The sequence below is a fragment of the Sphaerodactylus townsendi genome, linkage group LG04, assembly GCF_021028975.2.
Source record: "Sphaerodactylus townsendi isolate TG3544 linkage group LG04, MPM_Stown_v2.3, whole genome shotgun sequence".
Lineage (NCBI taxonomy): Eukaryota > Metazoa > Chordata > Lepidosauria > Squamata > Sphaerodactylidae > Sphaerodactylus > Sphaerodactylus townsendi.
This window is the reverse complement of record NC_059428.1, coordinates 77,503,673-77,575,761: the sequence shown is the minus strand read 5'-3', so window position 1 is coordinate 77,575,761 and position 72,089 is coordinate 77,503,673. Positions and strand designations below refer to the sequence as shown.

Here is a 72,089-nt window from a genome sequence, read left to right as displayed (position 1 = left end):
AAGAAAGACCCGGGGGAGGGGGAAATGAGGCCACCCCAAACAGGGTCAACCTCTGACCCCCCATTCAAGGGGGGCAGACTGACATTAGGATTGCGCTGAAAATCTGTGCTCCTGCAACTCCCTCCGGTTTCCCGCCCTTCGCCGCTCACCTGTTCAAGAGGATCCACCATTGGTGCTCCACCCCTGCCCCACACTGTCCTCACCAGCATCAGCCAACCAGGCAGCTGGGACAGGGAAGTCGGAAGTGGCTTGGGATAGCCATCTCAGGCTGTGCCTCTCTAGGAACAGGGACTCTTTCCCATTAACCCTGAGGGTGACTCTCCAAAGGAGGCTGAGAGGACCCAAGCCACGTGGGGCCGCAGTTCAAGGACGAAAGAGCCACATGCGGCTCTGGAGCCGTGGGTTGCAGACCCCTGCTTTAGGCAAAGCAACAAATAAGATTTATGAACAAAAGACACCACTTGATAAATTTATGAACAAAAGACACCACTTGATAGCTGCCAAGTATATCAGTTGTGACCAGACAGTATTTATTATCAATCTTAACATTTCAACAAATATTAGAAAGCTTTCTAAATTTACTTGAACATGCCAATATCATCAATTAAAAGTGCTTTTGTAGTTCTGGATGCCAAAAAAGTTTTTGACAAGCTAGAAAGCTGATTTATTTTATCTTGCTTGAAAGTTTATAGATTTACTCAGTATGTCCAACAATGGGCAGAAATTCTTGTGATCAGTCATGGGCAAGAATATTAGATTCTTTATCTTTGTTATAGAGGAGATTCTTTATCTTTGTTATAGAAAGAGGAGTAAGATAGTATGCCCCTTATCACCATTGCTGTTTGCCTTTGCCTTAGAACTCTTTCCAATAAGGACAATCTCTTCAATTAGTGGAATCAAGCTAGATCCATGTGAATATAAATTGACATTATTTGCTAACATAGTTATATTTATAACTGAAACAGATTCACCCTGTAAATTGTTAGACATAATTATTAAGAACTATTCCAAGGTCTCAGATTATAAATAAAATATACTGAAGAATGAGGCATTGTTAATAGTTCTCTGCTTCTATTTCCTCTGACTCTCCTTCCTTGGGGAAATATACAGCTACTGTGGCTTCAGGGTCCCCAGTCATAACAGTTCCACTCAGATTCTGTACAGGAGGAGTCCCATTTGGAAAAATGAATGATTTCCTCCCTGCCATGATAGTGCTACAACCATGTTGACATTCTACCATCCCCAATAGGCCAACACCCTTGCCACCTGCTGACTCTTTCTTTTGGCAAAAGAATCAATGGATAAAAATAATAGTTTCCTGACTGCTTTTCACCACCCCCAAGCTCATGTCCCCAGGGATATAAAAGCCCATACACTTCCTGCTTCTCCTTTCCAGTAAGAGTCAAGCTCCTGGCTTTGCCAAGGGGGACAGGAGTTTCCCTCAGCCAGCTGGAGTTGAGTTCTGGAGTGCCAGTTGCCTTCTCTGCACTCAGCTGAGTGTTCTCTGGCAGCCCAGCTCTACTCTGGCAGGAGCTGTATATTGTTCTGTGCCAAGTCTAACAGATTAATTACCTTGTAAAAGGTACTTTTTCACTACTATCAACTGTAGGTTCCTCAATAGGTGAGGATTGTTGTCCAAGCTGATTCATGACCACAGAAGCAGGCATGCACCCATCTTTTGTAGTGCAAAAACCTGAGCACTCTAGATCGTAACAAATGCCTTTAAATTGGATCGAACAAATAAATGGGAGTTTTGCGTCACTTAAGAGTTTTATGCTAGCAAATTTTTTGTGGACTCGATATTTTGAAATGAAATGGCTTTTAGTCCACTAAAACTTGTACTAGAATGAAAATGTGCCACAAGATCTGTTTATTCTTGCTGCAACAGATCAGAATAGCTACTTCTCTGGACAGAGACCAATACAGTTGATAGAAACTGGTGCATCCATTTAACATTTAGTTTTTCAGAGAGTATTCAGTATTAGTCACATTATGGAGTTCTAAGTTCCATAGCTGTGCTTACAGAAGACTTCTCCTCCCTCATGATTATCATTCTGAAGTGATTGTCAAAGGCTTTCACGGCCAGATTCAACTGGTTGGGGTGGGTTTTCCGGGTTGTGTGGCCGTGGTCAGACCATGGTCAGACCCAAGTGAATTTATAGTAGTTATTTTTTAAAAAAAATGTTTAAACATTAGCAAGGCGATGGTATGATTATTCACACAGTAATAATGATGGAGCTTACTTTGCGCAAATCCAATACTTAATTTACGTGGATAAAATCTAGTTCCATTTTTATTAGTTTTGCCAGCTATGTTTAAATCAGCACAGGCACACACCTGAGACATGCATGTCTGACTTGCATAATCAGACTGATTTCCTATATCATATATGGTATGTGGTCATAATACTTGATTAAGCCAAGCCATTTTAAGCAAGACCTTTTCTACTGTCTACAGTCTACTACAACAATCTCACCACAGAAGTCCCTCGTCACCCATAAGCAGTGAATATACAGATATCTATGCAGACATTCTTACTGCTGGATGCTGTGGCACAGGGAAAGGAGAGCAAGGGCATAAAAAGTATGTTAATCAAAATTTGTAATCACATCTCCTTCACCTAAACAAGAATCCAACTTTACTATACATCCATATAGGTCAACATGTTGTATTTCCCTGTTCCCAGGACTTGTTGGGAAGAGAGAATAGAACCTTTTGTCTCTTCTGCATGCAGAGCAGATGGGCTGGGTGAATACTGCTGATGGGAAAGGGAGAAAGTATTTTCTGCTTCTTTCTACTCTTCAGTAAGCCATTTTGCTTCTAATGGATACAAAAGCATTTCAGGTATAAAACCCCAGAGAATGTAATCCCACACTTATAATCAGGACACCTTCCAAAAACCAGGAAGATGGTGTGATGATTTCAGTGTAGGGTTTTTCAACTTTCTGTCAATCAGAAAGATTGTGTCTGATAGACTGTGTCTGAAAGATTGTGTCTGATTAACAGTTCAGGATGGATAAGGAAAAGCCTCAGAATATACGATCAGTGGAAAGCCAGGGAATGTGACAGGTCTCATTTTGATGCATTTTCTTCTGATGTCCTCTTTTGAGTACTGGAATCATGTTGTTTATATAAGAACAGGGATATGATTTTGTTTTGTTAAGTTTCTGAAAAATAATGCCAAGGTCACTGGAAGACTTTCAAAGCCTAAATAAAGCCAGTCTGGGAAAATAACCACTACAGCTAGCAATTGTGCTTGCGACAGCAGTGCAAACTTCCCTAGCCACTCAACCTTTGTGTTTTCCCTTAGGCTGCAGCTTCATCTGCTGGCAGAACTTGGCTGCCACAGAAATATTAGTGTTCTAATACATCCACCAAAAGGGAAGTAGAGAACTAGCTTGAGGAGTGACCTCATGCATAGTAAAAAAAAAAAGCACTACTAGACAAACTGAATCAAGAAGGGAGTGACAGTGGTATCTGTAATTATTTTTAAAACAATAGATGATTGAACTAGATGATTGAACTAGTTAATTAATTTTTCTTCCAGTCATGGCCAAAAAAATATCAATATAGGAACTGTCACATACAAGGGGAATGGGACGTTTGGCGATAGCAATATAGAAGCTGAAGCTGATCACTGCCTCCCTCTACTGTACACACATTCCCAAATTGCTGGGACCTCGTAGAAAAGGGTACAGTCAATTAAAAACACACACAAGAACACAAATCCAAGCTACAGTTTCTCCAGAGGGCTTCAGAACCACCTAAAGGACACACCTACCAACTGCTAGCATCTAAACAGTGTGTGTCTACATCAGTGATTTTAAGACTGAGGTGTTCCTCAACCAAAGAATGAGCAAGCATGTTGTTTAATCCCACCATTGCTAATTTTCCTCTTCAGTGCACAGATAAAATTTTAAGTATAGTCTAGGGTGCGCTATCACTTTGTGTGCGCAATGGCAAATAACAAGTAAAAGGACAGACCAGTGTCCCAACTGTAAAGGAGTTCCTTGGCAGGCTGCATTCTTAAAACACATTGTTCAGTATAACTAGGGTCTCTTCAGTAGAAAATATCTGAAAACCAGTGGTCTTCCCTACAACTTCTAAAATTTGAACTGAGCAACAGACATGAACCAAACTTAAGAAAATACAAAGAAAACTGGAGGGGCTCCTCTCCGAATGGAACAAACCATTAGCAAACAATTGCTCTCGAAAGATTTACAGGCTCAGAGACCACCTTCAAAGGGGAACACACTATTACCCAAATTATTCTGGTCTGTTCTTTTTTAGTTTGGAGAAATAGCAGGGAACGGACCTTGCAATGAAAAAAGCTGGGTGGGGATCTTACACCTGCATTTTATAGAGGTCTTTCCCCTTAGAAATCCACACATACCAGAATTTAAGGGTATACAACTTTATTAAAGAATCAAAAATAATACAAATACCCACACAATTCTGCAAAAACAAGGGGTTCAAGGAGCCTAGGATGTAGAGAGAGGTGAAGGATAGATGGGAATAGAAGAGGGCATTGAGAGCTATATTTACCAATTCAGAAGAGGTCTGAAGAAACAAGTATTGGGGCTTAACGACGTCTTCCACCCATCAAACAAGAACACGACAATGTCCTTATGAGATGCCTTCAACATATTGATGTTCTTCTTGATTAACCACTTATAAAACACCTTCCAGGTGGAATTATATAGGCATCTCATAGACTTTCTGTGACTCTTCATCATTATGTCTACTAGTTCCCTAGGTGGACCTTTAACAGATCTTCCACTCAAGTGCCATACCCTCCATTGCAGCCACGATCTAATTTCAGAAGGTCCTTCCTGATTGACAGTCTCCTTGGCTCGCCTTGCCTCAGATTCATCAAATCTGAAAACTAAGGCCTCCGTAGTCAGTGTGGCACCATTACCAGTACTTCTACCCACTCCTCCCAAATCTTCCTCAAAACCTTGCCCAGTAGGGGGGAAGGTGGAAAGACATATAAAAGTCCCTGGAACCATCTGTGTCCCCTTCATCAGGTGATCCTGAAACTGAGGGACAAAAAGTTGCACTTCACAATGTTTTCTTGTTGCAGAAAGGTTCATTATTGCCTTACAGAATTTTCTAACCAAAAGCTGAAACAAGAGGGGTGGAGCTTCATGTTTCCCCTGATCTACACCAGTGTGACTTAACCACTCTACTGTGACATTTGATACACCACTCAGGTGCCTTGCCCAAAGGCTCACAACTTTGTTTTCTGCCCTATTTAATAAGAGGAGAGCCTCGTGGGGGAGTGTGTGCACCTTCGTTCACTTGTCTATTAATTTGATTTGTAGTGGCAGTGTTATTGGTCTGTACTAGCACATGCTAACCTGCTACAATATGCTGGAATGCTAACAACACAAGCCTGAGTGTTCCAGCCAGTTAATTCTGTTATTTGACTCTGTCAGACCAAACTCCATGGGCCACTGGAGCCTTTACCAGCATCCATGGAGACTATAATTTGGTTTACCTATACAAAGGGTAAACAGGTGAAGTATCTGTGTCCACCATCTTAATTGCTTCTAGAGCTGGTGTGGTACAATACCTTTTAATCGTTTTTCTTTGCTATCTCCCTCTGGAATGGCAGCAGTGTCCAATGCAGGGATCTAGTATGCAACCTGCTCTAGGTAACATACCTATAGTAGACATGAGGAGTCCCAGCAGCACTGATAGTTCCATCAAATACTCTGATTTCCTTTGGCATGTCACCTGAGTCAAGTCCCTGATCTTCTGTTGTTTCTCCTCCAGCAGGTAAACTGCTCACTGTAGAGTTTATCCCCCAGATCAGGGGTAGGGAACCTGCGGCTCTCCAGATGTTCAGGAACTACAATTCCCATCAGCCCCTACCAGCATGGCCAATTGGCCATGCTGACAGAGGCTGATGGGAATTGTAGTTCCTGAACATCTGGAGAGCCGCAGGTTCCCTACCCCTGCCCCAGATGAATTAACTCCATCTGAGCCATTAGAGAGCTCTTCTCCCTGTTCATGAGGAACCCATGGTCGCCCAATATCTGGATGGTCTCCTGTGTGTACCCGGACACGATCTCTGATGACACCCAGATCAAGATGCCACTCAGGTAAGAGTAAACATGGATTCCCCACAATCTCAGGTGGGCTACAAGGTCAACTAGTACCTTGGTAAAAATACAGGGAGCTCTGGACAGTCCAAATGGGAGTGCCTGCCTGGTACTAGTAGTGCCAGTCCTCCACACAGAAATGAAAGTATTTCTGGGAAACTCTGTAAATAGGAATATGTAGGTAGGCCTCTTTCAAATTGAAAGGAGTAAGGAAATTTTGTTGGTAAATCACCTGTACTATTGACCGGCACAATCCCATTCTGAACTTTCTCTTTTGTACCCGCAGGTTGAGGCTCTTGAGGTTCAGAATTGCCCTCCATTCTCCCAGCTTCTTTGGCACCATAAACAAAGGTGAGTAAACCCACTTCCCTTGTTCTTCTACAGGTACTATCTCTATTGCACCTATACCCAGTAGACGCTGCCCAGCTTTCTGGAGAATAATTGAATTTCATGAGCCTTTTGAATGAGGACTCCTTTGACATAGGTGTGTGGGAGGAAGGCATGAGAATTTTATCTTGCACCCCTCCCACACAATGCTGAGCACTTGTTTGCTTCTAACAGTCCTCTCCCAATCCTGGGAGAAGAAAGGCAGACAACCTCCAATCTGGAAATCAAGCAGAAGCAAGTTTGTTGTTACCTGTCCAGTACTTTCTCCAAAGCCACCTCACTGAACAGAAGCCTGCCTCCAAAACTTTCAGTAGACGAGTTTGCTTTGGTTGAAGTAACTGCCTTCCAATTCTAAATCCACAGATTGCAATGTACCAACACATTTGCAGCCTGAAGGAGCATACACGGAGCGTGTCTAAAGAAGTTTAAGCCACAAATTGGTTAGCTCTGTGAATCTTCAGCAGGGTCCTTCCTGAGAGCAGTTGGATTCAGCTCTGGATTTCGCAGATCATCCGTCCATACTGCTGCTGTTCTAGTGAAGTTGGACAAGACAGCTGAAGCCCTGATCATTAATGAGATTGCTTTGTGCACCTTTTAAAGTGCAACTTTGTTTTTTCTATTTAATTGGTCCTTTAGAACAACTCTTGGAGAGGATGGCTTCCAAATGCATCTATAAGCGGGACCTTTAGGTGCTCCATGGCTTCTTTAGTCAAGGTGTAATATCTCTTTACTGGAATACTTCAAGCTGGAGCATATCCAGAGGTAGCCATTTCCACCTTCAGGACCTTGTCAAATTGATAAGGAAAAGGGCATTCTGATATAGGCTTGGTTGACTGTTTAAAGGCTCTTGCTGCAAAATGGGCTGAATTGGGAGTAGTTGAAGACTCAGGCTCCTCCTCCTCTACATTATATTTTAAGGTAGATATTACTTTCTTGAAGTACCCTGGAGAATGCTCATATGGAAAAAGCCTGGCTGAGTCATCTGAGGCATCCCCCTCTTCATCCGACCAGTTCCTCTTTTCCCAGTCAGATGTGGCAGCTACAGAAGCCACTGAGACTGAATCCTGATCTGTGTGAGGTCACTCTCACCATGGAAAGCATTGGCCTGCATTTAGGGGAAGATACAGGAGAATTTGTATCCCATTTCTCCCCCTCTGGGCTTCTGGGACATCTAGGTAGTTTAGAATGGTGGCCAGAAAATCTTCCCAGTCGGTGCCATATCTTGGGATCAAGTGAGAGTGGGCAGTGGCTCATTCTGGGTTGTCTGGGATCTCAAGGGTGGCAATCTATCCAGAAGAGGCTGGAAGGGAGAAGCTCCCCAGAGGAATCCCCAATGCGGCATCTACCAGGGCAGGCCTTGCATGGGAAAACTGGGAGGCAAAACAGGTGCAGCAGACATGTTTGAAGAGTCCACCATAGGCAGGAATCCTGTTATCAAAGGAAGCCACCATTGTGAGCTAGGGGAAAGAGTCTGACCTCCGGGGTGGGGGGGGGGAACCTGTCCTCAAGACCTATTAAAGACCAACCCAGCCTCCTCAGTCCTTAACCCCAGGACCAATGAAATGGAGACTGAAGTCCGGTCAGCTAGCATTGCTGGCATGCCTGCTTGTTCTGTAGGATATGTGTTGCTTGCTGGATTTCCCATCTGACCAGCATTGACTGCGCTCAGGCTAGAGTCCATAGCCAGGGGCTCTGGAAGTCTGGGGCAGATCTTACTAGAAGGACCCTCCATGGGGTCATCTCTCAGAACCAGTTTTTCCAGGTGAGGTTTTTCCTTCTTTTTTAGGACTGCTGGTGGCACAGAAGACAAGTAAGAAGACAACAGAGCAAATTTCTTTGAATTCTTTCCCTCTTCAGTAGTAAGTAGGGAATTAGAACCTTAAAAATTCTAGAGTCGCAGATCTTCAATCTGGGTCATCTGGGCCCCCAAAACTGGCAATTCACCACCACCACCCCGCCCCAGGACTTGTAAACTCCTTACCGTCTTCTTCCCACAATAGACACTTTGTGAGGTAGGTGGGGCTGAGAGAGTTCTGAGATAACTGTGACTAATTCAAGGTCACCCAGCAGGTTTCATGTGGAGGAGTGGGGAAACAGTCTCTTTAAAATTCTGTAAAATAATGCTAGAATTGTCTTAGATTTAGACTTAATTCTGCCTGTGCAACTGGGCACATTGGGCAACAAACGCTAACAATTTTGGTCAGCTGCTATAATTGTACCTTGTACGTAACTGAAAATGAACACCTGGCATGCAGTTCAAGATCATGAAGGCATACATATTATATTGGATTGATTATAAACTTTTTAAAAAATAGGCAAAACAATGACTCTGTACTCTTGGGCTTTGATATATAAAACAGTTGAGATATTACCGTAATTTACCATCACGAGAAATTGTATCCATTGTACAGCTCTTTCTTAATATGAAGAAAATCTTAAAATGATACTGAGCATGTTAGACTAATATAGAATAATCTAGCTTGATATGTGACTAGTCGGAGGCCACTATGTGTTTATTGTAATTTTGTTATTGTTGTTCCATATGTTGTTGTTGTTTTTTTTAACAAAGAGACATCTCTGAACCAGTGATATGCCAACAGGTGTAGTAATTCTGTGACGGTGAAAGCTGGGGGAAAATGCAACCATAATTAGGGAAGTATTCCTCTGCTGTACTTTGCACTGGTGTTTCAAGAAAAGTTATCACCATACATCTGAAAATAGTAGAAATATAGACCACAATCTAGAAGCCACGGCCACAGCTGCACATGCACACACACCCCTTGGTTGCCAGTTCTCATGTCTCATAAAATTGAACTTGCAAGTTGTTTTTTTAAAATACCTGCTGTATAGTCGTGCTGGGGAACGATCAGTAGCTATGTTCTCAGAAAGTCTCTTGACATATTAAAAATTATTTTGATTTGCCAGCAATATAGTTGCATTTCTTCTAATCTTAGGTGGTTTCTGCACGGGCTGAAAGCAATGGCTTCAGCCCGGTAAAACACCGTTGTGGCAGGGACCCTTCGCACAGGCGCCACTGCCAAATCGATGCAGCGGTGCTCTGTTCCCGCAAAAACGGTGTTTTCAAAACTCACTTGTGAAGTGAGTTTTCCTGCAAACGCCGGCTTCCATCCGCTGCCATGCAAACAGCAGTGGGTGGAAGCCAGCGTTTCCCCCTCCCTGGCCCCAAACGCCTCCTTACCTTCTACTGGCAGCTGTCGCTCTGAGGAGGAAAGGGGGCACTCCCCCTGGCCTCCGGTGCTTCAGCCGTCACTCTGGCCATGGGGGCATGTCCCCTGGCCTCCTCAGAGCTACAGCAGAGCGACGGCTGCCAACAGAAGGTAAGGAGGCGTTAGGGGCCAGGGAGGGGAATACACGGCTATGCGGAGCCTGCTCCAACAGCTGCGCATTCCATGGGGCTGTTTCTGCGAACGGCCCCAGAGCCTGCATCGGCATCATTAATGCCAATGCAGGCTCTCTCCCTTGGCTGTGCAGAAACAGCCATAGTGATTTAAACTATTATGATAGAGTTCACTGATGTGCCACAAGCTTATCTACAGTTGTTCAAAGTGAATCTTAAAACTGATACATGGATTGCACTCATTACTTTGTGCCATGTTCTACCTTCATGAGTAATTTGGGGGGGGGGTGTCATTGATTTCCTCTCTCCTGTTGCAGCCTGCTCACATCTCTGACATCCTGGGGGGCATTCATGAGCAGTGCAGTAGGCGAAAATGGAGGCAGCAGTAGAATGGGGAAGAAAACTGGCAAAAATGTCTTTCCATAAGCAGAAAAGCAATCTCTGGATTTCTGCCAGTACAAATACTAAATAACTGTGGTTAGAGAAATAATGCTTAATGCAATAGGGAACAGGCGGTGGAACAAGAATGTGGTCTCACAGTCCCTTTTGTTCTCATCCATGCTGAGAAGATGGCCTCAGGTCTCTCCTAAGAAACAATTGGTACTGAGTAAAGCTGCTGAGATCAAAGGGCACAGCAGACAGGTAATATGAATGATGAAGGAGTAGTACCCTCTATTTTTCCACTGTTCCACACTCCAGGGAAGAAAGTATGAAGTCACACCAAGTTCTGAACCACAACTAATGCTTGTGCTGGAGTTGCACTGAAAAAGGATCTGTAGTAGCTAAACCGGTAATCCAAAAACTATATCTTCAAAATACTAAGCTACTATCTGTGAAAGAGGAGATCCAGATAATCCAATTATGACACCCTTACAGAATGTAATAGGCTTCACTGGAGACCCATAAGGACACCACTTAATTGGAATGGAAGTTCAAAGTTTATAAATGATTGCTGAAAAGAAGCTCTAGCACAACACAAGACTATTGCAATTTGACAATGTGTTAAGGTGGAAGACTCAATTTTAAGTGGAGAGACTGCATGTCAAAGCAACTTACATCGTTTTGTTTTGTTTTTAACAAGGATCCTTGCTACAAATAAAGACAAATTCAGGATGTTCTGTTTCTTTACTTTTTTTTCCAGGAAACTGCAGCTTTCTGTATTTTGTCCTCTGGAGATCCCATGCACCCACAGTCTCTTAATGCATTATACATTTCACCTTGCAATAAGTTTTCATTCACAGCACACCCAAATCCAGAAGTTAAGACAACCCTATTTACATAATTTAGAAATACTGCAGGTTTAGAAATACTTTCTAGGCAACACAACAGCTTTTTTCTTTTATTAAATGCTTGTCAATCCAGTGTCACAATCCCATTAATCAGCACATTTAATCTGTCCATCTTCTGTTTAAAACATGTTTTTATTTTGCAGTTCTGTCCCAATTTCAAAATATGTGCATCCAAATAACTTTAAAGAAGCTTACAATCATCATAGGGGGGAAATGAAAGGTACATGCCGAACTGGGACCTACGCTAATTGAAAGAAAGCAACTTTTAAAGAAGGAAAATGTGGCTTAGTGGTGTGACTGAGACCAGCTCTTTCAAATCATACCTGCTTTATACATCTGCTGAATAAGGGAAAGTACACACATATCACAGACACACACACACAAACACACCTCTCAGTTTATCTATTTCACAAAACATTTTCTCTTAGCTTTTTTAGCCCCTCCCTTTCTACACAAATAAACTAGCTTGACATTTCATCATATATCCAAGTTCAGGATTAACTTTTGGTTTGCAATTTTCTGACTTTTACCACAACCTATTCTATCAACTAAAACTTGGAGGAGTTTTTGTATTTTATATTTGAAAGGGAAGCATCTTAACAGCAGTTAAATATAAAATAGGTAATTTATAAACAGAAGTATTTTTAAGAACCCGGGCATAACCTTAAATATCTAATGTCCAAATAGATTAACCCTACTGTGCTTACCCAAGCACTACAGGTAAGGGAAAGCTCAGTGATTATTAAAAAGTAGTGCATTTTTAAAATTCCTGATGGCCTGAAAATCCCATCACTCAATGTGCACATTTCCAAGTTGCATACATCAGTGCATTTTGTATTTCAAGTGATACTAGGGGTCATGAATGTATTAATCAAAGGGTTCTGTGACATTTACATTGGTTTGGGCTTGATCTAAAACCACGTTGGTTAAATCACTTATTCCCGGTGTCTTTCAAGTGATAGATTATGTCCAATACTTTTATGAATTCTTCCTAATTAAAATTCAAGTCTCTTATATATCAGTTTCATTGCTAATTGGCCATTGCATGTAATGTGTACAAGAAATTTTTGCAGTGTCAGCAAATAAGCAAGACTTAATTTGCTTCGAGCTTTTCTGAATGAATCATCATTACTACCCACTCTCATACTTCTCATAACAAGCTGGTTTTTTGCCTTCTACATGTAAGTGAAAGTCAAGAGCAAAAGGAGATGGATTTCCAAATCAACAAATCTGCACACCCAGTGTTCAATGTAGTTATACATGTATATGGTTTCCCTGTTTTATCATATGAATCAAAGAATCTGTGAACACAGAGGAGGAAATTCACATGCTTTGAGCATTCTTTGACTTAAACGATAGAATGGGGATGCTACTATGAGCCCAGAGACATGCTAGTATATCAAAGGCCCTGCAGGGCTTATAATTACATTGCTTGACTCCAGAAAGCATTTACTTAAGATGGAATGCACCCTAAACTAAAAGACTACATGCAATTTTTGTAACCTTTTTCTTTCCTAAACAAAACCATTAGCAGTCATACTGGTGTGACGAAGAAGTACATACCTTTAAAGACACTACTTTTACAGTTAACCTGATAACTATAATTTCCTTGACAACAGCAGTAAGAATAAGTGCCAAATGAGAACATGTATTCATAAACACAAATACATAAAAGATGAAATCATGACAATTGCTACTGAACAGCTCAGGACATAATGATGTTAGTTAACTGGTAACAGAAAACAAAATTTCACCTGATGTCTTTCATATCATTATTTTCTGATTTATAAAAATGAAGAATTTGACAATTTAACTCTTGACACTTATTAAGTGCGGGAGAATTTTTAAAAATTTCCCTCAGTCATATTTGTAACAGAGTTACATGTCTGGGATTTCAATAAAAATCTCAACACTGTTGCCCTTTATTTGATTGTTATAACTGTTCTCTCTGGTATTAAATAGTTTATGTAAAATTTGGATAGATGAAGTAACACTCCAACGTCATACAAAATAAACTCCAATTTAAACACCAGACTTGATCAGAGGCGTAGCTACAAGGGGAACGAGGGGGGGTACATGTTGCACCGAGGGCACGCCTGGGGGGGAAGCAAAAATTTCAGATTTGTTTTTTGTATTTTTTAGTTTTTTCAGTTTTTGGCCTGCAGGAAGTGCAGTTTTTAGGTTAGTAGCACCAAAATTTCAGGGAGTTTTCGGGGGACTCTCCTGATGATACCACCCAAGTTAGGTGAGGTTTGGTTCAGGGGGTTCAAAGTTATGAACTCCCAAAGGGGGTGCCCCATCCCCACTGTTGCCAATGGGAGCTAATAGGAGATGGGGGCTACACGTTTGAGAGTCCATAACTTTGGACCCCCTAAACCAAACTTCACCAAACCTAAAGATACCTTGAAATGTTGATGCTGCTAGCCTAAAAAATGTGCCCCCTGCAGGCTTAAATCTGAAAAAACGCTAAAAAATACAAAAAACACAAACAAACATGGGGGGAGGCAGCAAAACTCAAGATTTTGCACCAGGCTCCATTTCCCCTAGCTACGCCTCTGGACTTGGTTATTTTATCATTATCTGTATCTACATGACTCAAAACACTTGCTTGCAGAATCTGTGAGGACTGGAGTAACACAATCTGAATGTGTAAGAAATTAAACACTGTCCCAGAGTTTTGCCAGTAAAAGAAAAATCCTGAACATTTTCACACATTGTTTAGAATTACTCAGTTTCAGGTACCAAGGGATCTTAAAAATGAGTGCTTTATTTAGTAATCTAAAGCACTCAGATCATACACCTCCTTTATAATGTCAAATGCATAAAAGTACCAGTACAATTCCAGGGGTTTTGTTTTTGAGGGGATTATGAGAATTACTTGATCACCTTAAAAAAAAAGAATTGCTGTACGCAACATTTCAAGATATGCCATTTTACTAGTTTATACAGGCTGGTTTATTATCAAGGTGCAAATAAACCCTTAACAAAGAGCTAATATTGTGTACTAATTTTCAGCTAAATCAGTATGGGGGCACAAAGTACCATCTGTGCTGTAAACATCATGAATTCTTCACATAATTGGAATCTGAAAGGCCTAAGGAACAGGGTGCAAACACTTCTTATACATAATGATTGCTGAGCTCAAGTCTTCCAAAGAGAAATTTGGAATATTTTGGCATTTGGCATATGTCCACTCCACTGTAGTCACGCTCAGTTAAAGGAACGTCATTTATAAAAGCATACTTTACTTTTAGCTTTAAAACACAAAGGCCTAATAAAAGCATGCAGCACTAGTTTTCTGCTGTAATATGGTATAATTACTTAATTACCAGTGTTAACATGACTTGGTGAGTACTGTACAAGCAGCAGGGATTGTAAAATCACCGCAGATTGTACTCTATAAATAAGGCTCATACAGTACTTCTCCCTCCTCACCACAATTCACAATTTCCTTCCTCCTCACCACAATTCACAATTCCACAATTTCAAAACAGCAATTGTGTAGACTTGAATTACCCTGAAAAAAAAGCAGCATTTACCAATACCCTTTTATTTTCTTTGAATTTTCCCCCCATCTTCTTTTTCAGTAGTTTAAAACCTGGGAAGCACAGGGAGCCTTTTGTTTCCCAGCCTGCTTCGGCCAAATTCATCAGCTCTGGCTCTTCACAGTTTATCTGGATACCTGTAACACTTCACACCACAAAGTAATAGTTCTATGCTTATAAAAATATATGTAAGGGCTACTACTCAGTATGTGTGATTATAGGGCCTAGTACAGCAGCAATCATCTGCTTTCCTGTATACATTCTTCATGGAGGAAATCCTTTTTGCATTTAGGGTATCCTTTCAGCCTCACTCACCACAGCGGGATAAGAGAATATTTTTTCTTCCGATATTAATCTTTAGTGCAGCATGAGTGGAAGGGGAATTTCTCTCACAATTTGACAATGATTGGCTGGCAAATGCCTGGCAGATGGACTGAAAGGTGCTCCCTGACTCCTTCTCCTATGGCTGTGTGCTCAAGAGCCTTTTTTTAAAAAATCCAAAGCAGCCCTTAGTGGATTCAGGCATACCGTGGCATTTCACATTGCTCACAGCGATTCAGTGCTGGGTGGTTCAAAAAAGTACAGCTATCACAATTCCACGGAGCTCCTTCAAAGTCTTCATCTCGTGGCTGTGATCGAACAGCTTGCTTGGAACTGCTTTGATGGTCTGCAGAGAATAATTTTTTTTTAGAGATCCATCTTTAAATACAACACAAACAATAATGGAAACAGATTATGATGGTATGAAAAGTTTAACACCTGATCCTGTATTCCATTTGCCATCTCTGACCTTAGCGTAAGCCACATCTTCCCCCTCCCGATTTATAGATAATGTTCTTGGAAGCAGGTATATTCTACTAGATGCAATTGCTCGTGTGCGATTTCAAGAGATTACATTATCTAAACTGTCTTCAAAGCTTAAGGTGAGATTCTGTGGCAGATCTTGCCTGACATATAAGAGTATAGTTAGAGTGGACTCCCATACCACTCTTAGCTCAATCTAGATGGGGTGTGTATGTGTGAGAGTGTGTGTGAGTGAGTGAAGTGACTCCCTGAAGAAGTGGGGGCCACTCCAGCAGATTTGCCCTGCCCAGGTCACTTATCCTGGTGGAGGAGCAAATACGCTGGCAAGCAGTCGCTGCGGCCCTCCGAAACGACCAGACATGACACTGAGTACTGCATCAGTGCTCCTGCTCCACCGCCGGCCCCACTGGTGTAACGGGGGTGGTCTGGGGGTGGAGCCGACATTTAGTAGGATTCCATCCCAGTATTACCTCCGGTTATGCCATGGGCCAGGGCTCTAATGTACACCAGTGAGGCCGGCGGTGGTGTAAGTCCATGTAGCCCAATGGAAGGATTTCTGGCAGCAGGGAGATTTTGTTTTATTTTTTGACTCCCTGTGCTGCTGAAAATCCCTCTGGAGACAGTGGGGTGGGGCAGCAGCCCAAGGCTCTAGGTTGGGCTGTCTAGCACTAGGAAGCAGATTAAAACAGAATAGTAGCATTTACTGCTTCCAGCTCTTCAATGGGCTGAGCTAGGGCTGCTCTTCAGTGGGCTGACCTTCTGAACTAATATCTGATTTGGCATAGAATTTGTGTTGGTATCTTTGGCTTTAGACACTGGGATTACTGAAATGTAATGAGGTTCGGTAGGTATCAAAAGCAGCCCACAAAAACACTACTGACAAACTGAAAACTTATCAACCACTAGAATAAACAAGTTATTTTCAAATAGGCATTTCAGATAAATAATGCATAAAATGGATTTCCAAAAAGTAGATTGCATTCTCATATGTATATGTCTCATCCTTTTTTCACATTGTTTCTAAATTTTGTAATCCTAATCCTATTGCACTCTTTATTGGATATTCCATGCTATTTGACTGCAGTGTTTCACACAGTGTAATCTGCCTGGAGCCTCAGTAAAAGAAGCAGCCTATAAAGTACATAAGTAAACAACCGTTTTAAATTCAAGCATCTGAGGAATTTAACTGACTGATGTGACTCTAATGTACTTGGTGTCCAGACACTTGTCGGTTTTGCACAAAAGCTGAATATAATCAGGGTCACTGTGTTAGGACTTGACAGTTAGATCACCAAAATCTACTTGACAGCTTGGCTGATGCAATCCTCCACCTTTCACCTAGTTTCAGTGGGTGATGCAACCATGACCAAGCACATCTAGTGTGATTGCATCACTGCTCCCTGATTGGTTGAATGTCTCTATATGTATGCACAGAACAGTTTGGTCTATGCGTGCTTTGGTTATCCAGTTGCTGCGCTGCACTCTGTCAGACTGTTTTGTGCTTTTGGAAACAAGGAATAAAACCCTTCTGTTCTTTGAAGTGAACAACGCCTGGGTTCCTGTGTTTTCTTTTCCTCAACTGCTTCTGCTGTTACCACGACCGCTGCTGAGTGGATCCTTCTCACACTGGGTAAGAGCTTCCATCATTCTTTCAACTTCTACCTACTTTCCAGCAGATTCAAATTTTGCCTCAAGATATTGAGAGAAAGCACACTTAATGCCACTTCATATCAGGCATTTCTGATTCCTCCATTAGCTAGCATTTTTAGAGAACAAGATGTTTCCAATATGGACATATGTTCAGTGACTACAGACAACTAAACTATACAACATTAGAATTTAAATGTATACTCAACATGAAATATAAAATGTATGATCTTTATTCCTCAGAATTCACTAGAAAACAGATTGATGGTAATTATATTTCATGGATTTAATTTCAACCTGTGCCTTTTTTCTAATGATTACAGTTTGTCCACGGAAGAGCTCTTACGACTGAATCTGTTTCAATGATAATACCACAATGGAAGGTATTAAGGTGATCAGTAACTTCCCTGAGATATGAGAATGTAAAGTGAAAGATAAAAACTGTCAGATTTACTGACTCTTGGCTTCATCACAGGTTAATTGGAATTGGCCACTCAAGCTCTTCAGAATTTAAAAGGGAAAAGGCAGGAAGCCCCTGAATAAAAACAAGTGGGTGGGAAGAGAAGGCTGATGAAGTGGAACCATCTACAGCACTAAGTCAAAAATCAAATGGCACAACCCAAGGAAAGCTAAGTGGAAAGGCAGGTGGAATTCATCTCTTCAACTGCATAATAAGATAGAAACATAAGCATAAAAACCTCAAATGAGATAATAAGAAAATGTGTGGAAATTCTTGCTAACATGAACATTTTTAAGCAACAAGATGTTATAAATCAAATCTGGAATGTCTATAGAGAAACTCACCTTTTTTACATGGCTTTGGTGGCACAATAGGACCAGGCTCTAAGTTATCATAAAAGTTACTCATGGCTTTCGGGTCAAAGTTTCCTATTAGGATATATATAAAGCAAAAAATAATGTTGTCTTCACAGTAAGAGTCAAATATTGAAGAAATTATGCAAGTTACTAGCACAAGTATGCAGTCGCGTAGCGCCAAGAGGGCTGGGTGGGACGCAATGCCCTGGGCGCAGTTCCCCCTTGCTCTGCCCCTGTAAGTATGTATATGCTAAATGTGACATGTTTACTGTCTACACTTCCTTACAGGCTTCATTTGTACCTTTCTATCTCAACAGCTCAAAGAGCTCCATTGCTCTGGAGCTGTGGCAACCTTTTAACTTAACACATACCAAGACACAGCCAGAATCAGCTTTTCCTTCTGCCTTCCTTTTGCTAGTGGTAAATCCAAATATTAACTTATACAGTTACTATACTTTTTGTCCATCTTTCCCTCAAAGTGGAATAAGTTTTCTCATTGTGACACCCCCACCATTTTATCTTCACAAAACCTTTATGCAACAGTTTAGGCTGAAAGATGGTGAAGCCATCCATGGTCACCTGTTGAGTTTCATAGCATGTTAGAGAGTCTGAACCAGGAACTCCCTTGTTTTAATTTAACATTACATAACACACTATGGTGCATATAACCAGCAGAAAAGGAAGCTTTCATTCTGCATCATCAGAAAAGACAAAACTATAGTATACATATAACTGCTTGCATTCAAATAAACAGTTCCAAAACTCCTTTTAAAAAACAATGATAATTAAAGTATATGCCTCTAGACTGCAGGAGGTCAATTTCTTTCTGTGTACAGTCAACATTGATCTGGAGCTGTCTGTTCATGCTTCTCAATCTGGTCATTTCTTCAGGCTAGCAAGAGGGAATCAAATATAAGAATGAAATAAAAGTTAGCATAACAATTTTTTATTTAACTGCACACATACATCAATAAAGTCATAAAACAAAATTAATTTCACAGCTGCCCTCTTGTGCCATAGCACATACAATTACGTAGTACAAAAGGGTAAGAAAGATCATGCTTCTATGTAGTTCGGAAGCGAGCCAATAGGTTTCAATTATTGCAGCAATCAGAACTCTTGCTGAAGAAATGCATGATTATAAATACAAAGTTTCAGTCAATTATCTTAATTGGCCTTTATTCTTGTTGATTTATCCTAACAAGAGTCTCAATTCCATCCTAACCAAAAAAAAAATCTAGAGTTTCTCAGAAGAAGCCATGACTGTTAAAAAATGTTTTTATGAAGATACAATTTATGTTCAGGCAAATAGTGGATTTTCCTTCTACCCAAACATTCACCCAATGTTCAGTTAGACTTTGAAAGCTACTTTAAACAAATATTTCTAAGCAGAAAGGACAAGAGCTGCAGCAACTAGCTTGACTATTGTGTATGTGTATGGTGTTGGTGTATGTGTTGCCCATGTGTTGAAACAAGGAAACAAAGATTTCAGTTATAAACTGATAATACTTACTGTCGGGATTGAGGTTGTACAGCTCACTCTTCTGAGACGCCTTTGCATAAGGTCATGCTCCATACCATTCACTTCAGATTTAAGCTTCTCAAGCTCCTCATTTTCAAGCTTCAGTCCCTTTGCTAATCTCTCCATCCTTGCACGTTGATGCAGGAGCAAGGCTAGTACATTATAGGGAACAAAGTCAAAGCAACGAACGAAACCAAGAAACCTAACTTATAACTTGTACAGCAAAAGCCTTTAAGAGGAACAAAGTGACCATAAAAATGAAGTCATGCCAACTGAACTACAAATGCAGGTGTAACTTTGGCCAACCATAAAAATATTATTTCATATAATATCTAAAGATACTACCATATCTGGCCTTCCCCCCTGTCTATTTAAAATAAAAAGATACTTGTACAAAGCAAGTCAATCTTTGCTGCCTCCAGCAGTCATTTGATACCATGGAGTGTACTATTAAAGTAAATGCCATCTTGTAATGAAAGTTGCTTCTATCCTTTGGAAAAGTAGCTTTAATATCAGAGATTACAATATCATAACGGCTCAAATATAGAACCAATGAGCTACAAAGAACAGGATGGACATGTATTAGTTACCAAAATATTTATATATAAAATCCCTGACCCCTTCATTAATTCTTGAATGGTAGTTTTGCCATTCAATGTAATGCTGTTACTTCACAGTAGTCTTTCCACAACACACTTAACTTTAAGAAGAGAAATTCTGAAGAGATTTCAGGCTTACTGGGGAAGAACATTCTCTTCATAAGCAGACAAACTGTTGACTACATGACAGGAAGTTCAAAGGGGAGGGCACCCTTCACACTATATATATATATATGTATGTATGTATATATGTATGTATATATGTATGTGTGTGTGTGTGTGTGTGTGTGTATATATATATATATATGTATGTATGTATGTATGTATGTATGTATATGTATGTATGTATGTGTGTGTGTGTGTGTGTGTGTGTATAGATAGATAGATAGATAGATAGATAGATAGATAGATAGATAGATAGATAGATAGATAGATAGATCTTCCACCCTTCTCTCTACTCAGCTTCAATCAATTCATTCTAACGGTATCTCCAAGAAACAGATTCTTTCGTACTGTTCGAGAAAAGCAGGATTGCTTTCCTTGTCTGCTCAGCAGCACACCAGCTGTCAAGGGGGAATTGAGGCCTTGAGCTACCAGCCAGCTGGATGGCACCCAGCTCCCCGCAGATCAGATGTGGCAGACAGCAGGATGGTAATCTCCTCTACTTGCTGCCAGCTGCATTATCTTGCCAGGAGGGTAGTGAGAGAAAAGAGAGAACCTACAGTGCAAACAAAGCCACACCATCAAGCCATTTACTTCTCCCATTCCTGTCCATATCACTTGCTCTATGCCTGGAACATACCCCACCCTGTGCTTCTTAGAATGATAATGTGTCAGATTTTTCTACTATTTAATACAAGAATACTGATCTTCCACTTCTTATGATTAAGAAATTTAGAAGGGAATGCAACAGGCATAAACACAGCATATAATTACACCTCTATAATGGCTCTAATGCAGAGAGGGTGCAATTTCATGGTATATACTACATTTAAGGAACTGGTGTTAGGCTAATGCTTCACTGAACAAAATGCACTACACAGTGGGGCAAAACAGGGTTGCAAAACTGTGACACAGAAGACAGAGTGAGATGGCGGAAATGGCACATCACAGTACAGTATAGCCGGTTTCCCTAGTTTCCCTAAAGCAGTAAATAATTAGTCACTGCTTTCCTTTGATCTATCCTGGTTAGCTCCTTCAGCCATTTCCTATCCTTCATTCTGGACTGTCCATCTATATATATAAAAAGCAATATATATATAAAAAGCAAACAGTGGCTTTGTTAGTCACTCCCTAACACCGAAACAGCTGGACGGATAGCCCCCAAATTTTCACATGACGTTCCTCCCTGTTGCGGGCAGGTAATGGGACCTTTAAATCGCCGAAAGTCCATACCTGAGCCAGGTAAAACGTCTTTTTCCTGGTGCACCAGGCCCTGAAGCTGGCTGTGTTTAACTGTCACCCTGAGAATGTTCGTGCAGCCTGTCTGTCTGTGGCCTGAGGGCTTAGAATGTTCGTGCAGATGGCCACAGATGAGCAGTGAAAACAGTAAATAGGTAATACTGGTAGGTAATACGAGTGGAAGTGAAACACATACACACTTTGCCGTGTGAGACGTCAGGTGGGGTTCCCCCCCCACACACACAGGTAACTTTCACTCTCTGTGCCTCACCCACTGCTACCACATAATACATATCCAGCTCATCCTTACACACCTCACTCTGCCCTCCCTCACATCCAACCACCACTTACCCACTTCCTCACCCATATTCACCACAGCTCTCTTTTACTAAAAGCGAGCTGCAGTTTGCTCTTTTCTTCTAAGAAAATCCATGGGGTGGGGGTGAACCAACACTACCGGCTCCGCTTCTTTTGCACATGGCCCTTTAAGAACCCAGAGAGCTGGCCTCGATCTGAGTGCCTCACCACCCTGTCTCTGCTGCCTGACTGGGATAGCCTCATTGCCCCAGTTCTGCCTTACCCAAGCCAGGACTGTGCGTGTCAACCAGCCTCATGGACAGTGGGATTCGTACTCTGGACAGTTCCGTTGTGGAATGGAAAGGGTTACTTTATACTAAAAACACAAGGCACCACCATATAACAATGTGAATTGAAAAGGGAAAGAGGGATTCTATTTGACCACCCCAAAAGGCTATACTGCGGATCATTGGACCTGCATGGACATCTGTGTGGATTGCGGACTGTGATGAGAAGGACAATTGCCACAGCAACGCGTGGCTGGGCCCCACTAGTATGTTATAAGAACTCTCCATGAACGTGCAATAAAGCCACCTAGTTCCTACTATAACTTGATTCCTGCTGTTCTCTAGATATGCACTTACCCCTAAAGTTAAAGCATGTAAAATTTGGATTATGTAATATCTTTACACACAAATCACAACATCTCTTTTTGTGTGGAAATCACAACCTTGTAAAAAACTAAAGATAAGTGTTCCCTTTGCTGCTCTTCCCCCTCCATGTTCAGGGGTCTGACTCAACAGTGTTGTTTGAATGTGGGTTCTCCCTCATCCTACAGTCTATTTTGAATTTGAAGGGGCCATTGAGGCCCTGCACTCAAATGCATCTGATTCAGCCCAGTTCACATTATATCCTTAAGCAGTAAGGAATGAGATGGAAGGAAAAAGTGGATGTCTTTTGCCAGACTGAGAAAGGAATATACTACTATCTAAATATATAAAAAGCTAACCATCCGTTTGTTGGTGACTCCCTAATGCCGAAACGGCCCCCAAATTTTCACATGACATCCCTCCCTGTTGCGGGCAGGTAATCGGACCTTCAAATTGCAAAAATTCCATACCTGAGCCAGTAAAACATCTTGAAGCCGGCTGGGTTTAACTGTCACCCTTAGAATATTCCTGCGGCCTGTCTGTCTGTGGCCTGAGGGCTTGGCATGAGGGCTTAGAATGTTCATGCAGATGGGCAGAGATGAGCAGTTAAAACAGTAAATAGGTAATACTGTTAGGTAATATGAGTGGAAGTGAAACACATACACACTTTGCCGTGTGAGACGTCAGGTGGGGTTCCCCCCCCCACACACATATGCAGGTAACTTTCACTCTCTGTGTCTTACCCACTACTACCACACAACACACATACTCTCATCCACATCCAGCTCATCCTCACACACCTCACTCTGCCCTCCCTCACATCCAACCACCACTTACCCACTTCCTCACCCATATTCGCCACAGCTCTCTTTTACTAAAAGCAAGCTGGAGTTTGCCTTTTTCTTCTAAGAAAATCCGCGGGGTGGGGGCAAACCAACACTACTGCCTCTGCTTCTTTTGCACATGGCCCTTAAAAAACCCAGGGAGCTGGCCTCGATCTGAGCGCCTCACCACCCTGCCTCTGCTGCCTGACTGGGATAGCCTCCTTGGCAGGGCCTCAGTAAGGGTTGGAGAGGACTGGTGTGAAACCTTCCCCACTGAATGGCATCATTGGAAATTAAGAGCCCCATTGGAAATTAAGAGCCCCAGTAAGGCTGATAGGATCATCAGTGGTGTGTGTGTGTGTGTGTGTGACTGTTTCTGAGCACCATGGAAGACATTTCCCTGGTCCTGGTGATATTTTTCTCCAGAAGGACGAACTAGTTGGTGGTCATCTTGATTAATACCCCCAGGTGTTCTTAGGTCTATAAAGGAGATAGACAACTCTTCGACATACTGATTAGGAAGCCGAATTCCTGCAAGGTGGCACTGACCATCTGTGTGTCTTCTATAGCCTGTTCTGCCATGGGAGCTTGAATCAGGATATCGTCCAGGTAAGGGTGAAGTTTGATCACCTTTTTCCTCAATCTGAGGACAGGATGTATGAGCAGTTGGGAAAATGCAAGGCAGAAGGGAAGCACACAGAACTGTGGTGTACTTGCACATGCAGATAAGCTTCCATCAGGTCAATGGATGTGAGGAGCTCTCTAGGATGAAAGGATTCTGAGGTATGTCGAAGAGTTTCCATGTGGAAGGTTTTGGTCTTGATGAATTTGTTCACAAATCGGAGAACTAGGATTGTGCACCAATCTCCGTTTTTCTTTGGTATTGTGGAAAAAACAGAATAGAGGCTGGATCCCCGCTGCAAATGTGGAACCAGTTCTATAGGTTTGATCTGGAGAAGGTGCTGAACTGCCTGTTAGTTTCTGTGACACTTGGCAGGATTCTTTGGACTTGGGGAGAGTATGAATCGATCCAGAAGGGTTTGATAAAACTCTGCTGAGTATCCTGAAGTCACTATTTCCAGAGTCCATGCGTTGGCTTGGGTATTGACCCATTTGTCCCAAAATAAGGCAAACCCATGATAGTCACTGTTTGGGCAGTTTATTGTCCCATCTCTGTCAGCTCTGTGGAACTTAGGGTTTCCTCCTCCCCTTCTATGTATGGGTCTGGGATTCCAGTTAGATCTGATCTCCTGTCTGTATCTGTGTAGGGTATGAAAGGACCAAAAAAACTGGGAGCTAATGGGCCTCCTGTCATTCCTTCTAAGGGTCCTAGGAATGGCCATCTTTTTGTCTCTCATGTCTACAAGGACTTTATCCAATGCTTCCCCAAAGAGCTTATCCCCCTGGAAGGGGTAGGCCAACACTATTGCCTGGCAATGGTAATATGCTGACCAAGCCCTGAGCCAGAAAGTATGTCTGGCTGCTGAGGCTGAGGTGAGATGCCTGGAACAAAATATAATAGAATTGAGATTGGCATCTGCATTGAACACAGCAACTTTCAGCAGTCAGTCTAACTCTTATAAGAGCCTTTTATCAACTGGAGGAAGAAATTGCTGCATTTTCCTTATCCACAGTCTGGATGCCCTAGAGCAGGGGTCTGCAACCTGTGGCTCACCAGATATTCATGGCCATGCTGGCAAGGGCTGATGGGAATTGTAATCTATGAACATCTGGAGAGCCACAGGTTGCAGACCCCTGCCCTAGAGACAATAGGGGCTGCAGAGGATGCCTTGACTGCCATGATTGCTGCTTCATGGACTTTGTGGAATGCAAGGTCAGCCTTTTTGTCTAAACTGCCTCATAGCTTGCCAACTCCGTCCTCCAAAACCAGCCCAGAAGACTGTAGGGCTGCTAAGGTTGTATCTATCAGTGGAGCCTGTAGGAACTGTTTAGTAAAGGAAAGAATATCACTTTTTGGCAAATGTTGGGAGTTGTTTATTAGCCATGGGCTTGGCCCATTCAGGTTTAATCTATTCTTCAAGGTATTCAGGCATGGAAATACCTTCTGATACTTATCTGTTCTGGGGGAAAAAAACTCCTTGCTGCCCATGGGGCATTTCTCTCCCTCCCCCTCTCTTTGGGAGTTGAGGGCTGATCATCCCCGCCTTCCCCTTGTTTTTCCTGTAGCTCAAGGGCTTGCAAGATTTTGGAAAATAAGTAAGCATAGTCATCTGCCTTGAAGAACCGGGTAGCAGGTTCCATTTCCTCCTTTTCCTCATCTGTCAAAAATTCACCATCCTCTCTTTCATCTGATCTGCACTCACAAGTATTATCAAAGAGATGGGAGGTATCAGATCTGTGAGAAAGGCAGCAGTTTGACTTCTGTGCTGCCTTGGTGAGCCACTTGCTGGTCGCAGGGGCTGATATACCAGTATTAGGGTCAGATATGGGCTCCAGAGTAGCAGGAGGGGATGGACGAGAGCTAGACAGGGGTTCCTGCTGCTTGCAAAAAACCTGCATTTATTCCCTCATGGATTGCCTCATGAAGGCTATAAGAGCTGGGGGTACTTCACAGTCTTCAGGAACCCAGTAAGATCTGGAGGAACCTTCTGCCCCTTGGTGACTAGGGATTGGAATGTGGGCAACTCAGTCTTCCCTGTTGTTTCATGCTCCCTGCTTCCTGAGAGTCATGAGTCCCATTTGGAGAAGGGAATGATTTGGCCACAAGATGGCCATTGAAACCTTCTTGAGAACTGTGGCTACTTCCTGGCTCATCCTCCGCGAACTGCTTTTTGGCACAAACTGCACAGCACGGTGTTTCAGTGAGGCGGATGGCTGCATTTCACTGTCTGGCGCCTTGTTTTCATGCTCTCCCTCACTGTGTTGCTCCTCTTCAGGGTCTGAGAAGAGGCTTCCCCTGTCAAAGTAGTTCATGACTTGAGCGGCAATCAGGCTCGCTTACCAAGTCAGCGTGATTAACAAGCTCCAAGCTATTTGCTTCACTAAAAGAAGAAGGGGGAAGAGGAAATAGATCCGAAGCTAAGAAAAAAGAGAAGGACTCCAAGATAAGAGGAAACTAAAACAGCTATAAGATAGAAAGGAAATAAGTTGAAGGAAGCAACAGTCAAAGATAGCAGGGAAAAGGGCAAGCCTAATGCTATTACTGATTTGGTGTAGCTAAGCTACTCTGTAGGTGCTCTCCCTCTGGTGGCAGGAAAAGAACTGAGGCAAGGGTGACTCCCACAGGAAGAAGAAAGCAAGAAAATTTCCCACCTCCCTGATTGGTCAGTGGAAATCACCCAGTCAACTTTCATGGAAAAAAAGGAAAATGCATTTTTCGTTCTTTAGACTCTCAGCAAGTGTAGGCAATGCTGGACAGAAATCCCAGGTACCCAAAGACTTGGTAAAACACCTTTGCCTCAAAACCTTTGCCTTAGGATTAGGGGAAACAACACAGCATGCAGATTATAGGCATTAAAAGTTCTACCTTTAGATGACACAGAGCAAGACATATCAGGGAACAGCAGCTATATTGTTACCCCTAATTAATAATGGTGGCAGCTATGAAATAATACTGAGGAAGGAAATTTCTCTGAGAACGTCCTTTGAAGATCTTGGTGAGTGTTCTCTACTGGAAATGAGAATCTCCAATTGCTGAATTTAGAAAGGATATAAGAATTTCCATGTGCTGATCTTTTCATACAAGCTCTTTTCATACAAGCTATTAAGATTTGTATATCTTTACTTGTTAATGAGCTACTGTTCACAATAAACTCTGGGAACTGTTACAGAGTGAACCAAACCTCATATGGAAATTGATATCTTCTTGTCACCGGTTACCAACTATACAGGAGATTACTAGAGAACTTTACAGAAGATATTTTCCCCTGAGTACAGTATTTACATGAAAAGTTTGAAAGGTTTTAGGATCATCTTTATATATCTGCTGATCTGTCTGAGTCTTTTGCATGTTTCATGTATGTATGTTTGTATTTGTTGTATTTATTTATTCCTTGGAGCACATTATTCACATAGCACTTCATTAGATTAGCACTTTGCACTTTAGTGTGCATATTTAAAACCATAGGGTTATAGTGGGTTGTCTTGATTTCCTGAGATACACTATATCTCATTTCTTGTATTTACTAAAGCTCAGAATAAATCAGAATTCTTAAACCTCTTGGAGGAAAACAGGAAGAATTGGGACGTAATGTCCTCAGCTATGGAAAAGTCTGCTGAATAAGGCACAATTCTTACACAAGTATGTCCTAATGCAATTATTACAATAGTTCCAACAAACCGTTCAGAAGATTTCATATAGATCATAGGTGGTCTGCTCAGAATCAGTCCTGCAGCATCAGAACTGCATAATAAGCTCGCAAACCATTCAACAAAACATCTGAAGACATAATGCATTAATTCCCAATGTCTGATGATACCTCTAACGCATGCAAGTAACACCCATAGATTCATTGTTTAAAAATTCTTCATGACAGTTTACAGGAGATTTGGATTCTGTAGCTTCAAAGTGAAAAATACTTTTAAAAATATAACATTAGGTTTTGTTGTAGAGTGACTTGTTTTAAGAAGTAGAAGTGTTGCTGTGGGTGTGGAAGGAAGGGAGAGCCTGTCTCTGATGTTCTTCTGAGGGAAAAGTGCCGCTTTCCCCCTTCCATTTGAAACAGTGGGAGGAGTGGACTGGGGCTTGCTGTTATGCCCAGCTGGCTCTGTGTTGGAGATTTTTTGGGGTGGGGGGCGCTCTGGTTACAGTCTTGCTGTGTGCCAGAACACCAAATTTCCTGCAGAACTGCTGGTGAATCTCCTGAAAGGAACCTGCCAACTTCAGTGAAGTTTGGTTGTGAGAGGCAAATGCTATGGGCACCCAACTGAAGGAGAACCTGGTGCCCACAGAATGAATCTGCAACCATCCAAACTTCAGCTAAATTGGCTGGTTCCATTTAAGAGACTAACCTGTAGCCGTGCGGGAAATTTGGTGCCCTTAGAGCAAAACCCCAACCAGAGCTGCCAATAAAATCTCCAGCACAGAGTCAGCTGGCCATAACAGCAAGCTCCGTTTAAGTATCTGGTGGAACATTTTCCCACCATAGACAGTTGCTGAAGAGCCAGGCAGATTATTTGATCTGACATGGCTCCATTGCAGTCAATGGGTCATTTCTGAGTGTGTGTAAGTAGGCTGTACATTTTTCAAGGTAGAGGTACTAAACTTTTAAGGTAAAGATCTTCCTGGTAAAAGCACCCAGGTTTGGTGAACTTTGCTTCAGGAGGTCCAATTTTATGGACATTCAAAGGGATAGGACCCATCTCCCACTGCCCCCTAAAGCAAAGTTCACCAAACCTGGGTGCTCTTATCAGGAAGGTCTCCTGAAGCCACCCTGAAAGTTTGGTGCCTCTACCTTGAAAAATGTGCAGACTGCTTGCACACACCCAGAAATGTCCCATTGGCTGCAATGGAACCAGGTTGGTTCAAAAGGAGAATCTGGGGAAATTTCCTGGGGTGCCTGTCGGGGGTGCATTTTTTTAAGATAGCACCACCAAACTTGCAGAGTGTCTTCAGGAGACTCTCTTGATGATACCACCCAGGCTTGGTGAAGTTGGGTTCCGTGGGTGCAATTTTATGGACCCTCAAAGGGGTAGCCCCCATCTCCTTTTAGCTCCCATCGGAAACAATCGGAGATGGGGCACCACCTTTGGGGGTTCATAAAATTGCACCCCTGAACCAAACTTCACTAAACCTGGGTAATATCATCAAGAGAGTCTCCTCAAGATACCCTGAAAGTTTGGTGCCCCTTAAAAATGCGCCCCTGACAGGCCAAAAATGTTTCAAACACTAACATTCAAACGGACCCGAAATTTTTCAGAAAATCCAAATCAGATATTCAGTTTTTTTATTTAACGATAATTTTAAAGCCAAATAAAGCTGAATCTGAATTTACTGAGTGTTTTAGTATTTCTCAAGCTTAGTTACCATCCAGCAAGATGTTTGAAATGGGTTTTATCAGCACTGCACAACCTACTACTATGCACATCCTATTCTCCTGTATTCTACTTTACTGAAACTATTATTTTGTATATTTCATAATACATACCAACACTTAACAAAAACCTTTTAGAGGCTGTAAAACAGAGAACTAGGACACTAGAAAAATACTTACAATATGCAAATTCGTGCAAAATTTAAAGATTAATCAATCTGTTTTCTTCCTTGCAGAAGTTTAACCAATTCATTTGAACAGTACACAGATAAAGCCTCAGCAGTCTTCACTGCTAAAGCAAGCCAGCCAAGCCTACCTGTAAATTTGACTATTAAAGAACTATACTATGTATGGGACACGTAGGGATGGGTCAGCACTGTTAGTTCCACAACAGCAGAAGTTACTTTAGGATAGCATGTAGCTGAGTCATTTCGATCGAATCTAGTCCCTCCCCTCATCCTAGTTCTGTGTCAGTTGTTACAAAAAACATTAATCTGCCCCACTGTTTTAGTACAAAACACTGGTCAGTTTACATCAGCACAATACATCATCATACCACATTATGAGGATGTAGCAGCTGCTGAAGCCCAAAAAACACCTTTTTTTGCATCTACAAAGCCCCCAAAAGAAGCCATAAACTGTAGAAGTGTAAAAGGACAATATGACAAACATATCCTCCCCTCTCAGTCTCTCTCTCTGTGTCTCGGTGCCTCAGCATGCCATTTGCATTCTGTGGGTGATAACACTGGCTTACTTACAGGGTTTCATGATTACAATAAGAAAATAATGTATGTGAAAGGATATATAACTTGCAGTTATTGTTATATTATTAATGCAAACATCTAAAAAAATGAACAGCTCCAAAAACTGATTTGCAAGGGGATTCCAGCAAACAATAGTAGTGCTACATGTTATGCATTATGAACCAAGTTTAAACAAAAGTAATAGTATTTCAAATAATATTATAGGTTGGGAAGACTTATCTTAATGGCATACATTAAGTTGCATTATAGTGCAATTTACAAAAAAATTCCTTTGAAAACAACAGCAGCTGACAGCTCTATAAATATACCTTGAGTATAGGCATAGTCATCTGATCCAGAACTGGAACTCCTCTGGTACTTATGACTTCCTCTTTCACCTCCAGATCCTGGTACAACTGAAATAGGCTGAATAGGCTCTGGTGCTGCAGAACGCTCTTCTTGGTCCACTAAATTTAAAAGGTTCTCAGCCGGTGCTCGACCCACTGTAATCTTAAAAACTGCAGGATTTGGTTGAGATACCATTACCCGGGGTGACTGTGTAAGCGCGCCAGTAGGTCCAGCTGGTTGTGTGTATGTTATATACACAGGATTAACACTATAAGGAGGTTTCGGCTGACCCGACATGCTTCTGGAAGGAGAACTTGAAGGAGTAGCAGGTGCATACAGTGGGTGCTGGTTTCGTTGGGTTGATTTGTTACTTATAGGCGAAGGGCTCCTATTCATTGAAGTCCCAGGTCGTTGTGGTGGCTCAACTGTAATTTCTATCTTTTTCATGGAAACTTTGGATAAGCTAGGTCCACCATACGGGAGATAAGATACTGAGTGTCCACCTTGTTTTTGATAAGTCTGGGGAGTTTGTTGATATGGATGGGGTAGCACAGTTGAAGGACTAGGTGGCATAAATACATGGGAACTCTGATGTCCTATCTGGGGAGGTTGAACTTGATGCTGAGGTGAACCAAATGGAGAGGGGCACTGAGAAGTAGGTGGCGATCGAAAAGGTGACTGAGGAATCTGGGGCTGTTTTGGAGAATACTGAGAAGGCTGATAATTCTGTTGATGAGGATAAACAGGTAACGGATGTGGACTATAATGTGGGACTGGACCTTGGGAGTGCCATTGCGTATTCTGTGTCGGAGTCTGTCGTCCTGAAGAACTTTGAGATGTCTGTCTAATATACAGTGAGCCAGGATTCCCATAAGGATTGCTTGGAATAGGGGGGAGAATTTGTAAAGCTCTGGGTACACTCTGTCCAGAGGGGAGGTTTTGAGACACTGTAACAGTTATTGGATTTGTGCTGTACCGAGGTATGTGCATATATGTAGGAGGAGGAGGAGGGCCTTGCATAGCAGATGTATTCATTCCAGGCTGCATGGAAGAAGGTTGTTGAGGTGGTTGAGGAGGAGGAGTAGCTGCATTTCTATTCTGGTCATTCATAAAAAATGGATTGTAGTTGGGAGAAGCTGCCACAACAGCTGGAGCAGAATGTGGTTCTTGAACCAAGCATATCAGCTGTTTACCTGTGGTGCGTTGTGGATCAATATGTCCATCGCTTGAACTATGTACCAGTGTACGACCACCATTAAGTTGAGCTCCATCCCCTCCATGATAGCTGGCATGAGGATGGATGCCCAGGTTAATATGCAGAAGGCGATTCCTGTTCATTCGCGTGTCATCTGGGCTATGATATTCCATATACAAGTATTTGTTACTCTCCTGTGCAAGAACTCGACAACAAGCATCAACGTTGTTGTTGTGCTGGTGATAAGAAATTGCACACATTAAGAATTTTAAATTATGTTAATAATTCTCCAAAACTACATAGCACAACTACATATGCAACATGTGATCTCTACTCCAGTACAGTCTAGTTTAAGTATACTTGTATTAAATTTTAGTTAGCACTGCCACTCAAAGATTTAAAAGTTTAACCAGTCATTCTTATGATGTTGATTACATTTGCAAGTAGACAAAACAATAGTATCAGAGCAAAACCACTACTCTCAAAGATGACAAATGTGCATTTCCCTCAATCAGGCACCACCTTAGAAGAGGCACCTGCATGAGAAAAAGGACTTTCTTCTTCGAAGGTGACACTTTCTACTCACAGTTTGTATAAGCAACTGCATTGAACTAATTAAGAAGTTTCAAAAAATCAGGTTCCTGATTAGTTAAAGGCAAATTTTAACTAATTATATTAATCAGTTCATGAAAAGTTGCATTTCTGGATAACATGGTTTTGATCTTAAAATGCATGAGACATTTTTCTTACTTTAATTAGAAAATAGGTAGCTCCAAAAACCTAACTATAAATGATAACATATCCTGAAAGTCAAAGAATATAATGGTCGCCCATTTTCTCCTTGGTAATCATTACCTTGGGGTTGGATTCAGATTTAATTTTTTGCTAGTGAAAGGGGTGGGTCATTCTCAACAGTTCCCTCTTCCTGCTGCAGACCCCAATTTGTCTCTCAAGTTATTTCTGGGACTCTTTGGTCCCTCAGGAGCATCAGTTCAGGTGAGTTGAATGGGGGAAGGGGGAGGGGAGAACATTCCATTTCACTGACAGAAGTGCCTTGAGTGAGTGGAAAATTCATTCTGTCTCTGTGTACACATAAATACAATGCAGCCCATTCATATAGCTCATTCTTGTGGCACCAAAACTGTAGAATTCCCTCCCCAAGGAGAATAATCGATTCTCTTCTATTACTGCCTTCCTCCAGCAAGTGAAGACTTTTTTTGTTTCATCTGCCATTCTCTTATTGACTCTTCTTCCTGTTTTCATTTTTGCATACATGTTTTTAAGATTTTACCTTCTTTCAAACTGCTTGCATTGGCATAGTGGTTAAGAAGCAGCAGTGGCGAAGCAGTTAAGAACAGGTGCACTCTAATCTGGAGGAACCGGGTTTGATTCCCCGCTCTGCCACTTGAGCTGTGGAGGCTTATCTGGGGAATTCAGATTAGCCTGTGCACTCCCATTCACACCAGCTGGGTGACCTTGGGCTAGTCACAGTGCTTCTGAGCTCTCTCAAGTCCCACCTACCTCACAGGGTGTTTGTTGTGGGGGGAGGAGGGAAAGAAGATTGTCAGCCCCTTTGAGTCTCCTTACAGGAGAGAAAGGGGGGGGGGAATCCAACTCTTCTAAAAGCCATCATGGAATATATATTAACAAATTGTAAGAAAATTGCAACTATAGGCTACTCTGGTCTCAAAGAAACTTCATGAAGTTTAGAACACTTCTTGTGGTGCTTTTCCCTCTTCATGAGTTAAATGCTAACCTTGTTTTCAATTTGTGAATTAAGTAAGGACAGAAGGAATGGAGAGAAGACCAATAAGGTTTCAACTTCCCACCGGTTCTGGAGCAGCAAGAAAAAAACATTCTAATCAAAACATATCTACAGAAACATGTTAGATGGCACCTGACACAGCAAGTGTTTTCACACATTCTCTGTTGGCGCACTCAGAAATTTCTAGAGCATATCTGTATCTTTTGCTAACTGTGATCTTCATCTTGTTCAGTTTTGTTGCTTACCAAATGCTACATTTTGCCATATCTGCAATTTGTAGTAATCTGTTAATGAAGTCCTCAATGGCATGTGGTCCTTCCTAAGTGCATCATAACAGCACACTTTTGTTGTGATCTGCTACAGCCATTGTGGTTTTTCCAGTGGTTTACTTCATGTTTCTCACAATAAGTATCAAAAATAGTCATTTTGAACACTGGTAGAATTGATACAAACTCTGTTTAAGTCTCAAGATTTCTGAAAACTTCAGCTAAAGACCAAATGTCATTTATGAAATTTACAAACTGGTTAAAGAAGCTCCAAGAACCTTCCTGCAAATGTTCCAATTTCACTCAGTTTTATCATTAGCCAATGTCAATAGACAATAGACATAAGCCAATGTCAATAGACATTAATAAGTTCTCAAGACTTCCCAATAGTGACACAAAACAGGGAGGTTAATAATTGTGAACTCAAGGATTCACCTTCATGAGCCCATTACAAACCAAGACAACAACTCCACTAAAAGCTCAAATACATCTTGTAGCATGCTCATTGCTACAGAGCCTGCTCTGCTGATCTGCCCCCTCCCCCCAAGAAAAACTTCCCTCATGAAGAAGAGGGAGACATCAGCAGTACAGAAAGCACACTGGTGGCAGCAGAAGCCTTACATTTTATGTTTATAATGAAGTTCAGAAATAACCATTGCCTCTGGGATACATGGGAATGGAGATTGTTAAATAAGTTTTGCTGGGACATGATGGAAAGAATGCCTATGAATACCAGCAGTAATAGATACTCCTGAGCACTCCTGAGTATTCAGGTCTTAAGGAAGAGTCCTATAAAGCCTCTGACATCACTAGCTAGTTCTGAGTAAGTTTGGGAAGAGAAGGGGGTTTAGTAGGAAAGGCTGATTGGGAGCTCCTAATAGTCCATGTTTTCTTGAACAACCTCCAGAGAAAAAAGCCAGAGGGGTTTTTTTCCTAAGAGAGAAAGCATGGAATAACCAAGCTGATTATGAGGCAAGCCAGGGAAATATTACTCATAATTCTGATGAATAAAGACATAAATCATATATATATATATGGCCATCCATCCATGTAACAGTGAATATCAACAGTAACAAGGATGAGCCTTTCACAGTAAAGGGCCACAAGAACTCATTTCTAATGATCCACTTTCATAAAACACAAGTCCTTTTTATTACAATATTTTTGTTTATCTGATTACAGATTGGGAGGAGCAAATGTGAAAAATAATCAGATCTATGTCTTCCAGGTAAATGAAAGATATCATGGCCAGTTTCTTCTGTTCTACCATGGCTTTAAAAGCAACTACAGAACCTTCTCTTCTTCCTTGAATATAAAAAGTATTTTTACATTTATGCAATTTGCCCTGAATATCTAGATCAGATAGGTTAATGAACTCAAGGAGGGAGGGAAGCAACTAAAAGAAGTAAAAACAAGACCCACATCATTCAACTTGACTAAGTCATGACTTTTCTCAAACATCAAGCTTGTCAGAAGTCCTTTATTGTTCTTGGAGTGACTGATGTCTTTTCAGAATTATACCAAGCTGCTGTGTTTGACAAAGCTGGTTACTTTCAACTCTATAGTCAAAAGCTACTCAACGACACAAAAAATGTACCTTGAGGCAGACAGGTGACTAAAAAAATTTACTCTCCATGAGCAGAGGAATCTTTCACCCCTGTGCTTGGGTTGAACAACTATAAAAATGCATTTTCCTTTAGCTCCTTGAAATAAATGAGGCAGGCTAAAGGCTATTCAAGACCTTCAATTAGCACAAAATAGAACAGCAAAATTGTTGTTTGGCATCAATTACTGAAAAACATCTAACCAATCTTGGTTGCTGATTTGCTTCCAGGCACAATTCTAAGTGTTGGCTTTGCCTTTAAGGGTCCTGAACAGTCTGGTCCTGAACAGTCTGAACAGTCTGGGACCAAGGAACTTAGAGAACCACTGGTTCCCAAATTAATCTGCCTGACACACTGCTCTGTGCACTCCCAGCTTCTGCAGTGAAGTGAAGGTCACTGTAGTGGTGTCTGAGTACCCAAGGATAGCTGCATGGCATCTAATCATTTGAGTTTCAGGCATGAGGAAACAAATATTTATTTTCCCCTAGTCTTTTCATATAATGTGAAAGGTGGGTAAGACGAAATTACATTCTCTGATTATTTGCAGAATCCTATTCTTATATCTCGAAAGAATATAAACTGTTGCTTCCTCATGTATGGTTATTTTTCAGGTTGATTGGTTTGCGTATGCGTTAACTATTAATATTTATAATTTTAATAGTGTTTTTAATGAAGAGTTGTTGTATTTGAATTTAGATTTTTGAGGTTGAGAGACAAGACAGAAACATTTGAAGATAAACAGAGGAAAGGCCTTTACCTCCCCAACAGACACCTATCAAATTGCTTTATGATTTTTTCACAGCTAATTTTCAGAGTAGTATTTTGTTATATATTAAGACATCTTCAGGAAACTTTGTCAATAGGTGCCTTTTTACTAGTAAAGATTTATTTATTTAGGATTTATATCCTGCCCCATCCCCGAAGGGCTCTCAGCAGCTAATTCCATAGGCATCAACTAAGTCTAGTGAAAAATCAAATGGAGCCCAACCTACAAGAAAGATATCTGCTTTCAGTGGTACCAAAGCCAAATGGTTAAGCTCTTAAATCTCTTGATAAAAATGATCCTGGACCTTAAAGGGTTTTACAGTGCAATCCAGAACAGATTTACTCCATCTAAGCCCACTGAAGTCAACGGGCTTAGACTGGAGTAACTCTGTTCTAGATTGCACTGTTAGACATCCTTATCTTCTAGGTTATGAGCCCTGTGCCTAATATTCTTCATTGTACTTTGCATCTCTTTGTACTTTGCATCTCCTCCTCCTTGGGGAATTGAGTTTTGCTTAAAAATATAACAATGAGAAGTTAAACTAAATCAATGTTCGGAAGGCTTTAACTTTCATAAATAAGAAGAAAGCTATGCTATGTATATTTAACAAATAAAAAGTATTGTCTCAATGCCTACCTGAAGCATACACTGAGACACCACAACTTCAGGAATTTCAGGAAAACGTTGCCGGAGGTCATGGAGTACCTGCATGTCGAGTGGCTGGCTGCCCTGCGCCATGCCAGACTGTTGTTATTACCAAGCTTCTCAGGAAATATTAGTCAACAAGCTTCCCAGTGGTTATGATCTTCTGATGCTTCAGGCATTGTCTATAAATAAATAAAAAGACATTTGAAAATCCCACAGTTCTGAAAACCATATATATGTTAGCATAATTCTACTTGAAGCAGTCATGCTTTCATATGACAGTTTGTCCTGCTCCCCTGCAATGACTGTAACATTCCAAATCACAGTTTATATCCTAAGGGAAAACCTCAGATGTGAAGCTTTTTCCTCTGCCCCTAAAACATTCCTTAAACCAATCAGAGAACTCCCAGTTGGTGACAAGACTTCTCACAGGCCTCTTTTAGTCTAACAATTTTACAGCTCCATCCAGGTTTAGGGGAGGAGAGGAATAGGCTGTGGGAGCACCTATGCTGGCAAGGAGGGCAAACCGGGCTGCAGGCGGGTGCCACGATGCTCTGTGGCATCTCACCCAGAAAGGCTTCTGCCCCTAGAGCTGTGTTAATGTAAAGGAGGACTCCAGCACAGCTGGGAGCCGGCTGGGGGGCATTCCTGGGGTGCAGCTGATAGTAGTTAGCTTCCACCGGGCTTTTGGCCTGAAACACCTCTAGCGTTTGGCCTGAAATACACCGCAAAAACACATGGCATAAATCACTTTTTTCAAGTTTTTCTGGGTGGCAGTTGGGGGATTTCACTGCTCTTTGCTATACCACATGGAGCTTTATTAGAGGTGCCGGGGCGCCACCAACCCCAGCCATTGCAGAGCTTCCCCTACCATCTGAACTGGGCTATTAGACCAGCACATCTTTGCTATATTCTCCTCAATATAAAATTTCCCCCACTCAAAACTATTTAAAATAAATGGACAAATGTAGTAGACCAGGACAAACAATCAATCACTCTATTTTCCTGATTTATATGCAGAAAAATATATTGGTAGCACTCAAAATCTGTTTGAGAATCAATCCTTCCAAATTTCAGTCAACCAATACTCAAACTTGACAATATCAATGAAGCAAAGTATGAGCTCAATACAATCAGAACAAAATGCTAATGAAACCACTGTGTTGTCTTCTACACTGTGTCATTCATTCCACAGTTTACCATGTCTGATTGAACAAATCCACCTTGAAACACTAATGAATGGGACAAAGTCAAGTTTTTAGGCAACAGCAACAATATCTGTAGTGCCTGCTGAACTTTCACACCTATAGTTTTCCATAGTTCTCAAGTAACTATCACATGCTTTGGATGTACAATGTAGTGCAATGCCTCCTGTAGGTGCTAGCAGTTGTGCTAGTGACTATTTGTGAGTACCATGAACACTATAGACATATTTTCTGCCCCAATTGTCTGCTCTCCCCCTATTGTCTATTTTCTGCCCCAATTGGTTATTGATTCCAGTTACCCTTCTCACTCTCTTTCTCCAGGTAATTTCCCTAACTAAAATGGAGTATGCCTACTTAGGAAAACCCTTCCTCCTCACATTTAGCTCCTAGTGCAGATCTATTCTACTTTGAGCAATCTTCTATTCACTGAACTTCTTGAAACTTAGCACTTAAGAAGTAATGGATCAATTCTGTTTACACACATCTGCATAAGAAAAATAGAATTAAGGTGTTTTTTTCAACTCCGTATGTTCATTTTATAACATTTTTGCTGCAAAGAAGAGGGTTATCTCTGTAGACACAAATTCATAGTTTTGAGAACTCTAAAATCAAGCATCTGTAATGATACCTTCTAGATAGAAAATTGCCCAAAATAATCTTACAGAACCCTCTGGAAGAGCGTGACATTGTGAATAAATTAATAGAATTTATTTACCAAAGAATCTAAACATTGCATGAATATACAGCCACATGCTTTATATAATTAAAAACTAATCATATAATACCTTTTGGACTACAATGTATCTTAAACAGAAAACTACTTAAACTATCTTTAGATAGATTTTTCCTCAGAAAGCATTTTATTAAAAATCCAATTTAAATTTTACAAACCTCAATTTAAATATAAAAAAACGATTTAAATTAAAAAAATGAAAGAAAGCTCTACGCGTTGCTGTATCTCTGGGTACAAAACCAAAGTTAATAAGTATGTCTGAAACTATTCTCCAACATCAGGATAAAAACAGTAATCTGAAGTGGACCTACACACCAAAGTCAAAAAAGTTCTACCTTCACTGTGCAAGATATAGTAAAGAGCAAGAGTCCAATAACACCTTAAGGACTAACAAAATTCCTAACAAAATACTAACAAAAAAGACTAACAAAATAACAAGGATATAAACTTTTGTGAGTCACAGCAGATACTCACAAAAGCTCATAGATGTGTTAAGTGCCATCAAGGCAGTTGTCAGAAGAGCAGCTTCATAGTCACTGATTTACAGAGGGGCCAATGAATGAAATTGTTAATCTCTCATGTGGGACTGTACAGAAGCCATGAAGATGAAAACAGTACTACATTTACCTATAACTGTTGTTCATCAAGTGGTCTTCTATGCAGGGACATCCCTTCCTCCTTTCCCTGCTGTGGGCTGCTGAGTTTGCACAACACTCACACTCTCCATGGTGGCAAAGACAGAACTGAAAGAAGAGTATTCCCTCGCCCTTCTGTCATGTGCCCATTAGGGCAGTAAGAGTGGTTGACTCTGACATGAGATGGAGGGGATGTTGGAACACTTATTTGGAGCTGAGCTTTCTAGAAGCTTTTGAAGTTTGATCTTCAGGGCTGGCCTGGACATGCACAGCCCCGTGTATGCCTGCACAGAAGACCACCCACAGAACAAGGGTTACAGGTAAGTGCAACACTATTTTTCCACATTTTGCAAAAAGGTTTGCTGAAAATAACATGGGTCAAACAAGATGCAGAGCTAAAGATAAAATGGCTTGTGTGGAAAAACTTTAATGAAATTGTTACTCAGTTTTTAGAAACCTGGATACTATATACTGTACTTTCCCCCCAAAGTCGTATGAAGATACTGAGCTTTCATTTCAATACTCAGATCAAAAAAACCACACAGGTGGCACAGCAGACTTGCCGAATCATACAACTGCAGCTAATGATACATCTCCAAAATGATTCCATGTGTTGAAGAAGCTGCCCATCTCCATTACAAAGTATACAAACTGGATGTGGTGGCTCATCTGGTTTTCTACCTCAGACTCAATTACATAATGTACTAATTTTATTATTATTATTTATTGGGTTTATAGACCGCCCTCCCCCGAAGGAATTGTATCTTGATTTCCCAAAATAAATGTTTCCCAAAGCAGTTCACAATCAACAAAGTCACACAATACAATTAAAATTGCTACTAAAATAATCAGTGGAAGAATAAGAAAATAAGAGAACAGCAAACACAACAAGAGCATTGTAGGGAATATAAAACTGTGCTCCAAAAAGATCAGCTTAACCATTTCTTAATGTTCTTTCTGCTACTTTTAAAAAGCTCATCAGTTGGTTGTGATTTTTTATGGTTGTTATGATTTTGTAACAGCTTTTTATTTAGGGCAAAAAGAAACATATAGCTCAGTGATGGCGATCCATTGACAGAGGTGTCAAAGGTGACACACAACAACATCATCAGAATTCACCAACACCTGACAACAATTATTGTGTGTCAAAGGTGACACACAACAACATCATCAGAATTCACCAACACCTGACAACAATTATTCTCTCTGAGTTACCAAAGAGATTGAACAAATAAAAATACAAGAAATATGTGACCTTGTACTACCCAAATCTTAAAATGGATTCTCACCATCTGTATCAGCCTTGGATTTGAGGGTTGGTGACAAGGGAAGTCCTTAGCAATGATGTAAACTCACACACTATCCCTTCCTTCACATGCCTATTTCTCCCAAGCCAACAAGGAGCAGCTGCTATAGTCAAGTGCCCAAATGGCACTACTTCGGCCAACTAATTAAGCATCTCCTATTTTTTGTAGGAATCCTTGAAAACCAATCAATTCTTTTTCTGTGGCCAGTGATCATTCACCAGGAAGCTGGAAGGTACTGGTTAGGAAATGGGTTACTATCCCAAATATATCCAAGGAAAGCCACCAACCACACTCAGGAGGATCCAAGAGAACACAGCCCACCACCAAGCTAAGAGTGTTCCTGCCACCTTAACTCCTTACTGCCTCAGCACCCCTTCTGTGGTATAAATATTTGGCCATTCATAGTGTGTGTTTGTTCTGGATCCATGCGCACTCCCTCCACTTGTGTGTGGGCAAAGACAGAAGAGAAATACTACACTCAGCTCTAAACTGACCTCGATCACATTTGTCCCCAGTATAAGTGGAAATGTCTCCCGAACAAGAGTTTCCTGTTTTTCCTCCTCTGGTTTCATTCCCCCCACCCCAATATCTGTAACTTCAAAACTTCTTCCAGGGTTCTAGTGATCATCCCTGGTATTTCATTGTCTCAGGCTGCCCAGTAAAATTCAGACCACAACATTGTTCAGAGGGCAAAAATGTCTAGGAGAGACTGTCAATGATTATGCCATCCTTCCTATTGAGATAAATTAGCTCTAGTTTTCAATAGATTTCCCACCATGCCATATAGTAATCACCCAAAGACTATCAAGAACCATTTAGAGCCATCAGTCTCTGAAGGATGGACCAATCTAAATGGTTCACTATCCTTGATTTTTATTTTATTTTTAAACGTATTTTTCTAGTATTGGGGTATTTTAATGACAGTTGTTTAATAACAGTATTCATCAGTCTCATAAAAATCACCAGTATCCAAGAACAAAAATCATGCAATACATTTTATTAGGATCAAAATATTGCACGACGTAAGTTTTCACATTCTCCAGAATGTTCTTTCACAGTGGAAGTTGATCAAGGAGCAAAGGTGGGCGGAGAGAGATGTGGCAGGATTTCGTCTTAGAATCTCCCCTCTGCTCCCAGGATAGAACACCGAATAGACTTGGATAGATAACAAGGTGTGGAGTGCAGCTGCTATCAGGCTACAACGTTGGATTTTAGGAGAGAAGGAGTAAGGGCAGTCTCCAACTGAAAAGGTAACCAGCATGTGAGTTAAGTGCTATCAAGTCGCTTCCAACTTCTAGTGGCTCTATGAAATTTAAGTACTTGATATAAAATAATAGCTAATTAGTCAATTAAAAAAGTCAAGTCTGCACAATTAAAAGGATCAAACATTTTTAACTGCCAAATTAAAACAACATTTATAAAATGATGTTGCCCTTATTAAAATATAAAAGGGATGTAACCTCCAACACCTTTGTAGGATGGCAATTCCATAACACTGAAATTGCCACTGCAGAGAACTCTCAGTACCACAATATTCACCTTGCATGTTGATGGAATTTCTAAAAGAATTCTCTATTCCCTTACTGGTCTACCCCATCGTCAGGGAGTGATGTTGCGGTCCAGACTGCAGCTAGATATTCTTGATGCTTCCCTCCATCCTGCTTTCTCTCATCTCACTTCTCTCTATTGTCTTGAATGCATAGCATTCATGGATCTCAACAATTCTAGCATTTATAGTTCCACTAATAGTAAAGCCTATTGTACGAACAAATAAAATGGGCTCTAGAAAACTGTTAGTGAGTTAACAGGGCCCATCAAGGGGGGGCAACCCCTCCTGCCTCCCCCCCCCTTGGCCTTGCCTCCTCAGCTCCTCCTCCTCCTGGATGCCTGCATTGGCATGCAAGGGATAATAGCATCCACTGAGTGGGGAAACCCCTCCTTCCTTTCCTCCCATCTGGCCCTGTGTCACCAGCTCTCTCCTCTTCCTCCTCCTGTTCCTGGATGCCTGCTCCTCTTCCTGGATGTCTGTACTGCCACACAACAGTTTAACAGCACAGTTGCAGCCACCAGTAGTCATGAATGTTCCACAGGGAGAGGCCAATGCCTGCAGTTGTTCCCCCTGAGGCTGTTGCAGACAATACATTGACCATAATTATTCAGCAGCAGGGGAGAATGTTGAGTGCATGAGAGTGAATAACAACCACAATCCACTGATTTTTTGTGGGGTTTTTTACACATTATGTGTAAGCCCTGCCCTCAAGCTGTGTGTCCGTGGCGACTGGTTGGAAATGATATATGTACGATGACTGGCTGGAAGAAAGTTGTACCACCATGGCTAGACTTTTATATAATATAACACTGCATTTGGTTTTAGGGATGCTCTGTGTCACAGATATCTGGTGAATTCTGGGAAATATTGGGCACCACAAATACTGGATCATTTGAAGGAAGCCCAGTGGAGGAAGAGAGAAAATAACTTGACAAGGGATGGCAGAAAGGGAAATTGGTTTAGATTTGTCATCTCAGTCAGAGAAGACGATGTCTACTGTATGGTTGGCCACTATTTGAAGCCAGGTTTTCTGGAGTTGCTGAAGCTTGTACTCCGACAAAAGAATATTCAGAAAATCTTATCGAATTAGCACCATGAATTGAACCTAGAATAAATTGATAACATGGGCAATATAGGTGCATGTCAGCAGAGAACAGACAGCAATATTTTCTACCAACTTGAGTTCAAGTTATCTTATACAACAGTCATATATAAAGCACATTGCCAGGAAGTTACACAAGTGCAGAGTAGCATAGACCAGTGATGGCGAACCTATGACACGCGTTTCAGCACTGACACGCGTAGCCGTTTTTGGTGACACGTGGCCGCATGCGGGTGGGGGGGTGGAGAAGGGAGCAAGAGCCTGGAGGGAGGCGGCTGGGATTTCCCTGCAGCAGCGAAAAGGCAGCGAGGACTGGGAGATGGGCTGTTGCTGCTGTTCTTCCTCCTTCTCTTCCCAGTTGCTCCCACCGCCGGAAAAGAGCAGCTTCTGCCATGGCTCAAAGGCACGCAGCGGCCCCTCATGGCCAGGCATCAGAAGGCTCTCCTCAAGCCGGAGTGCGACTGATCGAGGGGGCCGAGTAGGCCTCCTCTTCCCAATCGCTCCCACCACCCGAAAAGAGCAGCTTCTGCCATGGCTCGCGGCACTGAGAACTGCCGCGCACCTGCTGCCTTTCCCACCCTTCGTAAAGCAGCGTCCTTCCCCTTCCTTTCCAGTTCTCAAACCTCGCTTGGTGTCACAGCTCCATGATCAGCCCTGCACTGCAACTCAATCACACACCCTTTTAGCCCTTAATTAGCGCCAAAGAGGCGCCTGATGTCAGGGAGGGTGACCCCGCCTCTCGTCCCCAGCAGCAGCAACCGGCAGCAGGTGCGGCCGCAAGCCATGGCAGAAGCTGCTCTTTTTGGGCAGTGGGAGCAACTGAGAAGAGGAGAAGGAAGAAGAGTGGCAACAGCATCACCCCTCTCGGTCAGTCGCACGCCAGCTTGAGGAGAGCCTCCTGCAATGCCTGCCGATGAGGGGGACTCCTGGGAGGAGGCGCTCACAGACGCTCATGTGAGGTGAGTGGGGAGCGCCCATGGGCTGCTTTACGAAGGGCTGCAGGTGGGAAAGGCAGCAGGCACAAATGGGAAAGGCAGCAGGCACGCGGCAGCTCTCAGCACCATGGCCCTCCAGTCCTCCCCGGTGCTGTTGCCACTCTTCTTCCTCCTCCTCTTCTCAGTTGCTCCCACTGCCCGAAAAGAGCAGCTTCTGCCATGGCTCGTGGCCGCACCTGCTGCCGGTTGCTGCTGCCGGGGACGAGAGGTGGGGTCACCCGCACTGACATCAGGCGCCTCTTTGGCACTAATTAAGGGCTAAAAGGGTGTGTGGTCGAGTTGCAGTGCAGGGCTGATCATGGAGCTGTGACACCAAGCGAGGTTTGAGAACTGGAAAGGAAGGGGAAGGAGGGTGCTTGAGGACCCCTGCTCTGCCAGGCCACCTGCACCCAGGAGTCGCTCCGTGCCGCTGCCTGCCCCTCCCACTCCTCCGACGTGCTCCTGGTCACCTTCCCCAAGTCCGGTGAGCTGCTTGCCTGCGTGCCCCCAAAGCTTCCAGTTGGCCCAACGCACAGGAAGGGGGACAGGGTGCCCAGGGAGCTGGACAGGGGGCGGAGGGTGGTAAAATTAGGTGCCTCGACTTATATTTGGGTCGACAGAAGGCCATTGCTTTCACATCCTGCATGTGAGATCCCAAAGGCACCTGGTGGGCCACTGTGAGTAGCAGAGAGCTGGACTAGATGGACTCTGGTCTGATCCAGCTGACTTGTTCTTATGTTCTTATGACTCATACTCGAGTATATATGGTAAATATAGTTATATATTACAATTATACATTTTTGTTATTTAAACTATAAATATCACACAATTATGGGGGTTTTTTCGAAGTGACACACCACCCGAGTTATGCTCAGTTTTTTGGCAAATTTTGACACACCAAGCTCAAAAGGCTGCCCATCACTGGCATAGACAGTTCAGGAGTTAGCCTAGAAGGTCTGAAAGTCTACACATTATGCAGATGAAAGAAACCACTGGATTTTCAGAAAGAAAGCCAGTACGAGTTAGTGCAACAGCATTGCCTACCCTGTTTTCCCGAAAATAAGACATCCCCTGAAAATAAGACGTAGTAGAGTTTTTGCTGAAGTGCTAAATATAAAGCATCCCCTGAAAGTAAGACGTAACAAAGTTTTTGTTTGGAAGAATACCCGTCGAACAGAACACCAGAGCATGTAGCTGCGGAGCGGAAAAATAAGACATCCCCTGAAAATAACACATAGCGCATCTTTGCGAGCAACAATTAATATAAGACACTGTCTTATTTTTGGAGAAACACGGTAGCTCTTTGGTAGTGCAAGAGCACCACCAATCTCTTTATCTAATCTTATAACTACATTTTGTCTGGATTCAGTTTCTATTTGTTCACTTCATCCACTTGATCACAGCCTCCAGGCACTGCCTCAGAACAAAGAAATCAATTTCCAGAATTTGGGTTAATAAATGTAGAAACAGAGGTCACTAACATATTATAATAATAATAATAATAAGCCTTTATTTGGCATAACAATAATCATAACACAATAAAAAACCTGAGATAAAAGATATACAAATACAAAGGTTTAAGATAAAAGGTATACAAATACAAAGGTTTAAGATAAAATATAAATTATTGATTGTGCATCACCTCCAGTAAAAATTGTGCAACCAATTCACAAGTTTCATTGTCAGAATTGTCCAGAAGAAAAGGAAGTCTACTTGATTCTTCCATTTCACTAGGTATCCTAGAAAGAATGTTGGAATATTTTGATCTGATATTAGCAGATTTAGGGCAGCAAAGCAGTTGATGTGCCAATGTTTCAATTTGTTGTTCACCACAAGAGCATACCTCTTTACCGGCTCATTTCCAAGTTGTTAAATCTACCACGCAATAAAAGCCGGAGGGGAAAACATTGGAAGTTGGTGCAAGTGCGTGGAGGGCTCTTCTCTGCATTGGATTAGTCAAAAAAAATACAAATAGGGAGCTTCATCCTGTTCTGCTATAGGGTTATTGAAAGATGTAAGGGTGAACAAGTTTTCATAGCAGCCCTAAATAAATTAATCCATCTCGGGCTTTCCAACAATTCTTTTTGTTTTTAACAAGTTGTAGTGGATTCTGAACTAGATAGCGGGAAAAGCCGAAGCCCATGAGATATACCAAGTGATTCCAATCTTTCTTTTCGATCAGAGAGAACCATGGATTAGCCTGAGTATCAGACAAAGTAGGTGAATCAGCGAAAGTGCTCATCATGCGAGAAATGCAGGCGAAGCCAAAATTTAAAAGCTCTCAACCAAGCCCTATAAACTAATGAATTTTGGCCCAGTTCTAAACAGAGGGTCGCATATCGTACACAATTTGGCAGGCCCATAATTTTCACGGAAAAATTAGGATTGGACAGCATTCACGGAGTCGTCACCTGCTCGCACCCAGAGAGGTACTACATAAAGTAACGGCGCTTCTATCTCAGACCTACAGATTTTTAGTGCTGCTGGGACAAGGGAGTGGCCCTTTCCATAAAAGAAGCGTGCAATGGCAGAATAACTGATGGTAGCACCTGCAATAGCAGCTTTTTTTGTGGGGTAACCAGGAGAGGTTATAAGAAAATGTAATTCCAAGATATTTGTATTGGTTAACCTGCTCCACTGGCACTTTATTAATCGCCCAGTTATGTTTTGTATTGTTTGGCAAAGATCAAAATCTTGGTCTTTGATAATTGATGACTAGTCCGTTATCTGTACAGTACTGCCCACATCTATTCAGCAGTCGACTAAGTCCAACTTTTGAGCGAGATAGAAGGATGGTATCATCAGCATATAGAAGTATTGGAATATGCCTTGAGCCTAATTTAGGGGCATGGTTATTAATTTCCAATAAGGCTGATGGAAGGTCACTCAAAAATAAATTGAAAAGGGTTGGTGCTAACACACAGCCTTGCCTCACACCTTTAAAGGTAGAAATAGAATCAGTCATGAGACCTTCACGTGAGCACTTAACTCTGCAGTTTGTGTTGGTATAAAGTTGCCTGATTAGAAAAAGAAGTTTATTGTCTATTCCTTGTATAGCCAATTTATTCCAAAGACGTTCTCTAGAGACTGTGTCAAAAGCTGCCTTCAAATCAATGAAGGCAGCATAAAGTTTGCTTCTTGGACTTTGGAGTATTTATTAACCAAATGCATAAGAAGCATAGCATGGTCTAACGTGGATTTCCCCTCGTGAAGCTTCCTCATATTTGCTCTGGGCCAATGATGTGCTGATGAATCGTCCAGGCCTGTAGTTTGGATAGAAGTGTCTTAGCATATATTTTCCCAATGACTGATGTCAAACTAATTGGGCGGAAGTTGGCAGGATCCGATGGGTCACCTTTTTTATAAATAGGTACAATGACTGCAGATAGCCAAGGCTTAGGAATGAGGCCTGAGTCATTGATTTGGGTGAATAGATTGGCCAAAAGGGGTGCCCACCACTCTATATGCGACTTCAGTATCTCTGGGGAAATTATATCTGGGCCAGAGGCTTTACGGGGTTTCAATTCAGTTATTAGATCCATGATTTCCTGAGTTGTAACAGGAGGCCATTTGGAATCATCTAATGATGGAGATGGATGATAAATGTTACTGGTCTCTTCCTTTTGGAACAGCTTCGCAAAATGATCTATCCAAACCTCAGGGAGAATGGAAGAAAACGCCCTCATTTTATTGGAGTCAAGTCTGTTTGTCAAGGCCCACTAACATATTAATCATAACAAACTAAAAACCTACAAGTGACTTCAATTACTTGCATTATATACATTAAGTAGCATTTGTAACCATACCAATCCCTGTGGAATCTCTTCCAGCGGGTCCTGAGGAGAGGGTTCAAGGTGCCCAAGGCTGACTTTGTGTCCTACTGGACAGAATACACTGCAATCATTAGGCCACAAGCAGCAAGATTTCTAAACGAATAAAAATGAACAGTTTTTCTAAACTGTTATGAATGGCATGATCAACCAGATCAGAGACTGCTAATAAAATCAGCAAGGAATAACTTTTTATTTATAAGAAATACTGATAATGAAGTCTAATCAGCTATACAAGCAGGCCCAAAGTCAGACTGAATAGGGCTAAGGTATTATGTATAATTCAGGAATACCAAGAGTTGCTCTGGTCCTCTGACCTTGATCATCTTGCCCCAAGAAGGATATGTACGGATTGATCAAAAATTGGCTAGTTCTACATTACTTGAGAATATTCAAAAAGGATATTGAAGTGCTGGAAACAGTACAGAAAAAAGCAACCAAGATAAGAAAGGACTGGAGCATCTTTTTACAAGCAAGCCAGGAACTTTTCAGTCTAAAAAAATGATGGCAAAGACAAACATGATAAAGATTTATAAAATTATGCATGGGAGACCAAGGAGAGATTTTTTTCTTCCTCTCTCATAATACTAGAACTAAGAGGAATGCAACAAATTTGATGGGCAATAGGTTCAGGACAACCATAAGGAAACACTTATTTACTCAACAAATAATTAAATTGTGGAATTCACTGCCAGTAGACATAATGATAGCCACAAGCACAAATAGTTTCAAATGGAACTTAGCCAGGTTCATGCAGAAGAGGTCCATCACTGGCTAGTCTAGTCACAATGGTAACTGAAGGCAATCTCCATTTACAAAGGCAGCAAAACTTTGAAAACCAATGGGAGGAGAGAGCATCATGGAAGGCCTCCGTCTCTATGTTCTGTTTGTTCGGCACTCTAGGTCAACTGGTCCACTGTTGTGTGAAACAGAAATCTGGACTAAATGTACTACTGATCTCAGCCAGCCCACAAAAGCTGCACCTCTCCGGGTACATATCTGTCTATGATTAAGTTAAATATTTCCCAGACCCAAATCACCATTCCTTCGGATCACCAAAGAACCTATCTGGTGTAAGGCTGAAGATATTTTGGGAAAACCTGGGCTTCCTGGAAAACATGACATTCTGGGAAATTACGAATGGTGTTGCCTCAACACAGATAACTGAAGTGTCTGAGAACTTAAAGTCTGGGATTCCCTTACATCAATCTAGAAGCCCCCACAGTAAACTCACATGAGATTATTATGCAACAGGGTGATTCAACAGAATCCCTTACAGGGCGCTAGCACCCAACACCAGGTGCAAACATTCAAAATAGCTCTCTTTTCCATCCAGGCCTCAGTAATGCAAAACATGACAGCTTCATTATCCAGGAGTTATACAAGCTTCAACAGCTTTGCTTATCTGATATGGTCTTCTGTATGTGCCAAGTTACAAATGGGCAAAATCAGCAATTCCCTGTACACATGCCTATTCTGCTATGGCCCCCATCTTGTGGAATGGTCTATTTGAGGAGCTCCTACTCCGCTGGTTTCTGTTAGCTATGCGAAGTTGAATGTTTCAAGAGGGCTTTTCCACATGGGCAATATTACTATGAGCCACAAAGTTACCTGGATAAGTTATTAGGTTCTGTGGTCTTTATTACTGAGTAAAGGATGCTGAAACTAGCATCCTAATATGGAATTTTGCATAATTCAATAAATAAATTTATTTATTTATTTATTTATTAATTATGAGATTTATAAGCCGCCTCACCCCCAAAGGGCTCGAGGCGGCTCACAGAATGGCTGCACATTCAACGACAAGAAACAGAAAATATCAATTACAAGAGTGCAGCTTAATTCATTAAAACTTAACTTAAAACTTTAAAACTTAAAACAGTTTCAATTACCTATCAGTTAAAACATCAAACATCAAAGATCAAAGCGCCCGATCTACAGGCCAGGAGGGAGGGATAGAGTCCGAGACCCCAAGATGGAAACCAGGGCCGACCAGATAGAAGCGGCAGCTTCAGTGGGGGGTAATAAAACCGCGGCCAGCCCCCCCATAGGCCCGGTGGAATAGCTCAGTCTTACAGGCCCTGCGGAACTCACCAAGGTCCCGCAGGGCCCGGACAGCTGGAGGAAGAGCATTCCACCAGGCAGGGGCCAGGGCCGTGAAGGCCCTGGCCCGGGTCAAGGCCAGCCGCACCATCGCAGGGCCAGGGATCTCCAGCAGCTCTGCCGCCGCCGTCAATACTTATAATTTGATTCAGTTCTGATTTTAGATTTCTGGTTGTTTCTACAGGCCTAATCCTATTACACTGTTGTATATACTGATTTACTCTGTGTACTCTGCTGTGAGTCCAAGGCAGAAAGGCAGACTATGAATAATATCTATATTTTTAAAAAGCTACAATAAAATTACTCATATATTTCAAATGTTCACACATCGAAAAAAACTGTACAAAGCTCACCACAGTGGTAAACATTAACAAGTTACATGTATGACAATAAAGTTGTTAAAACACATGCTACCCTTACTTTGTGTGAATTGATGAAACAATTATTTTAATTCTCTATGTCAAATATTAGCCCACTGTATCATCGCAATGGGCCAGTCCTTTAACACAATTGCCTCTCTCAGTCACTTGTAGCATGAGAAGCACTTCAGGGTTACTATAGTTGGCTTTTCTTCTTTTCTATCACAGATGCCCAACACTGGCATGCAAGAGCAAGCAGGTTACTAGAAGTTTTTGTACAGCGATACTTTTATGGGCTTATATGCATTAGCCAAAAAACAAAATAAAATAATAACCCGTATTAAGTAAAACAGCAAACACTAAAGATGACACAACTCTTCCTGTGATGCCCCCAATAACATTTTGTGATCTTTTCGACAGGGTGAAAAACATGTTCCTTCCACAGCAAGGTTACCCAGGTTCCCATTAACTAGAAGACAATGAAACATGCCAATAGTAGGACTGAATTTACATTAGCATTAATATGGCAATAAGAACACTTGAAAGAAATCATATGCAAAGACCTTTCTCTGCCATTTTTGGAACAGACTTTCTCTGAAATGCATAAACTTCATGATTAAAACAATCCCAGAAACCAGCACTGGGAGAAAATTCCTCTCCACTGCCAAGGCTTTGCTGCTACTACTGAAGCTCTTATTTCCAGAGCTGCCAAAATCAAAAGCAGCAGCATCATACTGCAGTCAACATGCTGAAGAAACAAGCCAAGAAAGGCAGCAGCTATTACACATGCAATGCTTCACAGTAAGAACAAGACAATAATTGTGACACTACCCACTATCCCTGTCATGTAAATGTATGCACAGGTGTGGCATATCTAAGCAACCCAAAAGAAGCCTCCAAAACAGACGAAAGTTTGGCTGCACATGTAGGTGTAGAGAAAACACTTTCACACAACACACCCTTTTGAATGTTACCTAGCTGCTGGTTTACTCAACACCCATGGAAAATATCTGAATTTTCAGGGATCGTTTTAAAAAAATCTATGTAAGAGAGGTGTGGCGGCGGGGGGGGAGGGGGGGACAGTGCCACACAAGGCCAAGAAGACTCCCTAATGAGCTTCACACACAGGCCTCTGAGAAAGTGGATCACCGCTATTCTGAGCTGATCTTCGAAACCAACCAACGCCGTCATAAGGTTTACGAATAGTAACACTTCGACGTATAATATAGTCTACTAATACTGATTTTTTTCTCATTCACTACAAAAAAAGTTGGGACAACAAAGGCAAGATTATCCTTACTGACACTTCCCATCAGGGCAACCTTTGACGAAGGGGCATAATTCAACTCCTGGCGCACCCTTCAGAGTCCCCCCATCTCTTCCTGCTGTTTGGTATGCAGCCCCCCCCCCCAACTCCCCCCACTTGCCCTTTATGACCGCCCAGGAATCGTCCCCCTCCAGGTCTCACCGGTCGCGGGGGGCCCGCTTCCATTACGAGCATCTCGCACCCCCCTCCTGCTCAACCCTCCAATGCAGGAGAGAGGGAAGGGGGGCGGCCAGGCCCCCTCGCTTCGTGGAGAGGAGGGGGGCTCCCCCTTCCCGTCTGCGCCAGGCTAAGGGAGGGGGCGGAGAGAAGGGGCGGGTCGGCGCGCAAGGCACGGCTGGGAAGCTCTTCCGGGATTCGGCAGGGAGGCGCTTAGCAAGGGACCACGGCCTAGCCGGCTGAACGGAAGGCGGGACTAAGGGTGACAGGCACCTCCCTTCCCACTCCGCAAGAGACATTAAAACTGCCAAGCCCTAGGCACTACCGTCACTTCCGGGCCGCGGCTGAACCTCCAGGATTTCTCCATATGCGGGGGAGTGGTGGGTGGAATATAGAAACAGGAAACGTGCAACCAAGGAAGCGTCAGAGACTCCTTTCATTGCAGTGCTTAAAAAAGCTTTGCCTCATGTACCCAGAAAGTTGAAGGAGTCCAAGCTTCCTTTTTCAGAAGCCTGCTATGTGATGAATGGAGCATTTACTCTCAAATGCTTATATCCTGGACATTTTATTTCTCTCTAAAGTGATACTAATTTAGCTGATCTATCACCAACATCTCTGCTTATGCCTGTTATGGGACTCAGTAATCTTACAAAAGAATTCTGCATCTGGTTTATCTAATTCCTTTTTCTGCATTTTTGGATAGAGGGCACGACGATGGCAAAGCAATGTAACAGAAGGAAGCTTCAGCTTTGCAATACTTGAGATTTGAAATTAGAGTATATAACCACTCTTAACAGCCATATATAGGACCGCTATAAACCGCAACCGGAAGTGCTGTACGAAAACGATTGAGACTGTCCCCGGTACAGCATGTCTCTGAGCGCTGACTCTAAGCCCAGCTGGCGGAATTATCGCGATATATGAGGGAAAGTAGCGCTGAAAATGGTCAAAAGGTGACCGTCCGAAAGAGGGATTATAGGAAGGTGCCAGCAAACCACGTGACTGATAGAACACGCGTCGAAGGGTTCTGGAACGTGCTGGGAGGAAAGGAAAAATGTTCCGCTTTTGGCTATCCGATATCTTTTCTTTTTGGTAGGCTGCATTTGCCGTCCTGGTTTGGAGGGTGCGCGTGTGAGTTGGTGGTGTTTCGGATGCTGTGGCTGTCTGAAACGGACTACTTTGTGACTGTTGTCGTTCGCTTTGGTCGCTGTTGGACTTGAGTTGATTTCTGGTGGCACTGCAAGAGGAGTTCTTAAATATCTTTACATTCGCCCACTGAAGCTAATAAAGTGGGCTGCAATACGGTAACTTATTCATAAGCAGTGCACTCCCAACAGATTTACTTCCGTCTGAACGCATTAATTTCAATGGGTTTCGACTGGTGTAAGTCTTCAAAGGATTTCACTCTAAAGTTGTTATTTTCGAGCTTATTCGTTTAGCAGCTTAGAACCTCTTCTCTCCTTTACCATCCAGACTGTGTAGTTGCTTGATTCATGATGGGACTAACATCCACTCCTTTCAATATGCTTTCAACTTCACTCCTCGTTTTTCCCTTATGTTACCAGTTTACACATGAAAGACTTATGTTCTAATTCACAAGTCATGGCTGCTTCTTTAAAGATTTTGCAGTACAATTTTCCCTTGACATGTCTATTTGAAGTGAACTTAGCTGTGACTCATACTTGTACATGTTAGTTTTTAAGATGCCACTGGACTTTACCCTCCTGCCCATACCTTCTGGAGTGGAAGTCCCTGTAATGTACAAAACATGTTGGGCTAGTCGCCAACACCCCCCTCCCCCAAAAAAGGATAAATAAGAATCATTTTCCTTTCTCTTCCCAATGTATTTTTCTCATGGGTCTGGTTTTTTGTGTGTGTTTATGGAGGTGTTAGTTATATATTTATTCTATGATAGCCTAAACTGCTGTAATCCTTGGAACAGTGGGATACAAATTAACTACATAAAATTGTCAAAAAACAAACACACAATACAGGCAGAATTACTGCTCACCCACATCTATGCATGGTAAAAGCCTGCTAATTTTCTAGGTCTCCATTTGCTGATTTGCTTAGCCGAGGGATTCTAGTTGTGCCCACTGACTTGAAGTGATTCTTCCATCTTGCTCCTGGCTGAAATTGCTATCTTTTAGCAGTACTCAAGGCTATACAAGATGTGATGAGCATGTTTGTGTCCACCATGGGGGCATCGCTACCATTTAAAAATGATTTTAAAATGTTGTGAGTTCCTGGTGGCCTGTAGGGGGTCTTTTTTCCTCCATAGTTGCCCTTTTCAGGGTTGAAAGTTTAGGGTTGCCAGGTGCCCCCTTACCGCTGGTGGGAAACAAGGTAGTGGGGCTGCCAGCTCCAGGTTGGGAAACTCCTGAGATATGGGGGGAAATAGGGATCTTAGTTTGGTACAGTCCATACTGTCTGTCCTCCAAAACATCCATTTTCTCCAGGGGGACTAATCTATGCAGTCTGGAATTGAGTTGTAATTCTGGGATCCTCAAGTGCAACCTGGAGGTTGGCATCCCCAGCTGAAATACTGCCTGGCTGTTTTCAGCACTTGATAAAGGCACAGTAGATGAGGTTAAAACAAGAGTGCCTTGGTTTGTTGCACTGCAGGCCCTTGTGCCAGTTTTAAATCACTTTAAAAGGACTGCAGCATTTCCATGAAATACATGGGAATGTTTTCATGTCTAGTTTGACCCTCAGTGCTATTGTTGCCAATCTTCAGGTGGGGTGGGGAAATCTCCCAAAATTACAACTGATTTCCAGACAACAGAGATCAGTTCTTCTGGACAAAGATGCTGCTTTGGAGAGTTCGCTCTTTGGCATTATACCCCAAATGAAGTCCCTCCTCTGCCTAAACTCCCCTTCTGTAATTTACCTCAACATGCCAACATTGAATTTATACTCTCTTTGACTGGCTTGGGCTTTTACTAAATTGTGATGATCCAACACATGAAAGAGGTCACATACTGGATTTATATGTTGCACTGAACAACTGAGAGAAGGCCTGGTTTCGGGGTTAGAGATTCAACTTGAAATATGGTCTGACCATGGCCTACTTAAAGCCATGGTAGATAATAACCCCACCACTGCATATGAGAGAAAGACCGATTAACATGGTCTGCCCACAGAAGTTCATGAATCCTACTGGATTCCAGAATGCTTAGAGGGATTTTAGGATTCCAAACGCATGTTCTGTTGAGGCTGCAGTGGAAATGCACTCTTCCACCAGTGGGACAAAATCCAACCCCCTGGTTTACCACAGAGGTGCATGATATGAAGAGAGCTGTGGGATGTCTAAAATGTTGCGGGTGGAGAACTCTGATTGAATGTGAAAGATCTTGCCATGGAGTTACTTCACCATAAGACCTATGATGTGGCAGCGGCAAAGAAAGGTTACTTCTCTACTATTATGGTATCTGCTAGTTCACATTCATTGCAGTTGTCCAAGGTAGTTCAGCAACTGCTGATGCCTAAATCTGAGCCTCTAATGTCCCAGGAACAGTTGGCTGTGAAGCATCTGCCATGTTTTTTGCTGAGAAATTATCAAGAATACACTTTGATTTGGATGTCAGTTATAATCATGCCATCAAGTCACAGCTAACTTATGGAGACGCAGTAGGTTTTTCAAGACAAGAGACTAACTAAAATTGGTGGTTTGCCATTGCCTTCCTCTGCATAGTGATCCTGATGTTCCTTGGTGGTCTCCTACCCAAATACTAATCACAGCTGACCATGCTTAGCTTCTAAGAAATGCAGAGGCACACTAGAACAGGGGTAGGGAACCTGCGGCTCTCCAGATGTTCAGGAAGTACAATTCCCATCAGCCTCTGTCAGCATGGCCAATTGGCCCACTGGTAGGAACTGATAGGGAATATTCCCTGAGCATTTGAACAGGTCGATAGGTTCTAGAAAAGAAAACAACTGGGCTTGGGCTATTCATGGACCATTTTGACCCAATTTCCATTAAGGATGTGGGCAAGATCCTGGGATCTGTGAAAGACACTATTTGTACCCTGGATCCTTTCATATTCTGGCTATTAAAATCATGTAAGGACTATAACAGCAAATCTTTTTCATCTTTTATATACCAGTTACTAACTCAGGGCGCCTTCCCTCATCCATTCATCTGCTACTTTTAAAAAATCCCTACAGAAAAATGATGTGGTCACTTATTACCTGGTCTCTAACTTGCCCTTTCTGAAAAAAGTAATTGAGAGTACACATCAATGTGGAACTTCACCTGTGATGCTCCATAGGGCACAATTCATTCATCTATGCTTTTCAATCTCTAGTCCGAATGATGGTCCCTTTTTTCGTTATGACTGATCTAGCCATATTGATCCACACCACAGTGATATCCAGACTAGACTACTGTAATGCACTGCACATTGGCTTTCTCTCAAAATCAATTCAGAAGCTCAGATATTGTCAAGAGCTCATTGAAGCATGTATAACATCAGGTACCAGGCTCAATTTAAGGTACTGGCTGTTATATAGAGAACCTTTCATGGCCCTTGCCCATCTTATTTGCAGGACTGCCTCTCCCCCTATGCACTACCACAACTCTTCATGGATCAGGGCCAGGTCTTCTACCGGGTGCCAACCTGCAAAGCGTTTTCCTGCCATTCACCGTCCTAACCAAACCATTTTGGGAAGCAGAACTGCATAGCACCGCCACAGATGCATTACTGGCAGGTCCCACCCATGGTAGGTGGCCCTCAGGATGACTCTGCCATCTGGGTGAATATTGAATGGGAGTTCCGGAACTATAAAATATTGTCTCTGTTTTTCTCAGACCTCAATTGTGTTTAAAGCATATGTATTATTTATGCAGGGCCTGTTATGTTAAGTTTCTCATATTCATTCTTCCAATGAATGCTTTCCAATTAGTTATGTGTTCAGGTAAATTATGTTGGTTTCATTGGGTTTTACATACAATACAGCATTGCTTGGAGGTAAACAATTTCCCAATGTAATCTGGAATAAAGGAAGCTCAGTTGTCCTTCATCCCTAGCTTGGTGTATGTGTGGATTTGAATCTGACATTTTTACCCACATTTTTGCCCACCAAATTTTTTTCAAATATATTTTGCAACTTTCTCCCTTTGTTTTAATGGGAATTGTTTAAAATATGCATAGAAACTTTAGGAAGGAGGTTAATTTTTATTGTCGTTATTTTATATATTCATGAAATACTTCATTTACTCCTTAAGATATTTGTTTTTTATCAGATCCATCAGTTTCATGTCCTTTTGTCATGATGTTAACTTTTAAGTACTTCCTATGGCACTGTGCCAGAGATGCAGGGTGAAGTCCCACAGCATGTAGGATTTACCTAATGTGATCTAGAGGCCTGTTTGGTTTCTATGTGTTACTTAACGATGGCTTTGTAATATTTTCCATCTGTAATTAAACAAGTTTTAATTCATTTTCTTACCCTTTATATAAATAAATTGGACTAGCTCATCCAATTATAGTGCTGGGTGTTTTGCTTCCTTTTTTGGTTAAAATGCAAGGTAATAAGTGGAAAAGACTTATGGTAGATGAACATATAGTGATGAATGAGAAAAGATGTCATAGATTGGTATGGCTGCATAATAAATTATTAGTTGTGTTAAAGTTTGAGCTTGACACTGAAGGGGAGAGCCACATGTCTCATGTGTTTGCCCTTGCACATCGAAAGCAAGTTGCATATGACTGTTTTAAAAGAGAAAATAGAGAGCATGATTGAATGAAATTAAGCCGCCTCCTTCCCATCCCCTTTTTACCTTGGCTCAATGTTCTCTACTGCTTTTAGCCCTGCTCACTTCTGGTATGAAGGCCAGGCTCAGAGACAAAACATTCAAACAACAAATTACAGAAAAGTCAGGAGAGGAGAGGCAAGATATAGGGACTCCTACCCACATGTTCTAATGTCTTATATAGCATAGATAGAATCTCCATGCTTTGCCTATGGTTGGGTGAACATGTGAATAAATAAATGTGGATCTCTTGAGTCAGACCTACTTTGGTTTTTAGTAATGTCACAAATATTAGTCAGTAGTGCAGAAAGATGGGAAGAATTTTGACCCTTTTGTATGCCAGTGTACAGCCTCGGAATGACTTTCATACATAATGCTTTGCTTCATCCACATTTTCTTACTGTTCTCCCTCCATTACCACTTACGAGGGTACATAAAATCATACTACAATAGCAAAACCAGTTGTTTAGGACATTAATCAGAACCATGACAATACTGGGGACAAGCTGTCGTTTTTCATGTACTAATCACACTGTAAGCCAGATTCTGAAAGCCTCTAGCCTGAGAGAATATGGTTTTTAAAAAGGCTTGATTCTATACAACCAAAAATATCTTTTCTTTAGAGTAGATATGCTCTCTGATGGACAGCTTGAAACCCACAAAGCTTATATTTTTTGTATAGGTTTCTTTTATGAAGATCAGTCTGTAGTAACTTGAGCAGTTCTCGTACAACAAATGAGACCAATTAGCTTAGATATTAATTTCAACAAAAGCAAACTCTCACTCCTCTATGAACAATTCTAAGCAACAAAAACAATTGTGTCACAAGAAGAAGGTGTTCATAGTTAAATCTAGGCAGCAGAAAAGAAGGCAAATATTGATGTTGCAAAAAATGAATGAATCTCAATCCAATATAGAGCACTGGACACTTCCAAATCAAGGTGAGTAGTTATTTTAATATCTACTTCTCTATAATTAATGTCTTCCCAGTGCTAAGATCTCTATCCTAGGAAACTATGGCCGCTTTCCTTGACCCCGTAATGTGACCGGCGCCTCTGGGAGGCCGGGATAAGCGCCCGTCCCAGGAGACCGCATTCGACGCTGGCAGCTCCCCTCTAGGCGCCAGAAGAGCTGCGACTTCAAGCCGCCTCTGAAAACTGCCCTTTAAAAGCGTTGTTGTCCCTCAACAGCTGAAGTTCAATGGTAGCGGTCGCGAGAACGGCTGGCGCCGGGAACGCGAGCTGTTTCTCCGCTCCACGCTCACCGTGTCCCCGTGGAAATTGACCTGCTGGCCGTCCGAGCCCATACGCTGTCCTCCAGACCCCTGGAGGTGGGAGGCAGCATGAAAGCGAAGGCCGGCAACAACAGGCTGGCACCAGGCTTCTGGTGAATCGTGAACGGGAAAACTCCATACGCGGCGGAGCCGCCTGCCGATCTACCTGTCGGACTTCCTCTCCAGAGGAGCCATCCGCATGCTTGCATGCTGAGCGAGCCCTCCGCCTCTGCGCCGGCAGAATTCTTGCCGGCGTATGGAAGTTCTGCAGCCAATGACGGGCCGTTGCGGCAGAAGCATTAAAGCCTATCTGGCCCATTTGCAATAGTTTTCCCCCAGCCCTGAGCATAAATCTGAATATAATACAAAGTGAATGTAGCATTTGAAGTGTCTGATGAAGTGGACTCTGGCTTATGAAAGCATATGCCAAAATAAGTTTTTTAGTATTTGTGGTACCATAAAGATTCTTGGCATTTTGGCTGCAACAGACCAACACAGCTATGCTTCTGGAAGTAACTATCAACAGGACTTTAAACTATTAAATATGACTGGATTGAGGTTACTGATTGACCAACAAGATTCTAATTCAATAAGCTTTGCTGCATCAGTAACTTTTAACTACCTGCCTCTGAATACAATCCTATAGATAATGAACCAGCTTAAAAATCTCATTGAATTAAGATGGACTTGCTTCAAAAGAAACAAGCACTATCAAAAATACATGTCAGCTACATTTTACAACTGGATCCAGAAAGACTGTAACACAAAACCCTTTTCTGTTGTGGTTTTCAGTCTGAGCAAGCCTCTCTTTAGACTGTCTATTTAGGTCTATGTTACTTCGCTTTCAGCTCTGACAAATGTCAGTTTTACATAGCCAACATTTCACTGTTCTTTCACCCTTCATTTCTCAGGTTTGTTTTAGAAGGCAGGAACTCCTGTCAAGCATGTTCAGAACAGAGCACATAGACTCAAAACCAGCTGGAAACCTTTGAATGGGATTTGTAGTAGAGTCTCCTCACACTTTGCACAAACAATTTTAAACCTCTGTACTGCAGACGTTTCTTGTTTGAATTTAAAATACTTGGAAGGGGAAGAACCTGCAGGATCAGTGTTCTCAACTTTTAAGACAGGAAAATTGGGAAATATTCCCCATATAATTCCAGATGGTAGTCATGTTATTTTGTAGCAGCAGAATAATACAAGAGCCCAGTGTGGTACCTTAAAGACTTTATGGTTTATTCCAGCATAATATTTCTTAAATAAGGGAGCATTTGTCAGATACATGGAAGTATAAGTTTATCAGGACCATTTTACACACACAAGTAAGAGAATGGATGCAAGATGTACCTCATCAGCACAGTCTATAACAGTAGCAGAATGAAATCAGCCAGGAGATAGACCCTGGAGCTGGAGGTAACTAAATTGCTTCAAATTTTTTATATTTACTATCTTATGTAGCAGAAATACTGTGGCAAAAAAGTAAGACACTGTCATTGACCCAAAGGAAACAGGTCTTCAATAAGAGAGTTAATGGCCAATTAGACAAAAGTAAGGTTCCCTGTCCTTCAAACCACATGAACTATCCTATAATTCACAATCTGAAAGGATTTAAGCAATAAGTAGTTTAGTTTGTAGGTGAACATTTTCATGTTGTTAATTATTTCACCTGCAGTAATTCAGAGATGGTGGACAATATAATGATATAGCACTGCAGCATTCTATCAAAATAAATGAGTATAAATAGCTGACACAAGGTATATTTTGTTCAAGCCTTAGATTGCTTTGCTCAGTCAGGAAAAATTGGGACTTTATAGCACATATATGAGAACATAAATAAGAATATCTTATTTTGAAGTGCTGACAGCATTCCAAGGAGACCACTTTTGTTTTCTATATTCTAAAACAGTTTCTAATTACATTGCATAACAAAAAGAGTAGCAAATTGTTTCAACTTAAAACACAGGAAGTCTAAAAACCTATTCTTGGCTGTATCTCCTAACTCATCACTCCCCTGGATTGAGATCTGCAAATGCATTCATGAAGTTGCAAAGGCTTCTAATGAGGCATCCCCCATTGTTTCTATTAAATTTTATGAGGTGGAAACCCCAATCGTAGTTACGAAATTGATTCTAAAACCATTAGCCACCTTCTCTCCAGTTCATACCTCTTATTTCACACAAACAGATAACAAGAATATGGAGCTTCCAGAAAGATTTCATTCATCAAAAAGTCACAGCCAACAAATTAACATCTATAGCTGTTTTGTCACAGTTCTTTTCATCTTGGCAGCTACAAGGTTAGAATTAGGAAAAGAGCAGAGTTGCCTCATTACCGGGAGGGCCAGATGTTAATTCCAAAATGGATTGAGCACATGTTATAACAGTTAAATATAGACATATAGATATAAAAAGAAAATATAATAGCCCAATCCTAATCCCCTTGGTGTTAATATGGCATCCTGTGTTATCTGAGCAGGAAAAAGAAATGCCGGAAAGACCCAGCTCCAGAGTTAAGAACACAGCTACTGAACTGACATCCATAGCAACACTGGCAACACCCACCAATCACGAATTGCATGCTGATGATGCCTCCAGGACAATCAAGACATGAAAGCAGTCAACCAATGCATAGCAGTTTCAACACACCTTCCCAACATTACCTTGTCTACCCACAGAACAAGGGAGTGAACAAAGGCAACATAGCACACGCCACCAGTGGTGGGATTCAAATAATTTAACAACCGGTTCCAGTGGTGAGATTCAAACAGTTTTACAACTAGTTGTTTACAAGCATCATTTTAACAACCGATTCTGCTGAAGTGGTGCAAACCTGCTGAATCCCACCATTGCACACCACTCTATGGAGAACTGCAATGTGCCTAGTAAGAATCCTATAACTTCCACAGTCCTGGAATCTCTGCTGGTAGGGAATTCAAACCCCCTTCAGTAAACATTCCTTCCTGAGAGGAGATATAGCCATTCAAGGAAATATAGCCATTCAAAACAGTTCACAGAAAGATTTCCATATCTTTTTTGTAAGATGTAAGTCTTACAAGACATCCCATGGTGTCTTCGTTAGAATATCCAGCCTCACACACAGGTAGCATTCCTTCCACCTCCACAATAGCGCATCAGGGGAAAGCATTAATACGGGAAGTGGGAGGGAAGGATTGTAAACCTCACCAAAGGGGAAGCAAAAATAAGGCAAAGCTCTTTTTTGCATCAGCATCAAGTGAATCAGGGCCAAAAGAGATAGAGGAGGCAAGGATATACATTATACTGAAGAACATTCCTCTAGTCCTGAGCACAAAACAATAATAAAGGAACATATAATTTATGTTATCTTGATTTACTTATATTTATTAATAATTTATATTGATTATTGTAATGTTTTATTGTTTTACAGTATCATTTTTACTTCTAAAATGCTTTCAGCAGGACTCGAGAGCAGTGGCATAGTGCCCATAGGGTGCAAGGGGTCGCGATACCCCGAAATGGATGGCAATGGTGGAGAAGCTGACGCCATAGCGCTGGACACACAAGCGTTAATTAATGCGCCCTGGCATAGATTTCCCCTTGCTTCTGCCTCTGCTGAGAAGGATCGCATTATACATTTTCCTAGAAGTAAACAGATAAATTTGGAGTCCTTCCATTTGGATTTATGAGTATGCAAAACCAATAAAACATCCAAAGGCAGAAAAAAATTGCACAGAAAGGCATAGCATGGTGGAACATTACAGGCATACATGAGATCCTCAGTTCAAACTTTGCATGTGGCTAACCAAAAGACAGCATAGGAAGAAGCCCTGTACGCACCTGAGATTTTACACTGTCTGACTCCAAAAGCAGCCTTCCTGTTGCCCAGCTTCACGGAGTGAACACCTTCTCACCCTGTGCAGACTCTTCTATGCCCTATCTCAAGATGCTTCCTCCTCACCAGTATTGGGTCCTGTTTATACTGTCATTTTCCCCATTCCAATCCTGAACTTTAGAAGATGCCTGGAAAATGTAGACCTGCAGGAAAATTTGCAGCACAGCCTGAGACTCGCATGTCAGTGAAAGCTGTCTTGAGGCCTACAGGTCTCCCCACTCCACTGGGCTAAATAAAGTAGATGTTGCCCACCGAGTCCATGGGTTTTGTTCCCGTTGCAATCACACTGGCATTTTAGGGAAGACTTTGATCACGTAAAAAAAATTTCAAGGCCCCCCCCCCACACACACACACACTGTTGGGGACCTGTTAGGTAATTTAAAAGGCTTGGGGAAAACAAGATCGCCTGGTCTGCCTGCTTTGTGGGCTCACAAATTCTTCCCTGAAATGGCAGCAGTGGCTATCAGTTTAACCCGTGGCTGCCATAATGTCTAGTTTGGTCCTCAGCGTCAGAATCATGACAGATGTTATGCCCATAACAGACTACAGATCATGATAGAAAGCTGAAACCCTAAAAACCAGAACTATTTTATATCAAAAGGAAAGAGAAATCAAAAGCATGTAAAAGAAGTGAAAGCTTACAGGCTATAGAGCAGTGGTCCTCAACTGTGGGTTGCGACCCCTTTGGGGGTTGAATGACCCTTTCACAGGGGTCACCTAAGACTCTCTGCATCAGTGTTCTCCATCTGTAAAATGGATAAATATTAGGGTTGGGGGTCACCACAACATGAGGAACTGTATTAAAGGGTTGCGGCATTAGGAAGGTTGAGAACCTCTGCTATAGAGCACTGTGGCTAAGATTACACTTTTAAATTTCAGTATTGCTCCATTAAAAAAATTCAGACATATTCATGAAAATGTACAATTATTTAATTGAGTTAACCAGGAATAAAATACTACCATTATACCATCCATTTTCAAGAACATAATAGCAGCTTTAACATGTCTATAGTAAATCTAGTTGCAGAGTATATTATTACAAAGTACCTGCAAGGACTTTAATGGACAGAGCATTTCATTTTCACCTGTCTCCCCCTTTCTCACTATTTCATCTTTCCCTTCTCTGGTAGCCCTCACAGTTCATCCCCCTTTCATACTTCCTTCTCCTTAGGAAAAGTTTAGCCAAATTGCATGATGTCCTCCTGTGGGCTAGACTGGTTAATGATTGGATATACAATAAGGTAGGTCAGAACAAGTGTGTGTGATGATCCTATGGTTACACTGTGAGCACCATGGCAGAGTGGGGATTTGAACCTGGTTCTAGTCTGAAACACTAATCCCTATCCCACTCTTATTCTCATAGAATGGCTGCTAGACATGTCATGCAAGTAGTGTGGTATGAACTTCCTCTGGGTTTTCTGTCATGCCTGACCCCAATGAGTCCGCCTTGTAAGGCTAAACATCCCTGGAAAAGTCGCTGCCCCGTCCTCTGTCCTTTACTGACAAAGGAGCCAGACTTTGAAGACTGGCAGAATTGTTGTGGTTGCCTAGTGACAGCTACTGAAAGCTACAGGTGCTGCTACTATTATTTGGGGGAGAGGGGTTGTTGGGTTGGGGTTTTTGTTTTTTGGGATTTCAATTTTTTCTGCAGCCATGGGGCTTTTTCAAATTTGCAAAAAGATCAGTCATCTGTTCATGGCCCTATTTTCTGGATTTAAGTATCTAGATGGGGCCATTTGAGAATTAGCTATAGATTCTGTCATTCTCCAGCTGTATTAATGACAACAAAACACAAACATTGTTGATTCCCTTTGTATTCCATTTTTCAGTGAATTAGAAACGCCTTAGAAGTCATACTTGCTAACACTGAGGGTATTGTAAGTTTGCATGAATGTGAGTGCAATCAAGCTGCAACATCTATCACCCCATTGATCGCCAGAGTTGATTTGACTGAACTAGCTGACTAGGTGGGTGTTCCCTATCTCCCTAACTGTGTGCTCAGTGGAAGAGGATGGCCATCCCACTTTTCTGTCAAGCGTTATAGCATGACAGCCCTAAGCATCCCTGGTTTAGAGACCTCCCAAAATCAAGCTCAAGAGGAGCCATTTCTCGTAGGATCAAGTTTGCCATTTGTGACAAATGCCTTTTTAATCATCAAAGTACCTCATTCTATCTGTTTAGTTTTATATCAGCACCTTTTAATGGTAGAGTGGTTACGGAATTACTGGATTTTAATTAGTTCATTTCTAGTGCAATCCTGTACACCCTTGAAATCAATGGGCTTAGAATGGAGTCTTCTGCATAGGATTGCACAATTAAAATGACAAAAAAGCTAGTACTGTGTTTGCTGGAATGTTTATATTCTAAATTCATTTTGAATATCAGGATTAATAATTGTGTAGCAGTACCTTAAAGACACCCCTGTTCTTCTGATCTTGCTGGAAGTGAATTTCTCTCCCTACAAGCACTAAGCCGCCGTTCCATACGGCCCAAAGCAACTGACCTTGAAAGTACGTTAAGGCTTGCCGCCGCTGGAAGCGCGCCCGTTCTCGAAACAGCGGCTTAATGCAAGCGCAGCAGCCGTAAACCTGATTCACAGCTCCCCAGAGGCGATCGAAGGTGCGCCCTAAACAACTTAAAAAAGGTTGTTGTGCAGAGAGAGAAGTGTCTTCCGGTGGCCTTGGTCACGAACAACGCCCGGAAGGGCAGCTGTCTCCCTTCTCCGCCCACTTCGATGTCTCCATGGAAGTAAGCCTGCTGGCCGTGGAAGCCCATACTACTGTCCTCCGACCTCCAGGGGAGTGGAGGGCAGCGTCGGCCGAGGCCTGGCGAACTGGCTCTGACCAACAAGCGGCAGGCAATTTCAGCGTGAGTCAAAGCGAAGAAGGCGACTCCGATGCAGAGCCGCTTACTCTCACTGTAGAAGGCCTCTGCTTGGCCTGCTTTCGCGCACTTAGCGTCTTGAGCGGAGAAACTTCGCGCTACACCGGCTGGAAGGCTCTTAAGCGTGGTATGAGGCGCATGGCGTAACGCGTCTTGGAAAGCGGGCCTAAGTAACTACTGCAAATCCATTTGTTTATTCAATCTAGACTCAGGTTTTGGTACCTTTCTTTCTAGAAAATAGTGTTCTATCTTAATTCCAGTCTTTTGGATTGATTGTGAAAAAACTTACAGACATAGAGTGTACAGTTAAATACATATTTAAAATGTAAATACTAGTGAAATCTAAAAGCACCCATTGACACCGATTAGTGAGGAAAAATCTCATATCGGCCCCTTGACTGTGCTTGCAGGCTGTGCTGTGACACAAGCTAGCAGTGCCTGAAAAGATTCAAAGGCCCTTCACAATCTGCCTGCCTTTCCATGATATACTTTTGTCTTTGCTGACACTAATGTGACATGCCATAAAATACAGCAGCCCTCTGGTATTTTCTCCTTTTGTGGAGCCTGATCTCTTTTGAAGCACTGTTCATGACTCCACAGAAAGTCTATTAGAGCAGGCTACAACACAATTGCAATGAACTGAGGTAAGACATAGAATATGAGAATTGTAGAAAACAGTCTATATCAATGGGTGACCTTGGGCTGCAAAAAATTTCCCCCAGTAGGCTATATTGAGGCTTCAAACCAGCTGATTATGTGATATGATACAATCTAATGGCTATTTCACTCACAGTCTATTTTACCACCAATTTTCTATATGCTTTACAAAAAATGGGTTGTAGATGTGTGGTAAAATTCTCCTTGCCACTATACAATGATATAGATGACCAAGCCACCCTGATATTTTTGTCTCTCTATCCCTACAACAAAACTAGTGTGGATTGTGAACAAGCACAATGAACTGGTTGTGTGTAGTGGAATACGACCCATTGGTCCGAAATGCGTAAGAGCGAGCGAGCGAAGGCAGCGGAGATAACATCTGGTGGAGATCGCCAGCAGCGGGAGCCCGGAGGTCCGATCGTGTTCCTAGCGAGTCTCCCGCGTGCTGGTTCCTGGCACCTTTTATTGTTATTCTATTCTGCCGGGGGGGGAGTGCTTAGGAGGGACGGACGGGACGGGGAGTTCGGGAGGCGGGAGAAGCGGGAGGAGTCGAGAGATCATCATGTGATGCATGATCTCCACCTGGCTCACGTCTTGAGGAAGGCGTAAAGCGTCTGAGCCTAATCCCTCACCTGGGGGCAAGACCGACATTGTCCTAAGCCCGGTGACTCAGGCAAAGCAGTTCATGACCATTGACTCATAGAGGGGGGGATGAGGTAGTGCCAGAGTGCGGAGGTCGCGACCAAGAAGGCAGTAGAGTCCGTTGGCGTCCCAACGTTCTACCGCCGGTTGCTGCTGGGTCAGCAGTGCATTTACCTACATCTCCTCACTTTTTTACATTTTAGAAGGGGGGACCCGGAAATGCTAAGGGGGGGGTGATTTAAAAGGAGACGCTTGTCTCCCTCCACGCCCGTCTGGTCAGAAGCTGACCGAGGCACTGCTTGTGTAACATTTAGAACTTGGTTCGCGGGGTAAAGGGGAAATTCGAGGGAGCTTCTTACACACGTTACAGGCAATATGGCCAGACACACATTGAGCAGAAACAAGATCCGATAGCTTGAAGGCACACTGAATTAAACCAATGCAGAGCTGCACAATAGCACTCAACCATCCTCACGGCAGCCAGGCTCCAGAAGGGGCCTGACCACCAATGAGGAGCAAAACATCATATTTCAAGATTAGATTACAACTACTTCTCCGCGCACGGCTCACGTACTTTCCCGTTATGAATCAATTGGGAATTATCCAGAAAGATTAAAACGAACACATATTATGTACATTCTCCCAGCAACCTTGGTGATGTAATAACAATAAGTAATCAATAAGCTGACACGATTGTCTAGGGTAAACGCTTGCCGAAGGATTCACCTGCTGCTTTCGAGGAGGCCAGAGCATCCAAGAGCAGTGGAGGTGCAGAGTTGATGGACCCATGAGGGGCACAGGCCCAGCCCGGCCAATAGTCTTAGCATTGTAAGAAGCCCGAGTCGGGGACTCCCCACTAGGAGGAAGTTCGCGGGGAGGCGAACTCCGCTTCCGAGAGGAGAGAGGCGACAGCGTGCAGCTCCGACAGGAGGAGAACCGAAAGAGCAGAAGCCCGAGGAGGCTGGCCCGGCGGCAGCGTCCGGGCTCGAGGAGTGGAGCCTGGGAGTAGAGACGATGGTGTAAGGCTGACTGGGAGGCAACAAAGAGTTCCGGCAGAGAGTCGGGCGGGGAATGTAATTAAAAGCGTTCTCTCCCGCGGGTCCAGAGACCAGCCCTGGGGAGCAGGATGTTTCTCGAACCACCGGGGGAATGTCCTCCATGTGTGTTACCTCAGTTCCAATTGGCCCGAGGAGCCAACGAATGGGCCAGGGTCGGTTCCCGTTTAGCTCGCGCCCGGTGATGAAATCGGGAGCAGGTGTTTGGGATTCGAGTGGTTAGCGACAGTCTTGAGTGACAAAGGGGAGAGCGCCAGCCAGGAGAGAAGTTTGGACTGACGGGTCCCCAGTCGGCTCATAGAGTACCACCTGATGGATGAAGGCATTTCATGAAGGGGCTTAGCCCCAGACTCCAGCTAGGGAAGTCTCGAGGAAAAGCGCTTGCAGGCGAGCAGAGCAGGAGCTTAGCAGGCTCCCGACTCCTAGGTACCTGGCCCAGGCAAGAAAAGATGTAAGAGGCAGTTCCCAGCAGCGGCAGCAAACTGCTCCCAGATGTTGAGGTCCTGAGTGAAAGCTTCGTCAGGGGGGTGGCCCGATGTCGCATACATCGGCAGGGAAGGCAGCAGAGCAGGCAAAAAAGGATGGGTAACAGTGGCCGCCGAGGATTCATGAGCGGTGATGATCGCAAGAGAGCGGCACAGAGGTTCTCGGAGTGTCTCCGGGGAGATTGGTCTTGCCTGGCGCAGCGACTCTAGGAGAGAGCTTGGCTGGTGAAATTAGCCTTGGCGTCTCCCCAGGTCATTCCCGGGTCTTCCAGAGGCGTTTGGCGGCCCAGCGTTCCTGTTAGAAGATACGCTGGGTGGGATCCTTTAGAAGATGTGTTCCATCTCCGGGATGGGGTTGGTTTCCCTCCTGGCGCCATTCCATCAGGGATTTGGCCCCTGTCATGGCCGAATCCCGGAGCCCACAGGGACCTGTAGGAAGAGGGACTTGAAACACACCCCCTTTCCCCAGGTTATAAGGGGACATCCCGCCAGGCTCAGTTCATAGAGTGGATGGCGGAATGAGTCGGGGATCGGGTTTTTGTTTGAGTTGGGGTTTAGAGTTTAGAGTTTAATATCAAGAAGAGCTTGTTTTGCAGCCTGTGAACGGTTGGGCACTTATCTAATGCAATGATCCTCCTGGGGGCCGCCTACTCCTCTTTCTTTAATTTGACTTTGACAGGGGAGGGCAGGAGGTAATTGCGTGACCCTGAGTGGGAATTAACTTCAAGAAGCGTCATCAAAAGGATGCGTCAAAGCGAGGAGTCCGAGCCTAGAGAGAGGAGGGACAGAAGCGGGTCCTGGGGGGATTGTAGGGGTATGCAGTGCTTAATCAGCACCCAGCACAAAGGGCGCTTTTAGGGCGCCTTTTCAGGGGGATGGGTTGCATCGAGGAGAATGATGCAATCAAGGCGATTAAGAGGCAGATTCTGCTACTTTTACTAAACAAAAAAGGGGGGGGGTTTCTTTGCAAGGGAGTTGCACTTACCGTGATATGATAGGCTAACTTGCAGAAGCTGGATGGTGCTAAAAAAAGGATTGGGTTGTGGTCCCCGAAGTGCTTATCTTTGGGAATTGCCGCCTGCGAGGAGACTTTCGCTCCTTAAGGGGCGGTTTTGACTAAAATATTGCGCTCTAACCTTTAACGTGGTACTGATAAAAAAAGTTGCCAGGCGGCTGGAGCAGCTCCATAACCCAAGAGCTTAAGGCTTGGGTATTAGAGGGGCATATAATGGTGGCAGCCCTTGCAACCTGGGGCCTGTCCTGGCAGTGTATATCGCCGGTATCAGGGCGGGCCCAGTTGAATTTTTTTAATCCAGGGAGGAGGCCAGTCAGCCAGTTGGCCCTCCGCCTCTACTGAGTCGAAAAACAGAAGGGGAGGAAGAGGAGGGAGAGGAAACGGTTTCATACTACTGGAGGAATTAGAAAGTAATTTCGGAGAGTGCACGATTAAGGATCAATGATCTGTGGCCGGCTTTACCCATCCCAGACCAAAAGTCGTTTTGACCTGACTCATGAGAGTCCCTTCCCCAGAGATTTGACATGGATGTCACAAAAGCGATGGGAGGCCCGGACTGAAATGACTGCCGCTTCGAGTCCTGGGCTGTTGACGTGTGCCAGAGCCCGGATGCTCCGTCTCGCGGTTTGTCTCCCCACCCCAGATGTGCCGGGCAAGCCTCGGATTCGGCCCACTGGGTCCGGGCCACTTTCGGCTGCTCTGATAAGCCGGTAACTATCCAAGCGCCGGTGTCCACCAGGCCCTTGAACATACATCCTTCTATGGCCGAGCTCCAGGTATGGCGGGAAGCTCCGATAGAAGCGTCTCCACCGCTGCGACGGTGGCGTAGGGCCTCGCGCCATGTTAGCTGCTGGGGCTTGTAGCCTTTTATTAGAGTCGGCAGGCGGAGCAAGCGCATGTAGGGCACAAGAAGAATCAGCTGGCGCATGGCTGGCTCCGGCAGAGCAACTCCTGTGGGATGTTTGTCCCAGACTTGGAGATGGGCCGGAGGTCCTTGGTCGCGTGGAGTTCCCGATCACTCCGGGGGCGATGGGGAACAGTCCCTGTTCAGCGGCAGAGGCCTTTGGCAACACTAGCAAATAGCTAGTCCCGGTAGGGATGGGCTGCGTCATACTGGGTTAGAGGCTGACAAGAACCTCGAGTAAGGGGAACTTAAAGGAGATGGGCTGGAGTGCATCTTGCCGAGATGCCATGAGAAGGGGGTGGTTTGTGGCAGGGGCCTTGGTGTTTGGGTCTGCTCTAGTATTCTCCTCCCTTGGTCCTGGGCTGGGGAGGCAGCAGCCGAGGCGAGGAGTTTCCGGCGGGCGACGATGCGTTTCTCCAGTGGAAACCTTTCCTGGCTTAGCGTGGGCACCGGGTTTTAGGTGGCGCTTCTCACCTCCTGGGGAGGACCCTCCTCCATCGGGGTTGTAGAGCCCCGCGAAGACTGCCTACACTCCCTCCGAGGAAGTGTCCAGGGTCTGCCTTACAGTTAAAGCAGTCATACCTGAGGCTGCCTCCACGCCCGGTGGAGAAGTGCTGCTGGCCGAGGAGGCTAGCAGGTGGGCGGAGGATCCGATGTCCTGGCAAGCCTTAAGCATGTCAGCCCGAGCCAGTTCAGGATTTTTGCCCAGGCCCGTGGTGCTCTCTGCACGGCACTCCCGATGGAAGGCCGTTCTCTTACTGCTGCGAGGCGCGCCCAGGGAGCTTCGTTTGGAGCCTCTTAGCTATCTACCTGCCTCTTGAAGGGCGCTTCACCCTGGAGCCTGTTCCTGAAGCTTCGGCACTTAGGGCTCTTGGGGTTTTTGCGGATGGTGGAGAAAACTCTGGAAGTTTGGCTGGCCGGCATTACAGGGGACTTTGATAAAATGCTGCTTATAGAGGCGCACTCAGAAGGCTGACAGTAAGGGTGGCCTCAGGCAGGACAATCTGATCGTTGGGGTTGGCGAAAGCATCGAAACCATTAAAAAGCTGGCTGGCTGTGTAAGGCGCCCGCCCGGGCGCATCCTACTGATACATTGCTGGGCGTGAACTTCGCTTTCCCAGATCACAAATTGTGCAGGGCTCAGGAGGCATCGCGAAGGTGGTTTTCCAGTCGTCCGGAACCATTAGGTGATTCCTCGCGATTGCCTCCAGCATGCCTCTCACGTAGGGGCTAGTGATTCCCTCGTCTTCGCATGCGCTTAAACTGCGGAGCTCGAGTGAGGGATGTTTATAGTTTAAAGAGTGGGGCCGGTGCTCGACAACCCGCCGAGATAAGCGCCCACCACTCCCTCGGTATCTGTGAAATGGGCGGGGCTGACAATGCAAGAATATCGGCATCGTCTTCCGTCAGGGTTTCTTTCTTCTGCAGATGTCGTGGCTAATCACGTTCTCGCTCTCGAAAGGAGTTTTGCAAACCCAGCGCCATCACGTGGCGCTAGAGCGGAGGTCTGATAACCCGGCGGAAAATGAAGAGGCGAGGAACGAACAAGGAGAGGGCGGCTGAAGCAGCGGAGAAGTTCAGAGGAAATAGGCCCGAAGGAGCAAAGGGGGGGACAGAAAGGGAAGGAGGACGGGCGTCCGAATTTAGGTGGATAGAGAAAATTCCGGGGTTGAAATTGAAGGTGAGAAGATGTCGA

At 42.9% G+C, this 72,089-nt stretch overlaps 1 protein-coding gene and 1 long non-coding RNA gene across 3 annotated transcripts; one reads left to right on the top strand and one right to left on the bottom strand.

The window, feature by feature from the left end:
- Positions 1 to 14,057: 14,057 nt before the first annotated feature.
- Positions 14,058 to 52,025, bottom strand: TAB3 (TGF-beta activated kinase 1 (MAP3K7) binding protein 3). 2 transcript variants are annotated; one of them, XM_048494616.1, is made up of 7 exons: positions 51,837 to 52,025; positions 36,632 to 36,753; positions 30,312 to 31,761; positions 19,467 to 19,627; positions 18,752 to 18,845; positions 17,942 to 18,025; positions 14,058 to 15,353 (listed from the first exon to the last, which is right to left on the bottom strand). In XM_048494616.1, exons 2-7 carry the CDS (start codon positions 36,662 to 36,664, stop codon positions 15,205 to 15,207), a joined length of 1,971 nt encoding a protein of 656 aa, XP_048350573.1. In that variant the 5' UTR covers positions 36,665 to 36,753; positions 51,837 to 52,025; the 3' UTR covers positions 14,058 to 15,204. The 2 variants fall into 2 exon arrangements, with proteins under 2 accessions (XP_048350573.1, XP_048350572.1); XM_048494615.1 differs by having other exon boundaries at positions 36,563 to 36,753; positions 51,837 to 52,024.
- A 174-nt stretch (positions 52,026 to 52,199) lies between these two features.
- LOC125430578 lies at positions 52,200 to 57,341 on the top strand. Its single transcript, XR_007244192.1, has 2 exons — positions 52,200 to 52,943; positions 56,400 to 57,341. It is a non-coding gene; the product is annotated as an uncharacterized LOC125430578 (long non-coding RNA).
- The last annotated feature ends 14,748 nt before the right edge of the window (positions 57,342 to 72,089 follow it).

What these genes read in the sequence shown, in the direction of transcription:
- TAB3 (XM_048494615.1), bottom strand. Translation starts at nt 36,664, where the DNA reads ATGGCGCAGGGCAGCCAGCCACTCGACATGCAGGTACTCCATGACCTC. An exon ending in TGTCTCAGTGTATGCTTCAG is followed by an intron (nt 31,762 to 36,562) that starts GTAGGCATTGAG and finishes TCTTATCACCAG; the next exon opens with CACAACAACAACGTTGATGC. An exon ending in TGACCTCCTGCAGTCTAGAG is followed by an intron (nt 18,026 to 18,751) that starts GCATATACTTTA and finishes ATATCCTAATAG; the next exon opens with GAAACTTTGACCCGAAAGCC.